The 67372-nt window shown below is 67.9% G+C and overlaps 3 protein-coding genes and 1 pseudogene across 4 annotated transcripts; 3 read left to right on the top strand and 1 right to left on the bottom strand.

Annotated features, from left to right (window-relative positions):
• The first annotated feature begins 3468 nt into the window (after positions 1–3468).
• LOC311514386 lies at positions 3469–13200 on the top strand (annotated as a pseudogene). Its single transcript has 7 exons — positions 3469–3595; positions 4080–4222; positions 4713–4821; positions 4981–5045; positions 5097–7554; positions 7925–8006; positions 13046–13200. The product of its transcript is annotated as an uncharacterized misc_RNA (transcript).
• A 421-nt stretch (positions 13201–13621) lies between these two features.
• LOC311514385 (uncharacterized protein C11orf42) lies at positions 13622–16935 on the top strand (the record flags this gene model as incomplete). The annotated part of the gene is made up of 3 exons (XM_084616944.1): positions 13622–13796; positions 15445–16320; positions 16811–16935. The coding sequence occupies 3 exons, from the start codon at positions 13622–13624 to the stop codon at positions 16933–16935; spliced, it is 1176 nt and encodes a 391-aa protein (XP_084473070.1).
• Positions 16936–28659: 11724 nt separating this feature from the next.
• FHIP1B (FHF complex subunit HOOK interacting protein 1B) lies at positions 28660–52718 on the bottom strand. The gene is made up of 13 exons (XM_084612196.1): positions 52611–52718; positions 52247–52291; positions 40049–40337; positions 37670–38278; positions 35913–36071; positions 35150–35236; positions 34635–34802; positions 34256–34335; positions 33049–33218; positions 31759–32730; positions 30972–31150; positions 30488–30650; positions 28660–29079 (listed from the first exon to the last, which is right to left on the bottom strand). Exons 3-13 carry the CDS (start codon positions 40184–40186, stop codon positions 28823–28825), a joined length of 2982 nt encoding a protein of 993 aa, XP_084468322.1. The 5' UTR covers positions 40187–40337; positions 52247–52291; positions 52611–52718; the 3' UTR covers positions 28660–28822.
• Positions 52719–55074: 2356 nt separating this feature from the next.
• CNGA4 (cyclic nucleotide gated channel subunit alpha 4) lies at positions 55075–63814 on the top strand (the record flags this gene model as incomplete). The annotated part of the gene is made up of 6 exons (XM_084616941.1): positions 55075–55171; positions 55430–55571; positions 55990–56103; positions 57228–57334; positions 61745–62740; positions 63420–63814. 6 exons carry the CDS (start codon positions 55075–55077, stop codon positions 63812–63814), a joined length of 1851 nt encoding a protein of 616 aa, XP_084473067.1.
• Between the last annotated feature and the right edge of the window lie 3558 nt (positions 63815–67372).

The following is a 67372-nucleotide window of genomic DNA, read 5'->3' as shown; positions in this document are numbered from 1 at the left end:
GGGGTGGGCGTGGTGGGTGTGGGAGGTGGGCATGGGGCCATCGCAGGGTAGATGGCACCATGGCGGGGTAGGGGGTGGGGGTGGGCGTGGGGCCGTGGCAGGGCAGATGGGGTCTTTTTGATGAGTCGAAAGAATAGTAAATATGGCAGGCGACCAGCTTGGCTTAACGGTGAAATCCTAGCGGATCTTAAGCATAAAAAAGAAGCTTACAAGAAGTGGAAGGTTGGACAAATGACCAGGGAAGAGTATAAAAATATTGCTCGGGCATGTAGGAATGAAATCAGGAGGGCCAAATCGCACCTGGAGCTGCAGCTAGCAAGAGATGTTAAGAGTAACAAGAAGGGTTTCTTCAGGTATGTTGGCAACAAGAAGAAAGCCAAGGGAAGCGTGGGCCCCTTACTGAATGAGGGAGGCAACCTAGTGACAGAGGATGTGGAAAAAGCTAATGTACTCAATGCTTTTTTTGCCTCTGTCTTCACGAAAAAGGTCAGCTCCCAGACTGCTGCGCTGGGCAACACAGCATGGGGAGGAGGTGACCAGCCCTCTGTGGAGAAAGAAGAGAACCTGGGGAACTACAGGCCAGTCAGCCTCACTTCAGTCCCCAGAAAAATCATGGAGCAGGTCCTCAAAGAATCAATTCTGAAGCACTTAGAGGAGAGGTAAGTGATCGGGAACAGTCAGCATGGATTCACCAAGGGAAGGTCATGCCTGACTAATCTAATTGCCTTCTATGATGAGGTAACTGGCTCTGTGGATGAGGGGAAAGCAGTGGACATGTTATTCCTTGACTTTAGCAAAGCTTTTGACACGGTCTCCCACAGTATTCTTGTCAGCAAGTTAAGGAAGTATGGGCTGGATGAATGCACTATAAGGTGGGTAGAAAGCTGGCTAGATTGTCGGGCTCAACGGGTAGTGATCAATGGCTCCATGTCTAGTTGGCAGCCGGTGTCAAGTGGAGTGCCCCAAGGGTCGGTCCTGGGGCCGGTTTTGTTCCATATCTTCATTAATGATCTGCAAAAAGAAAAGGAGTACTTGTGGCACCTTAGAGACTAACCAATTTATTAGAGCATGAGCTTTCGTGAGCTACAGCTCACTTCCTCAGATGCATATCGTGGAAACTGCAGCAGGCTTTATATATACACAGAGAATATGAAACAATACCTATTCCCACCCCACTGTCCTGCTGGTAATAGCTTATCTAAAGTGATTTCCAGCACAAATCCAGGTATACATTGTCCCCAAATGTGAAGTAGTTATGGGTAAGGACAAAGTCACAAAGTATCAGAGGCTCGTTCACCTGCACATCCACCAATGTGATATATGCCATCATGTGCCAGCAATGCCCCTCTGCCATGTACATTGGTCATACTGGACAGTCTCTACGTAAAAGAATAAATGGACACAAATCAGATGTCAAGAATTATAACATTCATAAACCAGTCGGAGAACGCTTCAATCTCTCTGGTCACGCGATCACAGACATGAAGGTCGCTATCTTAAAACAAAAAAACTTCAAATCCAGACTCCAGCGAGAAACTGCTGAATTGGAATTCATTTGCAAATTGGATACTATTAATTTAGGCTTAAATAGAGACTTGGAGTGGCTAAGTCATTATGCAAGGTAGCCTGTTTCCTCTTGTTTTTTCCTACCCCCCCCCCCAGATGTTCTGGTTTAACTTGGATTTAAACTTGAAGAGTGGTCAGTTTGGATGAGCTATTACCAGCAGGAGAGTGAGTTTGTGTGTGTATGGGGGTGGGGGGGATGTGAGAACCTGGATTTATGCAGGAAATAGCCCAGCTTGATTGTCATGCACATTGTGTAAAGAGTTGTCACTTTGGATGGGCTATCACCAGCAGGAGAGTGAATTTGTGTGGGGGGGTGGAGGGTGAGAAAACCTGGATTTGTGCTGGAAATCACTTTAGATAAGCTATTACCAGCAGGACAGTGGGGTGGGAATAGGTATTGTTTCATATTCTCTGTGTATATATAAAGCCTGCTGCAGTTTCCACGATATGCATCTGAGGAAGTGAGCTGTAGCTCACGAAAGCTTATGCTCTAATAAATTGGTTAGTCTCTAAGGTGCCACAAGTACTCCTTTTCTTTTTGCGAATACAGACTAACACGGCTGTTACTCTGAAACCTGTCATTAATGATCTGGAGGATGGTGTGGATTGCACCCTGAGCAAGTTTGCAGAGGACACTAAACTGGGAGGAGTGGTAGATACGCTGGAGGGGAGGGATAGGATACAGAGGGACCTAGACAAATTGGAGGATTGGGCCAAAAGAAATCTGATGAGGTTCAATAAGGATAAGTGCAGGGTCCTGCACTTAGGACGGAAGAACCCAATGCACAGCTACAGACTAGGGACCGAATGGCTCGGCAGCAGTTCTGCGGAAAAGGACCTAGGGGTGACAGTGGACGAGAAGCTGGATATGAGTCAGCAGTGTGCCCTTGTTGCCAAGAAGGCCAATGGCATTTTGGGATGTATAAGTAGGGGCATAGCGAGCAGATCGAGGGACGTGATCGTTCCCCTCTATTCGACATTGGTGAGGCCTCATCTGGAGTACTGTGTCCAGTTTTGGGCCCCACACTTCAAGAAGGATGTGGATAAATTGGAGAGAGTCCAGCGAAGGGCAACAAAAATGATTAGGGGACTGGAACACATGAGTTATGAGGAGAGGCTGAGGGAGCTGGGATTGTTTAGCCTGCAGAAGAGAAGAATGAGGGGGGATTTGATAGCTGCTTTCAACTACCTGAAAGGGGGTTCCAGAGAGGATGGCTCTAGACTGTTCTCAATGGTAGCAGATGACAGAATGAGGAGTAATGGTCTCAAGTTGCAGTGGGGGAGGTTTAGGTTGGATGTTAGGAAAAACTTTTTCACTAGGAGGGTGGTGAAGCACTGGAATGCGTTACCTAGGGAGGGGTTGAATCTCCTTCCTTAGAGGTTTTTAAGGTCAGGCTTGACAAAGCCCTGGCTGGGATGATTTAGTTGGGGATCGGTCCTGCTTTGAGCAGGGGGTTGGACTAGATGACCTTCTGGGGTCCCTTCCAACCCTGATATTCTATGATTCTATGGCACCGCGGTGGGGCAGGGAATGGGCGTGGGGGTGGGGCCAGGGCAGGGCAGGCGGCACCGTGGCAGGGCAGGGGATGGGCGTGGGGGGTGTGGGACGTGGGCGTGGGGCCGTGGCAGGGCAGATGACACCGTGGCGGGGTAGGGGGTGGGCGTGGGGCAGTGGCAGGGCAGATGGCACCATGGTAGGGCAGGGGACGGGCATGGGGGGTGGGCATGGGGCCATGGCAGGGTGGGCGTGGGGCCATGGCAGGGGCACACTTGGGCAGTCGTGGCATCGCTGGGTGAAGCCTCCTGTCCCCCCACAGGTCTGCCCGAGCCCGGCCGTGCTGCCCCCGCGGAACACGGTGGCCAGGGCGCGGCTGCCCGGATCTGGGCCCGGCGTGGGGCAGCATGGCGCGGGGGGAGAGCCTGCTGCGGGGCAAACCCTTCCACTGCCGGGAGTGGGCGCTGCAGCGGCTGGCACGGGGGCTGGCGTGGGACAGGCCGGGGGGCTGCTGCTCACGGGGGGCCGGCAGCGGTAAGACGGCGCTGTGCATGGAGCTGCTGTGGCCCACGTCGGAGCAGCGCCCCCAGGCTGCGCCCTGCACCCCCAGCGCCCCCAGACTGCGCCCTGTGCCCCCAGCACCCCCAGACTGTGCCCTGTACCCCCAGACTGTGCCCTGCACTCCCAGTAGCCCCCAGACTGCGCCCTGAGCCCCCAGCGCCCCAGACTGCGCCCTGCGCCCCCAGCACCCCCAGACTGTGCCCTGCACCCCCAGCGCCCCCCAACTGTGCCCTGTGCACCCAGCGCCCCCAGACTGTGCCCTGCACCCCCAGCGCCCCCAGACTGCGCCCTGCACCCCCAGACTGTGCCCTGCACTCCCAGTAGCCCCCAGACTGCGCCCTGAGCCCCCAGCGCCCCAGACTGCGCCCTGCGCCCCCAGCGCCCCCAGACTGTGCCCTGCACCCCCAGCGCCCCCTGACTGTGCCCTGTACCCCCAGACTGCGCCCTGTACCCCCAGCGCCCTCAGACTGCGCCTCCAGCACTCCCAGACTGCGCCCTGTGTCCCCAGCACCCCCAGACTGCGCCCTGTACCCCCAGCACCCCCAGACTGTGCCCTGCGCCCCCAGCGCCCTCAGACTGTGCCCCCAGCACCTCCAGACTGTGCCCTGCACCCCCAGCGCCCCCAGCCTGCGCCCTGTGTCCCCAGCACCCCCAGACTGCGCCCTGTGTCCCCAGCACCCCCAGACTGCACCCTGTACCCCCAGACTGAGCCCCCAGCACCCCCCAGACTGTGCCCTGTGCCCCCAGCGCCCCCAGACTGCCCCATGAGCCCCCCAGCACCCTGATACTCCCAAACCCCATGGCACACCTGTCCCCTTAGTACACCCGAGACCACGTGGTACCCTCTCTGCAGATCTGCCTGTGGGGCTGGGCTGGGCTGAGCCCCTGGGTGGTGGGGGGAGATGGGCCCCCATCCCTGAGCTGAAGAGGGCCAGTGAGGCCCAGTGAGGATGGGGGGGAGCTGTAGGGGAGTTCACATCATCTTGGGGGGGCAGAGACTCTCCCCAACCACATCTCGGGGGGCTGCCCCTGTAACCCCTCCTGTCGCCCTGGGGGTCTGGTCTCCCCTCTGACCCCTGGGTCTCCCCAGAGGCGGCTGCTGCTGGTGGACACGGGCAGCACCCTGGGGGGCCAGCGCGTGACAGCCGGGGGGGCGCAGCGCCACCCACGCCCGGCTGCTGCCCCCCTGGCTGCTGCTCGTCTGCTTGGCCCGGCTGGGATGGGGGTGGGGGCTGGATTCAGATGGGGGCCGGCAGCACGCTGGGGGGTGGCGGTTGCACACAGGGGGAGGCTGGTTGCACGCGGCGGGGGAGGCCTGTGGCACCCCCCGGCTGACCCCCCCCCCCGCCTGCCCCCAGGGTTCCGGCGGATCGGCCTGGACGACCTGCGGGGGGCGCCGGCGGTGTGGGGCCGGCAGCGATACGTCCTGGGCCGGCTGGAGCAGACCCACGAGATGGCCGCGATGCTCAACTAGATTGCTCACATCAAGAGCAATGGCTGCATCCTGTACCTGGAGCGGGTGCTGGACGGGGTGGCTGAAGGGTCGGTGGCGCTGCGGGAGACCCGCCACATCCCCGGCAGGCTCAACAGCCTCTACCTGTGGCTCTGCCAGCGCCTCGTCACTGCCAAGCTCTTCGCCCGCCTGCGGCCGCTGCTCAACATGCTGCTGGCTGCGCCCCGCCCGCTGCACCCCCACCAGCTCCACGCCACCCTCTGGGCGCGCCAGGCCGGCCCCAGACCCAGCTGGGAGGAGCTCCAGTGCCAGCTCGACAGACAGCCTGGCCACGCTGCTGCTGGACGGCCCAGGCGGCACCCGGATCCTCTTCCACGCCAGCTTCGCCGAGTGGCTGCTGGACGTGAAGTTCTGCACCCAGCGCTCCCTGTGCAGCGCGGCCGAGGGCCACGGCCTGCTGGCCATCAGCGCCGCCGGCCGCGCCCCCACGAGGTGCACGGCCTGGCCCCCCACCTGCTGGGCGCCGGCCTGCACCTGCCGCCCTGCCAGCTGGCGCTCTGGGTGGTGTGGCAGGACGTGCCCGTGGCCCACTGCCTGCAGGCTGACCTGCCGACACTGCCCCTGAGACGGAGGTGCTGCAGCTGCTGGTGCTGGCGGGGGCAGGCCTGGGCGAGCGGGAGGCCGGCGTGGGGGCCCTGCTGCACCAGGCGCTGGAGCGGGAGGACTCGGTCCGCATGCTGCTGGAGAACGGGGCCAGTGCCAGCCAGCGGGATGCCAACGGGTGCACCCGGCTGGCCAGTGCTGCCCACAGGTGGAGGCCCCTGACTGGCACGGGCAGACCCCGCTGACACTGGCCGCACACCAGGGCCACGCTAAGGTCCTGCACTGCCTGCTAGCCCATGGCGCCAATGTCAACCACGCTGACCGGAAGGGCTGGACAGCGCTGCGCTCGGCTGCCTGGGGTGGGCACGCCGAGACCGTGGCGGGCACGGACGTGGACAGCCAGGACACGGAGGACCGCACGGCGCTGCGGGCAGCCGCCTGGGGGAGCCACGAGGACATCGGGCGGATGCTGCTGGCGCACGGTGCCCAGGTGAACCGGGCCGACACCAAGGGGCGCACGGCCCTGATCGCTGCCGCCTGCATGGGGCGCCGTGAGATTGCGGAGCAGCTGCTCCGTTACGGCACCGACATCAACCACGCCGATGTGGACGGGCGCTCGGCCCTGTTCCTGGCGGCCCTGTGCGTGCCGGCCAGCCGCGGCCACCTCGAGATGGTGAGCCTGCTGCTGGAGCACGGGGCCGACATGGAGCCGGTGGACACCGTGGGGCGCAGCCCACTGCTGGCGGCCGCTGCCATGGGGCACGGCGCCGTGGTGCAGACCCTGCTGCTGTGGGGCGCGGCCACGGGTGCCGAGGACGGCGAGGGCCGGACAGCTCTGAGCCTGGCGGCTGCCCAGGACAATGAGGACGTGGTGCGGGCCCTGCTGGAGCGCGGGTTGGACGAGAACCACCAGGACGCCATGGGCTGGAGCCCGCTACACCTGGCCGCCAGCGAGGGGCACGCGGGGGCCTGTGGGGCACTGGCCAAGCATGGCGCCCGCCTGGCCCAGTAGGACCGGGACGGCCGCACCCCCCTCCTCCTGGCAGCCCAGGGGGGCTGCGGCGAGTGCGTGCGGCTGGTGCTGGAGAGCGGCTCACCCGTGGATCACTGGGGCCATGATGGGGGCACAGCGCTGGGCGCGGCTGCACTGGGGGGGCACCGTGCCACAGCTCAGCTGCTGCTGCGCCACAGGGCCGCCCCCAACCTGCTGGATGCCAAGGGGCGGCCCCTGGCCTACCTGCTGGAGCTGCTCCTGGCAAGCGGCAGTGACCTGGAGGCGCGGGGTGCCCGGGTGCACGGTGCTGCACGTCTCCTGCTGGAGGGGCGGCTGGAGGCGGCGCGGGCTCTGGTGCACCACGGCGCCGACGTCAATGCGCCGGACACGGAGCGGCGCTCAGCCCTGCACTCGGCCGCCTGGCAGGGCCACGCCGGCACCGTGGCCTTCCTGCTGGAGTGTGGGGCCCACGTGGACCAGGCCTGCATCCAGGGCGCCACGGCGCTGGGCATCGCCGCCCAGGAGGGCCGTCGCGAGGTGGCGTGGGCGCCGCTGGAGAAGGGCGCCGACCCCACCCACACCGACCGGGACGGGCGCACGCCCAGCCCCGTGGCCGCCCGCCCGGGCCACGCCGCCATCCTGCACCTGCTGCAGAGCTCCCCGCTGGGCGCCTCCAGCCGCTCCTCCGGCAGCTCCGGCAGCAGCCCCCCGGCGGCCCCCGCCCCCAGCCAGGGTCCCGGCTCGGCCTTGCCAGAGTCTGTGACCCAGCGTGGCCAGCTGCCCGACGCCTCCCTGCACGGCTCCCGTGTCTCCACCTGCCACTCGCTGGCCACGGCACAGACGGTGCCGGCCGGCTGCCCGACCTTCACCCAGCAGCTGCAGGCGCGGCCCCCCGGCCCCCAGGAACCCCCAGCCCCAGCCCCCCAGCCCTGGCCCCAGCCCCCAGGAGCCCCCAGCCGCAGGCCCGGCCCCCAGGAACCCCCAGCCCCCAGGAACCCCCAGCCCCAGCCCCCCAGCCCCGGCCCTGGCCCCCCGGCCCTGGCCCCCAGGAACCCCCAGCCCCAAGAGCCCCCAGCCGCAGGCCCGGCCCCCCAGCCCCGGCCCCCAGGAACCCCCAGCCGCAGGCAGCCCGCCCAGGGCGGGAGGAGCCATCCCCCGAGTGGGACATCAAGCCCAACGGCCTCCTGCCCTGGCCAGGCAGGGGCCGACGCGGCCCCTCCCTCTCACCTCCCTCGCCACGCCGGACCCCCAGCTGCGCCTCCAGCGAGCCGTCAAGCTGCGCTTCGAGGGGCCACCTGCTGCAGCGACCCCCGAAAGGAGACGCCGCTGTGAAGGTGAAGGGAGCAGGGCCACCCCCACAGGGGCTGGGGGGCGGGGGCAGCACCGGGCTGGGGGTCACAAGGGAGGGGCAGCACCGGGCTGGGTTATCTGTGGGGGCCCCTGGCAGCATCAGGAGCCGGTTCCAGCCAGGGGGCAGCTGTGCTGCTGGGGGGAGATTATTCTGGGTGGGGGCCGCAGGGGCCCCCCACCTCCATTGCCTTTGCAGGCAGAGCCACCCACGGAGAACAGCCCCATGGGCCGGAGACGAGGCCGAGCAGGGACAGGACCTGCAGCAGCTGCTGGCTGGCACAAGCTGCCATGGACTGGGGAGGAGGGCTGCACCACAGGGCAGGGGGTCCTCGGCACAGATGGGGCGATGAGGCAGAGACTGCTCCCCTAAGCAAAATGAGGGGAGGGGCACTGGCAGGGCCGGGGGGAGCCCAGGGGGCTGCGGGTCGGGAGTGAGGGGCGCCGAGGGGCTGGGGGGAGCCCAGGGGGCTGCGGGTCGGGAGTGGGGGGGCCGGGGGGAGCCCAGGGGGCTGCGGGTCAGGAGTGAGGGGCACCGGGGGGGCTGGGGGGAGCCTGGGGGCTGCGGGTCGGGAGTGGGGGGGTGCTGGGGGGAGCCCAGGGGCCTGCGGGTCGGGAGTGAGGGGCGCTGGGGGGAGCCCAGGGGGCTGCGGGTCAGGAGTGAGGGGCGCCGGGGGGGCTGGGGGGAGCCCGGGGGGCTGCGGGTCGGGAGTGGGGGGGTGCTGGGGGGAGCCCAGGGTGCTGCGGGTTGGGAGTGAGGGGCGCTGGGGGGAGCCCAGGGGGCTGCGGGTCGGGAGTGAGGGGCACTGGGGGGCTGCGGGGAGCCCAGGGGGCTGCGGGTCGGGAGTGAGGGGCGCTGGGGGGCTGGGGGGAGCCCGGGGGGCTGCGGGTCGGGAGTGAGGGGCACCGGAGGAGCCGGGGGGAGCCCAGGGGGCTGCGGGTCGGGAGTGGGGGCGCTGGCTGTATTTCAAGGAATCCCTGTTGAGGTTACAGGGACAAACCATCCCGATGAGTCGAAAGAATAGTAAATATGGCAGGCGACCAGCTTGGCTTAATGGTGAAATCCTTGCGGATCTTAAACATAAAAAAGAAGCTTACAAGAAGTGAAGGTTGGACATATGACCAGGGAAGAGTATAAAAATATTGCTCGGGCATGTAGGAATGAAATCAGGAGGGCCAAATCGCACCTGGAGCTGCAGCTAGCCAGAGATGTCAAGAGTAACAAGAAGGGTTTCTTCAGGTATGTTGGCAACAAGAAGAAAGCCAAGGAATGTGTAGGCCCCTTACTGAATGAGGGAGGCAACCTAGTGACAGAGGATGTGGAAAAAGCTAATGTACTCAATGCTTTTTCGCCTCTGTTTTCACTAACAAGGTCAGCTCCCAGACTGCTGCGCTGGGCATCACAAAATGCGGAAGAGATGGCCAGCCCTCTGTGGAGATAGAGGCGGTTAGGGACTATTTAGAAAAGCTGGACGTGCACAAGTCCATGGGGCCGGACGAGTTGCATCCGAGAGTGCTGAAGGAATTGGCGGCTGTGATTGCAGAGCCATTGGCCATTGTCTTTGAAAACTCGTGGCGAACCGGGGAAGTCCCGGATGACTGGAAAAAGGCTAATGTAGTGCCCATCTTTAAAAAAGGGAAGAAGGAAGATCCTGGGAACTACAGGCCAGTCAGCCTCACCTCAGTCCCTGGAAAAATCATGGAGCAGGTCCTCAAAGAATCAATCCTGAAGCACTTGCATGAGAGGAAAGTGATCAGGAACAGCCAGCATGGATTCACCAAGGGAAGGTCATGCCTGACTAATCTAATCGCCTTTTATGATGAGATTACTGGTTCTGTGGATGAAGGGAAAGCAGTGGATGTATTGTTTCTTGACTTTAGCAAAGCTTTTGACACGGTCTCCCACAGTATTCCTGTCAGCAAGTTAAGGAAGTATGGGCTGGATGAATGCACTCTAAGGTGGGTAGAAAGCTGGCTAAATTGTCGGGCTCAACGGGTAGTGATCAATGGCTCCATGTCTAGTTGGCAGCCGGTGTCAAGTGGAGTGCCCCAAGGGTCGGTCCTGGGGCCGGTTTTGTTCAATATCTTCATAAATGATCTGGAGGATGGTGTGGATTGCACTCTCAGCAAATTTGCGGATGATACTAAACTGGGAGGAGTGGTAGATACGCTGGAGGGGAGGGATAGGATACAGAAGGACCTAGACAAATTGGAGGATTGGGCCAAAAGAAATCTGATGAGGTTCAATAAGGATAAGTGCAGGGTCCTGCACTTAGGACGGAAGAACCCAATGCACAGCTACAGACTAGGGACCGAATGGCTAGGCAGCAGTTCTGTGGAAAAGGACCTAGGGGTGACAGTGGACGAGAAGCTGGATATGAGTCAGCAGTGTGCCCTTGTTGCCAAGAAGGCCAATGGCATTTTGGGATGTATAAGTAGGGGCATAGCGAGCAGATCGAGGGACGTGATCATTCCCCTCTATTCGACATTGGTGAGGCCTCATCTGGAGTACTGTGTCCAGTTTTGGGCCCCACACTACAAGAAGGATGTGGAAAAATTGGAAAACGTCCAGCGGAGGGCAACAAAAATGATTAGGGGACTGGAACACATGAGTTATGAGGAGAGGCTGAGGGAGCTGGGATTGTTTAGCCTGCAGAAGAGAAGAATGAGGGGGGATTTGATAGCTGCTTTCAACTACCTGAAAGGGGGTTCCAGAGAGGATGGCTCTAGACTGTTCTCAATGGTAGCAGATGACAGAACGAGGAGTAATGGTCTCAAGTTGCAGTGGGGGAGGTTTAGGTTGGATGTTAGGAAAAACTTTTTCACTAAGAGGGTGGTGAAGCACTGGAATGCGTTACCTAGGGAGGGGTTGAATCTCCTTCCTTAGAGGTTTTTAAGGTCAGGCTTGACAAAGCCCTGGCTGGGATGATTTAACTGGGAATTGGTCCTGCTTTGAGCAGGGGGTTGGACTAGATGACCTTCTGGGGTCCCTTCCAACCCTGATATTCTATGATTCTATGATTCTATGGGGGAGCCGGGGGGAGCCCGGGGGGCTGCAGGTCGGGAGTGGGGGGGCTGGGGGGTTGTTATTTTGGCAGTGTCAGTGACTGGAAGCAGCCGCTGAAGCCAGGCCGGGGGCTGGGGCCGTTTCGCCCCCTTCCTCTCCCCTCCTTGCCTGGGTCCTGCTCAATTGGGGGCTGTACCTGGTGCTGTTACAATGTCTCAGGAGGCTGTGGGCTGCACTTAATTTGCATATATTTGCATAACGATAATAAATACCCCCCACGTTGCTCTGGCATGTTGGCACGGGAATGAGGGGGCCGAGGCAGCTGTGGGGCAGCTCCCCTGGTACCAGCCCCCTGGCTGGGGGTCCGTACGGAACCTGGGTTATTCTCAGCTTCTGCCCCGTGGGGCCAGAGGGCGTTGTGGGGTGGGGGGGCTGCACCCTGGGTGGGGGGCCAGAGCCCCCCAAGCCTCCCCTCCCTCAGCCCGCTGGGCACTCCCCGCCCCCCCCATGCAATGGGCTCATGGACCCCGAATCCCCCCTCTCCACACAACAGGCCCATCAGCCCCGATTGCCCCCGGCTCGCGCCAGCCCCACGCGGGGGGCCTGGGCTCGAGTCAGGGCAGAGCACAGAGACAGACGCGTCACGGGGCCGGTGGGTTCGGCTGGCGCCCGAGGGTGACGGGGCAGGAACCAGCCGGAATGGGGGCCCAGCCCCAGGTGGCCGTTCGCAGGGGGGTGGGAGCCGGCTAGAGGCCCCTGGTGCTGGGGGAGCCAAGCTCTCTCCCGCCGGCCAGGTCACATCCCTGACCTGGCCCCTGCGCTGTCCCCATGTCGGCCCAGCTGTGCCCCCCTGGACGGGCCCCACGGCCGGGGGCAGCACGGGGAGTGGCCTGCAGGGTCTGGGGCCAGGCCCCTGGGAGCAGGGTCCCTCCCTGCCCGATGCTGCTGCGGGGACACAGGGTGGGGGGCCCACCTGGCAGGGGCCAGGAGCCACCCAAAGGTTGGTGGGAGCCCAGGGTGGCCACCGCCTGCCCAGCCCCCTCCGCCACCATGGCCTGGACAGGCTGCTGGGGGGGACCCCGGAATGGGGAGGGGTGGGATGAGGAGCCCCAGGACCCCGGGGGGGAGCTGGGCCCTGGCTCTGAGTGCCCCCCCCCCCCCGCTGTCCCATCACCGCCCCAGGCCAGGGGGAGCCCAAGCCCCGGTCACACCTGGCATTGCCCCACGCAGGGGCCCCGAGGGCAGGGGGGCTGCTGACCAGGCACCGACTCTTCCCTCCTGCCAGGTTCCAGGTACTGCCCCCAGACCCGGAGGCCTGGGCCTGCCCCCTGCTGCGCCCCAGGCCCCTCCGCCAGCCCCACACCGGCCCCCTGCGGGCAGCGCCCCTGCTTGTGTCCTCTGCACCCAGCGCCAGCCTGTGGGGGCAGCCTGGGAGCCCCCACACCAGCACCAGCAACCCCCTTCACCTGCTGGAAATGGGCCTTAAAGCGCTGGGACGCAGCCACCTCTGGGGTGGGGCGGGGGGGCTGGTTATACAGGGACCCCCTCGCCCGCCGCTGGGACAGGGCAGCCACCTCTGGGGTGGGGCGGGGGGGCTGGTTATACAGGGACCCCCTCGCCCGCCGCTGGGACAGGGCAGCCACCTCTGGGGTGGGGCGGGGGGGCTGGTTATACAGGGACCCCCTCGCCCGCCGCTGGGACAGGGCAGCCACCTCTGGGGTGGGGCGGGGGGGCTGGTTATACAGGGACCCCCTCGCCCGCCGCTGGGACAGGGCAGCCACCTCTGGGGTGGGGCGGGGGGGCTGGTTATACAGGGACCCCCTCGCCCGCCGCTGGGACAGGGCAGCCACCTCTGGGGTGGGGCGGGGGGGCTGGTTATACAGGGACCCCCTCGCCCGCCGCTGGGACAGGGCAGCCACCTCTGGGGTGGGGCGGGGGGGCTGGTTATACAGGGACCCCCTCGCCCGCCGCTGCCCCCCTCCCTTTCTGCCCCCCACCTGCTGTGCCCCACCCCTGCAGCAGTGCCATGGGATGGGGCAGAGCTCCAGGCCAAGGTCTGGGCTCAGGGCCTGGCGCCGGCTGCAGCCCCCAAGCCGTGGGGCGGTGACGCGGTGACCCTGCCCGCCCCGCTCCGTTCGCCGGCGCCCCCCGGGGGAATGCAGACCCTGTGCTGACAGGCCTGCACCGACGGGGGCCGGGAGACTGGCTGCAGCCCCACCCACTACCCCAGTGCCGTACCCACTGCACAACGGTCCCCACCGCCAGGTCCCCCAGCCAGGCACCGAGCAGGCCCAGGGGGGTGACTAACAGGGTCTGACACACCCCCTGCCAGGGGCACCAGCCACGTCCCCCCAGGGGGCACCCCAGGGCCGGGGCGCAGCCACGTCCCCCCAGGGGGCACCCCAGGGCCGGGGGCGCTGGTCCTGGGCGAGCCCTGGGCTGTGGCCGTGAGGCAGGAGGGTGGGACTGGCCAGGGGAGGGGGCTGATGGAGCCAGTGGCTTTGTGACCTCACAGCCGGGCCCCATGCCCAGCTGGGGCCCCAGGCCTGGGCTCTCCGGGCAGGGCCAGTGCAGCCCCCACGCCGGCCCCTGAACATGGCGGACGGTGGGGCCTCGGCGCTGGACATCGGAGAGGCCGATACCAACTGGGCACTGATCAAAGACAAGGTGGGAGCAGGGCCGGTGTGGGGCGTGGGGTTCCGGGGGGTTCCTGCAGGGGGTCACATGCCCTGCCCCATGTCCACCCCGGGGGCAGCCCAGGCCAGGGCTAGTCAGGGCTGGGAAGGGAGCCCGAGATGTGCTGCGACCACAGCACCCCTCCAGTGCTGGGGGTAGGCCCCAGAGCCGGCCGCATCTCCAGGCCGGGCCAGTCCCTGCACGACCCGCCCCCCACCCCACCCCAGAGCCGGCCGCATCTCCGGGCCGGGCCAGTCCCCACACGACCCGTCCCCACCACGCCCCGCCCCAGAGCCGGCCGCATCTCTGGGCCGGGCCAGTCGCCGCACGACCCACCCCCCACCCCGCCCCGCCCCAGAGCCGGCCGCATCTCCAGGCCGGGCCAGTCCCCGCACGACCCGCCCCCCGCCCCACCCCAGAGCCAGCCACAGCTCCGGGCTGGGCCAGTCCCCGCACGACCCGCCACCCGCCCCGCCCCGCCCCAGAGCCGGCCGCATCTCCAGGCCGGGCCAGTCCCCGCACGACCCGCCCCCCGCCCCACCCCAGAGCCAGCCACAGCTCCGGGCTGGGCCAGTCCCCGCACGACCCGCCACCCGCCCCGCCCCGCCCCAGAGCCGGCCGCATCTCCGGGCCGGGCCAGTCCCCGCACAACCCGCCCCCCCGCCCCACCCCAGAGCCGGCCGCATCTCCAGGCCGGGCCAGTCCCCGCACAACCCGCCCCCCACCCCGCCACACCCCAGAGCTGGCCACAGCTCCGGGCCGGGCCAGTCCCCGCACGACCCGCCCCCCGCCCCACCCCAGAGCCAGCCACAGCTCCGGGCAGGGCCAGTCCCCGCACGACCTGCCCCGCCCCAGAACCAGCCGCATCTCCGGGCCGGGCCAGTCGCCGCACGACCCGCCACCCACCCCACCCCACCCCACCCCACCCCAGAGCCAGCCGCATCTCCGGGCCAGGCCAGTCCCCGCACGACCCGCTCCGCCCCAGAGCCAGCCGCATCTCCGGGCCGGGCCAGTCGCCGCACGACCCGCCACCCGCCCCGCCCCACCCCAGAGCCAGCCACATCTCCGGGCCCGGCCAGTCGCCGCACGACCCGCCACCCGCCCCGCCCCACCCCAGAGCCAGCCGTGTCTCCGGGCCGGGCCAGTCCCCGCACGACCCGCCCCCCGCCCCGCCCCACCCTAGAGCCAGCCGCATCTCCGGGCCGGGCCAGTCCCCACACGACCCGCCCCGCCCCCCACCCCGCCCCAGAGCCGGCCGCATCTCCGGACCGGGCCAGTCCCTGCACGAACCGCCCCCCGCCCCGCCCCAAAGTCGGCTGCAGCTGCGGGCTGGGCCAGTCCCTGCACAACCAGCCCCCTGCCCCGCCCCAGAGCCGGCCGCATCTCTGGGCCTGGCCAGTCCCTGCACAACCAGCCCCCCGCCCTGCCCCAGAGCCAGCCGCATCTCCGGGCGTGGCAAGTCCCTGCACAACCAGCCCCCTGCCCCACCCCAGAGCCAGCCGCATCTCTGGGCATGGCCAGTCTCTGCACAACCAGCCCCCTGCCCCACCCCAGAGCCAGCCGCATCTCCGTGCGTGGCCAGTCCCTGCACAACCAGCCCCCCGCCCCACCCCAGAGCCAGCCGCATCTCCGTGCGTGGCCAGTCCCTGCACAACCAGCCCCCCGCCCCACCCCAGAGCCAGCCGCATCTCCAGGCCTGGCCAGTCCTCGCACAACCCGCCCCGCCCCCCGCCCCACCCCAGAGCTGGCCGCAGCTGCGGGCCAGGCCAGTCCCTGCACAACCCGCCCCCTGCCCCACCCCAGAGCCGGCGGCAGCTCCGGGCCAGGCCGGGGGGTTCAGCCATACGGCCTTCAGGCTGCGCGTGGCTCGGTGGCCCATGGGGGGTCCCCGTCCCCAGCCCCTCTAAGCGTGCCGTCCCGCCAGGTGGTGGAGGAGTGCTTTGGCCCCGCCGTGGTGCCCGTGCCCTTCCTGGAGGACGCCGCGGCCTACGACCTGCTGAGCGTGCTGGTGAGGAGGCCGGGCCGGGCGGCTCGGCTGCTGGGGCGGGCCCGGCCCCTGGTGCCGGTGGGGGGGCTGCCACAGCTGGCAGAGCGGGGGGTGGAGCCGGCGGAGCTGGCGTGCTGCACGCAGGAATACAGCGCCCGGGCGCGGGGCGAGGCGCGCTACGAGGAGACGCGGCTGGTGGAGGGCGCCCCTTGCCACATCCGCCTGCAGCTGGCCAATGTGCACAAGAAGGTCGCCTTCCTGGCCCTGCGCCCCGGCCAGGTGGCCCTGCGCCCCGACCTGCCCTGGCTCCGGGGCCTGCGCAGCCTCTACCTCCTGCACGAGGTCTTCTGCTGCTCCGGCCTGGTGCTGGCCGTCACCCGGGGGCAGGCCCAGCACGCCCTGCACCTGCCGGGGCCCTGCCCCGTCGCCTTCGGCTGCCTCAAGTTCGGCCTCGGCCCCCACGGCCTCCTCGGGCCCCAGAAGCCCGTGGGCCCCGCGCTGCCCGCCAGGGTGGCCTGGCTCAAGCTGCCGTCGCTGGAGCCCCCGGTGCCTCCCACCAACAGCAGCCCCAAGGGCCAGAGCCCCTTCCGCCGGGCCTCCAGGAGAGGTAAGGGGGCTGGCGTGGGCAGAGGCCGGGAGGCGCTGGGGGGCCATGGGCCTTGGGGGGGGCCGTGGGGTTCATAGGGCCAGCCCCAGCCTTGGCCACCACCTGGGGACAGGTAACTGGGCCAGTGTGGGTGGGGGCTGTGGGCACTGGGGAGCCTTGGCCCTCACTCTGGGGCAGGCAGCACTGGACTGAGGCCAGCCCTGGGGGTCTCCTGGCTTGGGGGCTGGGGGGTCATGGGCAGACAGGCCCCAAACATTGACCCTGCCCGGTCTGGGGGACATCTGCCAATTTGGGAGGTCATTTAGGGCGGCCCATGGGTGGGGGATTCTGGGAGTCTCAGGGAGCCCCCTGCAGGTCCAGCCAGGGCAGCGTGACCCTGGGGCTCCGCGGTACCCCTCGGCAGCCTGGCTCAGCTCCCCTTAGCTCTGTGCCGGAGCGTGCCCAGCTAGTGCCCACCCTAGGGCAATAGGGACCCACAAGGGCACTGCAACGCCAGCCCCCTCTCTGTCCCCAGGGAAGTGGCTGTTCACCAGGAACCGCGCCCAGCCAGCCGCCCCCAGCCGCGGGGACCCGGACCGGCACGCCATGTCCCTGCCACTGCTGCAGAGCCTGAGCACCGAGTCCGAGAGCGACGGCTGAACCGGGCCCCAACCCGCCATGCAACACGGCATCTGCACTGAACCCAGCTGAGCGTCTGAGTCTCCTGGGGGGCTCCTGGCCAGGGCAGGGCTCTGGCCAGGGCAGGACCCAAGGCACAGCAGGGCCTAGGGCAGGGCAGGACTCAGGGCAGGGCGGGACCCAGCTCAGGGCTGGGCAGGGCTCGGCCCAGCTCAGGGCAGGGCAGGACCCAGGGCACGGCAGGGCAGGACCCAAGGCAGGGCAGGGCCGAGATCAGGGCTCAGGGCAGGGCAGGACCCAGGGCACGGCAGGGCAGGACCCAAGGCAGGGCAGGGCCGAGATCAGGGCTCAGGGCAGGGCATGGCAGGGCAAGACCCAGGGCTGGGCCGAGCTCAGGGCTGGGCAGGGCTCAGGGCAGGGCAGGGCCAAGCTCAGGGCAGCGCAGGACCCAGGGCAGGGTGGGGCCGAGCTCAGGGCTGGGCAGGGCAGGGCTCAGGGCAGGGCAGGACCCAGGGCAGGGTGGGACCGAGCTGAGGGCTCAGGGTAGGGCCGGGCAGGGCCCTAGGCCAATGTGTCGTCGTCGTCCCGCCCCTCCTCCCCCGCACACACACACACGGTGGGGGGGGGCTGCCCGTGGCAGCTCCCTCAGGCCAGGCCCTTTCCTCCCCGCCTGGCAGCCCCCCTTCAACCCCAGCTGCGGGGGAGGGCCCTGTGTCTGCCCTGGCGTTGCAGCAGCTGAGCCCACGGCTCTCATCTCCCCCTGCTGCCACAGGCCCCTTTCCCTGGGGCGGGGGGGTGGGGGCCGCGGTCCCCAGCCCGGGCGACGCCGGCTGAGTCCGGTGCCCGTGGCCAGGCTGGGTGCATGGGGAGCCAGTCACCTTCCCGCTCCCAGCCTGGGGGTTAGCCAGGGCCGGCTCCAGGTTTGGCCGCCCCTGGAATTGTGCCCGGAGCCGGGCCTGGGGTGAGCCCGCTGCAGCAGTTACTCACCCTTGTAACCGGTGTTCTTCCAGATGTGCTGCTCACATCCATTCCAATTCGGTGTGCGCGCCGCGTGCCCCGTCAGCGGAGAATTTTTACCCTAGCAGCACCCGGTGGGTCGGCCGTGGAGCCCCCTGGCGTGGCGCCTTCATGGCGCTGGATGTGTGCCCCAGCCGGCCCAGCACCCCCCCAGTTCCTTCTTGCCGGCTACTCCGACAGGGGGAGGGGGGCGGGTGTGCAATGGACGTGAGCAACACACCTCGAAGAACAACAGTTACAAAGGTAAGTAACCGTCTGTTCCTCTTCGAGCGCTTGCTCATATCGATTCCAAACAGGTGACTCCCAAGCCTTACCCAGGATCGGTGCCAGAACGAAGGTCGGAAGGAAGAGGTCCTGGTTGACGTGAAAGGCTGACGCTACCTTCGGGAAGAAGGCAGGGTGAGGTCGCAGCTGTACCTGGTCTTTGTGCAACACCGTATATGGTGGTTCCCACAGGAGGGCTCTGAGCTCGGACTCACGCCTCGCAGAGGTGATAGCCACAAGGGAGGCTGTCTTCCCGGAGAGGTACAGGAGCGAGCAGGTGGCCATTGGCTCAAACAGGGCCCCCATAAGCCTGGAGAGGACCAAGTTAAGGTCCCACGTGGGAACCGGTTGTCACACCTGCGGATACAGACAGTCCAGTCCCTTAAGGAATCTGCCGACCATAGGGTTGGAGAAGACCGAGTGACCATGTTGCCCCAAATGGAAAGCCCAAATGGCTGCCAGGTGCATCCTGATCGACGATACAGCCAAACCTTGTTGTTTTAAGGACAGGAGGGAATCCGGGATGAAAGGCACCGAAGTCTGCAGCGGGGGCATGCCGTTTGGAGCACACCAGCAGGAAAACAGTTTCCCTTTGGCCAGGTACGTGGCTCGGGTGGAGGGTTTCCTGCTACCTAGCGGTACCTGCTGCACCGAGGGTGAGCAGAGCAGCTCTGACCGAGTTAGCCATGCAACATCCACGCCGTGAGGTGGAGAGATTGCAGGTTGGGGTGACAGAGGCGGCCATGGTCTTGTGAGATCAGGTTCAGCCACAGCAGGAGTGTGATCGGAGCGTCTACCAGTAACTCCAGGAGCGTGGTATACCAGTGCTGCCTGGGACGTGCCGGGGCGACCAGAATCAGGCGTGCTCTGTCCCTGCGTAACTTGAGCAGGACCCTGTGGACTAGCGGGAACGGAGGGAAGGTCTTTCCACGGAAGTAGGAAGGCGTCTGATAGGGAACCCGGGGAACGTCCCTGGAGAGAACAGAACACTTGGCACTTCCGATTGTTGCGCGAGGTGAACAGGTCGATCTGGGGAAACCCCCACCTCAGGGAGGTGGAGTGGATGACATCTGGGCGAACCGACCACTCGTGAGACTGGAAGGACCTGCTGAGGCGATCCGCCACCGTGTTCTGAACCCCCCAGAAAAACGACACCACCAGATGGATCAAGTGGGCTATGCAGAACTCCCACAGGCGAATGGCTTCCTGACAGAGGGGGGATGACCGGGCTCCCCCTTGCTTGCTGATGTAGAACACGGCCGTGGTGTTGTCTGTGAGGACCGGCACACAACGGCCATGTAGGTGCCTGCGAAACGCCTGACGCACCAAGCACACTGCCATCAGCTCTCGCACATTGATGTGAAGAGATAGCTCGGATGTGGTCCATAAACCCTGCGTTCGGAGGTCCCCGAGTGGGTGCCTGTGACGAAGTGTGACTGTTCTTAACATTTCCTCTGAATATTGTGGGGGTGCCTCAGTTTCCCCTATGCAATTCTTAAGTATCTAGGTAGTGGGGTAAGGATGTATGATCGTTGCAAAGCCCTAGAGGGCAGGTGTGTGCAGGGGTCTGGACACAGAGAATGGCCGACACCCTGTTTCCTGGCAACAGATGGCCTGGGCCCTTCCCCCCTGCAAGGTGAGAGCTAAAGGGTTGGAGAACAAAGGAATCAGGTGACCTCCTGGCCCGGGAAAGGGACAAAGCCCAGAGGAGGAGGGGCTGGGGGGAGTTTCAGTTGGGGGCTGGCTGGAGACATGGAGTGAAGGGCAGACGGGGTTGTCTGGCTCATTGCCCCCCAAAATGGACCCAGCTGAGGGGTCCTGTTCTCTGCACCTACAAGCTCTGTGTTAGACCATGTTCCTGTCGTCTAATAAACCTTCTGTTTTACTGGCTGGCTGAGAGTCACGTCTGCCTGTGGAGTTGGGGGGCAGGACCCTCTGGCTTCCCCAGGACCCCGCCTGGGCAGACTCGCTGTGGGAAGCGCACGGAGGGGCAGAGGAGGCTGAAGGCTCCAAGGTCAGACCCAGGAAGGTGGAAGCCGGGTGAGCTGTGTGTCCTGCAGACAGGCTGCTCACAGGAAGGCGACGGCCCCAGAGTCCTGACTGGCTTCATGGGGAGCAGCTCCAGAGCATCGCCCAGGGACTCCGTGACAGTGCCCCACCCCAGAGATGACGCATCTGTAACTAGGGACAAGGAGGGTTGTGGGGCGTGAAATGGTACCCCTTCGCACACTAACTTGGGGTCCAACCACCAGTGGAAGGAGGTTAAAACCGCTTCTGAGACAGTGACCACCATGCTCAAGCTGACTCTACCTAGCCGATATACTGTTGGCAGCCAGGCCTGAAGTGGGCAAAGCTGAAGTCTGGCATACCTGGCTACGTACACACATGAAGCCATGTGCCCCAGAAGGCTCGGGCATGTCTTTACTGTTGAAGTCGGGAAGTGTTGAAGGCTGTGGACGATGTTCGCCAGCGACTGAAAGCGGGCGTCCGGTAGGAGAGCTTGGGCGAGTCTGGAGTCTAAGACTGCTAGCAAGAGATGTGAAGAGTAACAAGAAGGGTTTCTTCAGGTATGTAAGCAACAAGAAGAAAGTCAAGGAAAGTGTGGGCCCCTTACTGAATGAGGGAGGCAACCTAGTGACAGAGGATGTGGGAAAAGCTAATGTACTCAATGCTTTTTTTGCCTCTGTCTTCACAAACAAGGTCAGCTCCCAGACTACTGCACTGGGCAGCACAGCATGGGGAGGAGGTGACCAGCCCTCTGTGGAGAAAGAAGTGGTTCGGGACTATTTAGAAAAGCTGGACAAGCACAAGTCCATGAGGCCGGACGCGTTGCATCCGAGAGTGCTAAAGGAGTTGGCAGATGACATATGACCAGGGAAGAGTATAAAAATATTGCTCGGGCATGTAGGAATGTTATCAGGAGGGCCAAATCGCACCTGGAGCTGCAGCTAGCAAGAGATGTCAAGAGTAACAAGAAGGGTTTCTTCAGGTATGTTGGCAACAAGAAGAAAGCCAAGGAATGTGTGGGCCCCTTACTGAATGAGGGAGGCAACCTAGTGACAGAGGATGTGGAAAAAGCTAATGTACTCAATGCTTTTTTTGCCTCTGTTTTCACTAACAAGGTCAGCTCCCAGACTGCTGCGCTGGGCATCACAAAATGCGGAAGAGATGGCCAGCCCTCTGTGGAGATAGAGGCGGTTAGGGACTATTTAGAAAAGCTGGACGTGCACAAGTCCATGGGGCCGGACGAGTTGCATCCGAGAGTGCTGAAGGAGTTGGCGGCTGTGATTGCAGAGCCATTGGCCATTATCTTTGAAAACTCGTGGCGAACCGGGGAAGTCCCGGATGACTGGAAAAAGGCTAATGTAGTGCCAATCTTTAAAAAAGGGAAGAAGGAAGATCCTGGGAACTACAGGCCAGTCAGCCTCACCTCAGTCCCTGGAAAAATCATGGAGCAGGTCCTCAAAGAATCAATCCTGAAGCACTTGCATGAGAGGAAAGTGATCAGGAACAGCCAGCATGGATTCACCAAGGGAAGGTCATGCCTGACTAATCTAATCGCCTTTTATGATGAGATTACTGGTTCTGTGGATGAAGGGAAAGCAGTGGATGTATTGTTTCTTGACTTTAGCAAAGCTTTTGACACGGTCTCCCATAGTATTCTTGTCACCAAGTTAAGGAAGTATGGGCTGGATGAATGCACTATAAGGTGGGTAGAAAGCTGGCTAGATTGTCGGGTTCAACGGGTGGTGATCAATGGCTCCATGTCTAGTTGGCAGCCGGTATCAAGTGGAGTGCCCCAGGGGTCGGTCCTGGGGCCGGTTTTATTCAATATCTTCATAAATGATCTGGAGGATGGTGTGGATTGCACTCTCAGCAAATTTGCGGATGATACTAAACTGGGAGGAGTGGTAGATATGCTAGAGGGGAGGGATAGGATACAGAAGGACCTAGACAAATTGGAAGATTGGGCCAAAAGGAATCTGATGAGGTTCAATAAGGATAAGTGCAGGGTCCTGCACTTAGGACGGAAGAACCCAATGCACAGCTACAGACTAGGGACCGAATGGCTAGGCAGCAGTTCTGCGGAAAAGGACCTAGGGGTGACAGTGGACGAGAAGCTGGATAGGAGTCAGCAGTGTGCCCTTGTTGCCAAGAAGGCCAATGGCATTTTGGGATGTATAAGTAGGGGCATAGCGAGCAGATCGAGGGACGTGATCGTTCCCCTCTATTCGACATTGGTGAGGCCTCATCTGGAGTACTGTGTCCAGTTTTGGGCCCCACACTTCAAGAAGGATGTGGATAAATTGGAGAGAGTCCAGCGAAGGGCAACAAAAATGATTAGGGGACTGGAACACATGAGTTATGAGGAGAGGCTGAGGGAGCTGGGATTGTTTAGCCTGCAGAAGAGAAGAATGAGGGGGGATTTGATAGCTGCTTTCAACTACCTGAAAGGGGGTTCCAAAGAGGATGGCTCTAGACTGTTCTCAATGGTAGCAGATGACAGAACGAGGAGTAATGGTCTCAAGTTGCAGTGGGGGAGGTTTAGATTGGATATTAGGAAAAACTTTTTCACTAAGAGGGTGGTGAAACACTGGAATGCGTTACCTAGGGAGGTGGTAGAATCTCCTTCCTTAGAGGTTTTTAAGGTCAGGCTTGACAAAGCCCTGGCTGGGATGATTTAACTGGGAAATGGTCCTGCTTCGAGCAGGGGGTTGGACTAGATGACCTTCTGGGGTCCCTTCCAACCCTGATATTCTATGATTCTATGTGATTGCAGAGCCATTGGCCATCATCTTTGAAAACTCATGGCAATCCGGGGAAGTCCCAGACAACTGGAAAAAGGCAAATGTAGGGCTCATCTTTAAAAAAGGGAAGGAGGAGGATCCTGGGAACTACAGGCCAGTCAGCCTCACCTCAGTCCCTGCAAAAATCATGGAGCAGGTCCCCAATTCTGAAGCACCTAGAGGAGAGGAAAGTGATCGGGAACAGTCAGCATGGATTCACCAAGGGCAAGTCATGCCTGACTAATTTAATTGCCTTCTATGATGAGATAACTGGCTCTGTGGATGAGGGGAAAGCAGTGGACGTGTTGTTCCTTGACTTTAGCAAAGCTTTTGACATTGTCTCCCACAGTATTCTTGCCAGCAAGTTAAAGAAGTATGGGCTGGATGAATGGACGGACTATAAGGTGGATAGAAAGTTGGCTAGACTGTCGGGCTCAATGGGTAGTGATCAATGGCTCCATGTCTAGCTGGAAGCCAGTATCAAGCGGAGTGCCCCAAGGGTCAGTCCTGGGGCCAGTTTTGTTCAATATCTTCATAAATGATCTTGAGGATGGTGTGGATTGCACCCTCAGCAAGTTTGCTGATGACACCAAACTGAGAGGAGAGGTAGATACACTGGAGGTTAGGGATAGGATACAGAGGGATCTAGACAAATTAGAGCATTGGGCCAAAAGAAATTTGATGAGGTTCAACAAGGACAAGTGCAGAGTCCTGCACTTAGGACGGAAGAACCCAATGCACCGCTACAGACTAGGGACCGAATGGCTCGGCAGCAGTTCTGCAGAAAAGGACCTAGGGGTTACAGTGGACGAGAAGCTGGATAGGAGTCAACAGTGTGCCCTTGTTGCCAAGAAGACCAATGGCATTTTGGGATGTATAAGTAGGGGCATTGCCAGCAGATCGAGGGACGTGATCGTTCCCCTCTAGTCGACATTGGTGAGGCCTCATCTGGAGTACTGTGTCCAGTTTTGGGCCCCACACTACAGGAAGGATGTGGAAAAATTGGAAAGAGTCCCGCGGAGGGCAACAAAAATGATTAGGGGACTGGAGCACATGACTTATGAGAGGCTGAGGGAACTGGGATTGTTTAGTCTGCGGAAGAGAAGAATGAGGGGGGGATTTGATAGCTGCTTTCAACTACCTGAAAGGGCGTTCCAAAGAGGATGGATCTAAACAGTTCTCAGTGGTGGAAGAGGACAGGACAAGGAGTAATGGTCTCAAGTTGCAGTGGGGGAGGTTTAGGTTGGATATTAGGAAAACCTTTTTCACTAGGAGGGTGGTGAAACACTGGAATGTGTTACCTAGGGAGGTGGTGGAATCTCCTTCCTTAGAGGTTTTTAAGGCCCGGCTTGACAAAGCCCTGGCTGGGATGATTTAATTGGGGATTGGTCCTGCTTTGAGTAGGGGGTTGGACTAGATGACCTCCTGAGGTCCCTTCCAAAGCTGATATTCTATGATTCTATGACTGCCCCAATAAACTCTATTCTCTGGGTTGGTTCCAGAGACAATTTTTCGGTGTTGAGCAGGAGGCCCAGCTGATGGAACATGTCTGTGGTAAGTCGAACGTGGGATTGTACTTGGTCCCTGGTGCGGCCCCGAATAAGCCAGTCGTCGAGATACGGAAACACTTGGATCCACTGTTGATGAAGGGAGGCTGACACAATGGCCACATGCTTGGTGAACACCCTGGGAGTCGTGGACAGGCCGAAGGGAAGGACAGTAAATTGGTAGTGTTCGTGATTGACCACAAAGCGAAGGAAACATCTGTGCGCTGGATGAATTGCTATGTGGAAGTACGCGTCCTTCATGTCGAGGGCAGCGTACCAGTCTCCAGGATCCAGGGAAGGACTAATGGTCCCCAGTTAAACTATGCAGAACTTCAACTTTACCATGAATTTGTTGAGTCTGCGCAGATCTAGGATGGGTCGAAGCCCGCCCTTGGCCTTGGGGATTAGGAAGTAATGGGAGTAAAAACCCCTGCCCCTTAGCTCCCTTGGAACCTCCTCGATCGCTCCCATGGTCAGGAGCATTTGGACCGCCTGTTTCAGAGTAGCAGCCGTGTTAGTCTGTATCCACAAAAAGAAAAGGAGGACTTGTAAGGAGTTGCTTGTGAGAAGGGTCCCTGAAGAGGGATGGGGAGGGAGGATGGGAGGGAGGGGAGAAAGAAAACTGAAGAGAATATCCCTTTTCCACCGTGCGAAGAACCCAATGGTCTGAAGTTATACGGCACCATGCACAGTGGAAATAGGAGAGACGATTTCGAAATGGAGGGGAAAGATCCTGGATAGTCGGGCGCACCTTCAAAAGTTTTGCTTCGGCCCCGCCGGTGGTTTGGGAGGGCCCCGATTCTGACCGGGTTGGTGGCCGGCAGATCTCTTCCTACCTCCTCGCCCGCACCATCTATAGAAGTCCTGCCTCGGTTGAGAATGGGGGGGTAGGACCGTTGAGGCTGCGGCTCGAAGGGTCTGCGCTGGGTAATTGGCGTGTGCATTCCCAGGGAGCGCATGGTAGCCCTGGAATCTTTCAGGCTCTGTAGTCTAGAGTCCGTTTTGTCCGAAAACAGGCCCTGCCCATCAAATGGAAGGTCCTGCAGGGTCTGTTGTAGCTCTGGCGGCAAGGCAGACCTGCAGCCATGGGATGCGTTGCATGGCTGTGCCCGATGCAAGGGTCCTAGCCGCAGCGTCTACCACATCTAAGGAGGCCGGCAAGGAGGTCCTAGCCCCCTTTTTGCCCTCTTCCACTAAGGCCCCAAACTCAGCCCTGGATTCCTGAGGAACTAACTCCTTAAATTTCAACAAGGAGCTCCATGAATTATAGTCATAACGGCCAGGAGCACCTGTTGGTTCACGACCCTGAGCTATAGCCCCCCTGAGGAGTAAATCTTGCGCCCAAACAAATCGAGACGTCTGGTGTCTTTCGATTTGGGTGCCAGAGCCTGTTGACCATGCTGCTCCCTTTCATTCACCGAGGCCACCACTAGTGAACAGGGCTGAGAGTGAGTATAAAGATACTCATACAACTTGGAGGGGACAAAGTATTTCCTCTCCACTCCTCTGGCCGTCGGTGGGATGGAGGCAGGGGTTTGCCAGATTGTCTTGCCATTGGTCTGGATGGTGCAGATAATGGGCAAAGCCACTCGGGATGGGGCCTCCGCTGAAAGGATGTCCACCACTGAGTCCTCCAACTCCACTGCCTCCTCAGCTGGGAGGTTCATATTACATGCCACCCTACGTAGAAGGTCTTGGTGGGCATGAAGGTCTATCGGGGGAGGACCCGAGATTGTTGTCCCTGCCACTGCCTCTTCTGGAGAGGACGAGAAGGATGCCACAGGGGCCAGGGGATCCTGTGGCAGAACCTGCTGTGAAGGGTCCTGTTGCCCAGGATCCACTACACTGGGGTCTGGGGCCTGCACTAGGGTAGGTGCAGTCGCTTCCCTACCCCACGGAGGAGAACGACTTATGGTGGCCTCTGGTACCTGGGGTTCTCAGTGGGCTGAGCGGGAGGCCCCTGACGGCACTCCTTGGGCTTGGTGGTACGCCCACGGGTCCAGAAGGACCATTGTGAAAGCTCCTGATTAGGGTCTAGGCCTTCCTCCTGCCAGTGACCCACATCACCCTCGCCGTGGCTTGGAGCAGGGTAGGCTGAGCGCGAGCTGCCCTTGGACTGTGACGACCATGAGGCAGAGCGCGAGGGCCAAGGTGGTGAGGAGCGTGCCTGCATCGACTCTCCGGGGCGTGGTGCGGATCGGTACCGGGTCGCGGGAGAGTGGTGCTGGGATTGAGATCGGTGCCGATGACCAGGCTGGTACCTGGATCCAGATCTGGACCATGACGACGACCGCCTGCGGGAGCGGTGCCGTGTTTGCACGCGCGGAGATGGCGGACCTATTAGGGTTGGCTTGCCCCTAGACGGTACCGCACGAGTCGGAGGCGGTGCAGTGGTCTGCGATGATGCCGGCTCTGTGAGGGCGATGAGCTCTCGCGCCGCTGCGAACATCTCCGGCGTTGACGGAAGCCGGGGCTCAACCACGGTCCGGGTCGGGGAGCCTGTGCGCACCGGACTCAACAGCTCCTCTCTCGGTGCCAGAGTCAACGGCGCCGATATCGGTCGCTCCGGCGCTGGACGCGACTCCGAGGCTGGTATGGGAGGTGCTGGCGACTGCTGAGGTGGGACAGTCGTCTCCGGCTTGCGCGGTCTCTTCTGGCCTGGAGGCAGAGAACGGCGCCGGGTCACTTGTACCGGCTGTGCTGCCGGAGAGGTCCGGTGCCGCGGGCCTCTCTCAGAGTCCAACCGCGGTGCAGTACCTGATGCTGCCGCCGGGGCGCTGCGCACCGAAGCGCCCGGTGCCGGGACTTGGCGCGCCGATGGAGGGCCCGGGCTAAGGGCCGCCTCTGTAAGGAGCGGCTTGAGTCTAAAGTCCTGCTCCTTTTTGGACCGAGGTCTGAACGCCTTACAGATCCTACACTTGTCAGCCTGGTGAGACTCCCCGAGGCTCTTCAGACAGGAGTCGTGGGGGTCTCCCGTTGGCAGGCTGAGCAAGGCTTGAAACCCAGAGCCTTGGGCATGAGCCCAGGCGGCGGGAAGGGAGGAGGGGAAGGACCCCTTCCAACCCACTAAATTAAGTCTAAACTTATCACTATCTCTATAACAAGTGCTGCAGCTATGAGAACTGCGGAAGAAAGGGAAGGGGAAAGCTAGGGGGCGTGGAGGACAGCTACGCCGCGCTGCACAGTCCCAACGGCCGTCCCGGGCGGCAAGAAGGAACTGGGGGGGCGCTGGGCCAGCTGGGGCACACATCCAACGCCATGAAGGCGCCACGCCAGGGGGCTCCACGGCCGACCCACCGGGTGCTGCTAGGGTAAAAATTCTCCGCTGACGGGGCACGCGGCGCGCACACCGAATTGGAATCGATATGAGCAAGCCCTTGAAGAAGAACCCAAGAGTCCTGAGCCCCTCCTCGTGGTCCCCCTGGCGGGGAAGCGAAAGCCTGAGGCGGGGGAGCAGACGGCGGGCAGCGCAGGGCCCAGCCAGGCACCTTGCCACAGGGTGGGCAGCGGAGATGAAGGGTGAGGGGGCTGAGCTGACCCTGCCTCACACAATCCCACTGGGGCTCACCCTGCCTTGGCCTGGCACTGCCAGCTGCCCGCAGGAATCAGGAACCTTTAGCCGGTGACCCAGCGCCCCTTAGCCTTCACTGGGCAGACCAGGCCTGGGCACAGAGCACCCCCCACTGCCAAGCAGGGTCCAGCCCCCCAATGTTCCTGCCGCTCTTCTGGGTCCCTTTCTAAGCTGCCAGGCCCTTTGTGAGACAGGGGGTCATGGGGGCAGCCAAAAGACTGCAGGTCATGGTGGTAGACAGAGGGGGCTGCCAGTAGCAGGGGGTCATGAGGGGCAGTGGTGGAGCAGCCTGTGGGGCAGGGAGTCGTGGGGTAGATGAGAGAGCCCTGCAGCAGGAGGTTGTGGGGAGGCAGCCTGCAGAGCAGGGGGCAGCTGAAGGCAGGGGGTCATGGGGGTAGATGGGGGGGGCAGCCTGCAGCAGGGGGTTGTGGGTGGCAGCCTGGGGGGCAGGGGGTCGCAGGGGGCAGCCCGTGGGGCAGGGGATCACAGGAGCAGCTGAAGGGCAGGGAACAGTGGGGACAGCCCAGAGGTCGCGGGGGCCCTACACACACACACCAGCCAGAGGGACACTCTCCTTTATCCACAGTGCAGCCCCCCCTCCCCCCCGCACCCCCAATAAATTAAGGTCCGTGTCCCGAGGGCAGGTTAAAAAGGCGAGTCCCGGCAGCGCCCGGCCAGCGGGAGGACGGGGCCGGTGGGCAGGGGGTGCGGCCCAGCGCCCCTCACTCCTCAGGCTCCAGCAGGAAGGGCGAGGTGACCCCATGGGCCTGGGCAATGGCCGCCAGCTCCTTGAGGAACTCGCTGAAGATCACGGCGCTGTACACGGCGTTCCTCACCCGCAGCGCCTCGCTCTGCTTCTCTGCGCCCACCGGGGCCTCCCGCACCTGCTGCAGGGCCAGCTGGGCCGCCTGCCGCGCCCGCGTCGGGCTGTTGGCATGCCGCAGGATCAGCTCCCCGATGGACGGCTTCCGGCTCTTCACTGCGGGCAGAGAGTGGAGTCAGCCGGGCCCGGCTCCCGGGGGGCAGAGAGCACAGGGAAATGCTGTGTGTGCCTCAGTGTCCCCCATGCGCTGCCTGGCTACTGGGGGAGGTGGTTATTCTTCGTAGGGACCCGGGTGTGACTGACACCAGGCGGGCCAGGGCCCCGCGCCCATGATAAGCCCAGAAGACATGAGGGGCCCTGGGTATGACTAGTGTAGGCAGCTGGACACACACTCCTGGACAGGGATTACAGAGGGGCCGGGGGGCTCTGGGCTCTGATCCGACCCGGCTGGCCCAGGCTCTAACTCTCTGCGCTGGATCCAGACCCCCAGGCACCCCCCTGCTGTTACCCGCTGGCTGAGTCACTGCAGAGTCAGGCAGGGGGGTGCCTGGCTCCCTTGGGGTACAAGTCTCCCACGGGGGTCCCACCCAGGGGGACTTGCCGAGGGAGCTCCCAGCGTGAGGCGGGGGCTGGGGGCTCCGAGGGTCGGTCCCAGGAGGGGGGGAGCCGAGGGGCTGACCACGGCGAGTGTGACCCGGAGGGGGCTGATGCCTGCAGGGGGCCTGCCAGGGACTGTCCCGAAAGCAGGCGAGGGATCTGGGGGCACAGCGGCCGGAGGCAGGGCCCGCTTGGCAGCCCTCTGTGATGAAGTGGGAATGTTCTTAATGTTCTCTCTGAATACTGTGGGGGTGCCTCAGTTTCCGCTAGGCAGTTCTTAAGTCTCTAGGTGGTGGGATCAGGGTGTGTGATTGTTGCAGAGCCCGAGAGGGCCAGTGTGATGCCATCTGCACAGAGAATGGCCGACACCCTGTTTCCTGGCCACTGGTGGCCTGGGCCCCTCCTCTGCAAAGGTTGGAGAGGTTGGAGAACAGAGAGATCAGGTGGCCTCCGGGCCCGGGAGAGAGAGAAAGGCCAGAGGAGGGGCTGGAGAGTTTCAGTTTGGAGCTGGCCGGGGAAATAGAGGGAGGCCCAGATGGGGCTCTGGGCTCCCTACCCCCAAGACAAACCTGACTGAGGAGTCCTGGTCTCTGTACCTACAAACTCCAGTTTGGACCATGTTCCTGTCATCTAATAAACCATCTGTTTTACTGGCTGGCTGAGAATCAGGTCTGACTGCGGAGTTGGGGGGCAGGGCCCTCTGGCCCCCCCAGGACCCCGGCGCACGGTGTGGACGGGGATGCTGAATCTCCGAGGTCAGCCCCAGGATGGTGGAAGTTGTGTGAGCTTCTTGCACTGGGGAGAGGAGGCTCCCCGAGCCCTGCCTGGCTCCGCAGGGAGCTGTTCCAGAGCGTCGCCCGGGACTCCGGGACACCCTGCTACATTCAGGCTGAGCGCGGTGCCAGGCAGGCCCGAAGCAGGCGGCAGCCCCCTGCCAGGGCCCCTCCCCCCGTGCCCCTGGCCCTACCCAGCGTCTCCGAGCGGCGCAGGGCAGGCGCGGCATTCGGGGCGTCGGCCCAGTCCAGCTGGCCGCGGGCGAGCAGGTACTTGCGGGCTTTGAAGAGCAGCGTGGGGAAGTCCTCCTGCCTGGCGGCGAAGCTCTCGATCTTGTTCTTCACCGAGCCCAGGACCTGCAAGGCAGGTGGGTCAGTGCCCACCGAGGGCAGGGGGCCCGGCCAGGCTGCAGGGGAGCTGCCGAGATGCCAAGGGGCAGCGTAGGGGGACCCCAGAGCATGCAGGCCTGGGGCCAGGGCTCCCTGCTGGCTCAGCCTGAACCCTGTGACCCCCCCCAGCAATCTGGGCACCCCCGCCCGTGGGTCACTGCTGTGCCACCGAGCTGAGAGGCCCAGAGGGAACAGGAGCTGCCAGCCAGGCCCAGCGGGAGCGGGCAGGGGCCATGCCCGGGCTGCCGTCACCCCCCGGCTGGCACACACAGACGCCCCGGGCCGTACCTGCAGCAGGGACTTGACGCTGGGCTGGAAAACCAGGTTGGTGTTGAGCAGGAAGGAGCGGAGCAGGGGCTGCGGGTAGCAGGCCAGTCGCGCCACCAGCCCCGTCACCAGCACGTTCACATACAGCGAGTTCTGCACCATGTTCTCCAGCTTGGCCAGCAGCACGGCCACGAAGGGACCTGCGCGGGGAGCGGCGTCACCCCGGGCCCCCTGCCCTGCCCTGCCCGCCGGGCGCCCCCCTGCCCTGCCCTGCCCGCCGGGCGCCAGCCGGCCGCCCCCCTGCCCTGCCCTGCCCTGCCCGCCGGCCGCCCCCCTGCCCTGTCCGCCGGCCGCCCCCTTGCCCTGCCCTGCCCGCCGGGCGCATGCCCTGCCCTGCCCGCCGCCCCCCTGCCCTGCCCTGCCCGCCGCCCCCCTGCCCTGCCCGCCGGCCGCCTGCCGGCCGCCCCCCTGCCCTGCCCTGCCCGCCGGCCGCCCCGCTGCCCTGCCCTGCCCGCCGGGCGCCTGCCGGCCGCCCCCCTACCCTGCCCTGCCCGCCGGCCGCCTGCCGGCCGCCCCCCTACCCTGCCCTGCCCGCCGGCCGCCTACCGGCCGCCCCCCTACCCTGCCCTGCCCTGCCCTGCCCTGCCCTGCCCGCCGGCCGCCCCCCTGCCCTGCCCTGCCCCGCCCGCCGGCCAACCCCCTGCCCTGCCCCGCCCCGCCCGCCGGCCAACCCCCTGCCCTGCCCCGCCCCGCCCGCCGGCCGCCCCCCTGCCCTGCCCCGCCCCGCCCGCCGGCCGCCCACACTCACCTGTGAAGGGCTGGCTGGGCGGCTGTCCTAGGGCACACAGGGGGCTGCTGACGAGTTGGGCCCGGGGGCCCGGGGCCCCCCCGGAGGCGGCCAGAGCCAGGCGCTCGGGGGGCGAGGCGAACCGCTCGTAGGCCTCCTCCTCCTCCTGGGAGAGGGGCTCGGCGGACGAGGCGGGGGGCTGCTCAGCTCCGCTCTGCAGCTCAGCCTCCAGCTCCCGCAGCTCCCGCGAGAAGCTCTCGATGCTCAGGCTGGCGCCGTTGGGCTCGCTGGGGGCCCGGGCCAGCAGCTCGTCGATCAGGGAGTCCACGGACGGCTGCTCCCAGGCCGGGGCCGGAGCCGGAGCTGGGGCGGTGGGGGAGCCGTTCTCCGCCTCGGCCTTGAGCCCTCTCCGCTCCCGCTCCGAGCTGGCAGAGGGGGGACCCCGGCGCACCTTCTTCACCGCCACGGCCCCGGCTGGCCTGCCGGCCCGGCTCGACTCCACCCCAGGGGCCCCGTTGAGGAGCGGGGTTGAGTCCTTGACGTCGGGCGTGGAGGGGCCAGCGCTGGGCTCACTGCTGCTGGGGGCCCCGGCCAGCCCCACCCTCTCCTCTGCCAGGCCCCTCTTCTTCGTGCGCGGGGTGGCGGGGCCCGGGGGGCCGGCGGGCTGGGAGGGGGCCAGGCTGGCGGCGCTCGGCCGCTCCCCGTCATAGGGGGCCGACCAGACACGGCAGGCCCGCACGCACTGCTCCACGCCGAGCTGCGCATCCCGCAGGTACTCCAGGTAGTTCCCGTCCAGCTCCGCCACCTCCTCCCACCTGGCCGGGTGGTGGCAGGGGCTCCCGCCGGGCGTGGCCAGGCCGGGCGAGCGGGGCGCCGGGCTCCCCGCCTCCGAGCTGCAGCTCTGCTGGCGCATGAAGAAGGCGAGACGGGAGGGCGTGGAAGGCTTGGGCACGGTGACCACGGAGGAGGTGTCCACGGTGGGGCTCCCGTGGGCTGCGAGGGGAGAGCCGAGAGGGAGCGTTACCGCGGGCCTGGCCCCGACCCGGAGCACCCCAGCCCCAGGTTGGGGGAATGGACACCTACCCGCTGGGCGCCCTAAGCAGCCCCCCTGTCTCCCGGGTGGGGGCACGGCCCCAGGTGAGGCCAGACAGCACCTCCCGCCCACCTGACTCCCGCATGCCAGCCGCCAACAGGCACCCCCAGAGACTGCGCCGGGGCCCCCGAGTTGCTGGGTGACGGTGCCCCCCTTCCCCGCAGGAAGCCTGACTGGCCCAGTGCCGGGCGGCTCTGGTAGGGCCAGGGGCGGCCCACCTTTGGCCCAGGTGGCGTGCTCCTCCTCCCGGTCAGGCGCGGGCAGGCTCTCGGCCCGGCAGCACCGCGGGATTAGCGACAGGAACTTGTCGGCCGACTTGCCGTAGATGTCCAGGTCCTTCACCGCCCGCTTCTGGCTCAGCATGACGTGGCTGCAGGGGATCAGGTACCTGGGGGCACGGGAGCAGCCCTGTCACACCAGGCCCCGCCCGCCCCCCTCCGCCAGGGACCCAGCTCCCCACCAGGGCTGGGCAGAGGCCTCAAGACTGCCTCCAGCTTCCCCAGGCTCACCCTGGCTCCGCTCCCAGCCTATCGGGGGGCAGCGCGCCCGCTGTTCCCAGGCACTCCAGGGCCAGGCTGCCTGGGCAGCCAGAGCAGAGCCATGCCAGGAGTGGGCTCTAGGGGGTGCTGTGCTCCAAGCTTCCCCTCCAGGTGCCCGCGGGTGAAGCGCCTCCAGCCCTGTCCACCAGCCCCGAAGGGCTCGGGGCGCCAACAGGAGCTTGGGGGGCTCTCCAGGGCCCCCAGCCTCGGCCAGCTCCGGGCCCCCTCAGACTGCCCTGGCCCCCCACGCCGCTGGCTGTGCCCGCTGCATAGCCCCGGGACATGCCGCCCACCAGCCCTGGGGCAGCCCCAGCTCCAGGCTGAGCTGCATGTGGCCAGGGCTCCCCCAAAGGCCCCCGTCCTGCCAGCCCCAGCCACATGCCAGCCCCAGGGTGCTCCAGGCCCACTGTGCACCCTGAAATGACCCCTATGGCCCCTGGCCCCCCAGGGTTCTGGGGAAGGCTGCCCCGGCCTCAGGTAGGAGCCGGAGCCACGCCGGGACCAAGCAGCCAGACTGTCAGCCGGGCTGGCGAGCGAGGGGGCCCGGGTCCCTGTGCGCTTTGGGAGGAAGCAGCCCTGCCACAGCACTGGGGCTCCCCATGGGGCCAAGCCACAGACGCAGCAGCCTGCCGGAGTGGGACTAGGCCTGGCTGGTCCGAGCCTGGGCCAGGACCTGCTCCGGCAGCCCTAGGGGCCCAGCCGGGAGCCAGGGCCCAGCGCTCTGCCTGGGGTGCCATGGCGCTGCTGGAGAGCCACCGCACGCTCTAGCCCCTCCTTCAGCAGCGCCCGGCAGAGATGGGGAAACTGAGGCACAGAGGGGGGCAGGGCTTTGCTTAGGGTCACGGGAAGCCTGGGCTGGAAGCCAGGACGCAACACGCCGGGTCACCTGAGCACCAGCTGCAGCATCACGTCCTCGCAGTTCAGGTTGAGCAGAGTGCGGAAGAGGCTCAGAGACACCATGCAGAGCTGGGGGAGAGGCAGGTGTTAGCCGGGCAGTAGGCGGGCCGGGCTGGCTCCTGCCCCTCGGCACATCCCCTGGGGGAGCTGAGCCTTGGGGGACAGGCCCATGGAACCCCGAACAGGGAGCTGCAGGGGGAAGGCCCGTCCCCGGGAGAGCTGAGGGGGGGGGGAGAGCGGGGGCCCGTCCCCGGGAGCGCTGGGGGGGGGGAGAGCGGGGGCCCGTCCCCGGGAGCGCTGGGGGGGGGGGAGAGCGGGGGCCCGTCCCCGGGAGCGCTGGGGGGGGGGGGGAAGAGCGGGGCCCGTACCCGGGAGTTGGCGGCGATGCGGGCGACGAGCGTGTCGAGGATGGTGCTATGGTCGTGCCGGTGAAGCAGGATGAAGCGGAGGAAGGTTTGGAGCAGGGCCGGGTCGCTGACGCTGCGCAGGAACAGCTCCAGGTACGCCGTGCTGGCCATCAGCTCCTCCACCGCCGTCTGCGGGACAGCCGCTCAGCCGGGCCCCCCACCCCCGAGGCCGCAGGGCGCGGCCGCCGGGGCCCCCCACCCCCGAGGCCGCAGGGCGCGGCTGTCGGAAACACCCCACCCCCGAGGCCGCGGCCGTCGGAAACACCCCACCCCCGACGCCGCAGGGCTCGGCCGCCGGGGCCCCCCACCCCCCACACTGCAGGGCGCGGCCGCCAGGATCCCCCCCCACTGCGGGGCTTGGCCGCCGAGCCCCCTGCCCCCCACAGCAAGGCTCTGCCAGACGCCCCACAGCAGCGGAGCCAGGCCGGGGTGCGTTACCCATGCCAGCAGCCCACCCATTCCCAGCTCTGCCCTACCTTGTGCAGGGCCGGGCCCAGGACGGGCACCAGGAAGCCGTTGTGGACGTAATTCACCAGCTGCTTCTGCACCAGCGGGTGGGCAACCTGCGAGAGCACAGAGCTCAGCGTGGGCGCCCGGCTGCAGCAGGGGCTGCAGGACACCTGGGTCCCTCCCAGTGCAGCCAGACACTGCGATCCGGGCTGCAGCCTCCACTCCACACCAGGAGAAGGGCGCAGCGGGCCACAGGGCGGTGCTGGGCAGCCCCCGGCGGGCAGGATGGGGGATCTCAGGGCGGGCAGGGCAGGCTGTGCCGGGCACGGTGCTGAGCAGCCCCTGGGGGCTAGGATGGGGGATCTTGGGGTGGGCAGGGCAGGCTGTGCCGGGCACGGTGCTGGGCAGCCCCCGGTGGGCAGGATGGGGGATCTCGGGGCGGGCAGGGCAGGCTGTGCCGGGCACGGTGCTGGGCAGCCCCCGGCGGGCAGGATGGGGGATTTCGGGGTGGGCAGGGCAGGCTGTGCCGGGCACGGTGCTGGGCAGCCCCTGGGGGGCAGGATGGGGGATCTTGGGGCGGGCAGGGCAGGCTGTGCCGGGCACGGTGCTGGGCAGCCCCTGGGGGACAGGATGGGGGATCTCGGGGCGGGCAGGGCAGGCTGTGCCGGGCACGGTGGTGGGCAGCCCCTGGGGGCTAGGATGGGGGATCTCGGGGCGGGCAGGGCAGGCTGTGCCGGGCACGGTGGTGGGCAGCCCCTGGCGCGTGCCTGCAGGCTGCGGCCTGCCCACCTGGAGGACGGCGTTGCAGAACTCCAGCGAGTTCATGAAGAGGACAAGCGCGGGCACACCCATCCAGTCCTCGCGACGCAGGCTGTGCCAGTCGTCCGCCCGCACCTCGATCTTGCGGGGCAGAGAGGAGTACAGGGCGCTGAGGCCCGTGGCGAGGACCTGGGGGCACAGGGGCAGTGAAAGGCTGATGGTTAGGAAGAGCCCCCAGCAGGGGGCACCTGGTGCCAGGCGCTGCCCTAACGGACGCCGCCTGCCCCCCAGAGCGCAGGGGAGGGGCCAGGCAGGGGCTGGCAAAGGGCCCAGCTCGAGTCCCCCAGGCACTGGGACCCCCCGCTGGCCCCTCGCAGGGAGTGAGTCTCTGCTGACTATGGGGTGCGGACCCCCCGGGCAGGCTGGGAAGGCTCAGGGCAGAGTGCCCAGGGCAGCACGGGGTGCCCAGCCCAGCTCAGTGCCAGCTCCCCCATGGCCCCAGCCAGCGGCCTGCTAGCCCACACTCGCAGAGCACAGCCCACATCCCCTCAGACAAGGCCTCGGTCTCAGCCCCCGTGACGGGGAAACTGAGGCACAGTGGGGCCCGTAGACTCTGTAGGACAGGGCTTGCCCGAGGTTACTCTCCAAGCTGGCAGCAACCCTGTGAATGGGACCCAGGAGTCCTGGCTCCATTCCCTGCTCTTCCCTCTAGCCATAGGTCCCCCCAAAGAACACCCTGTGCCCCCATGGGGGGGGCCTGTCCAGGCTCCATTCCCTCCCCACAGGACCGGGGCCAGCTTCCCCCATGTACGAGGGGAGGCAGGCAGAGAGGGGCCAGGGCCAGCATCTGGCTCAGCTGCCGAGATGGGCAGGGCCACCCTGGCATCCGCTGCCAGTCGGCTCCCAGCCAGGGAGCCAGCAGCTGGCTGGGCTCAGGGCCATGTTGGGCACTCGGCTGTACCCCGTTGTGTGTCCCCCACGCCAGGCACCCTGCTCCAAACACCAAGCCAGGCCGGGCTTTGCCAGACACCAGCTACCAAGGCTGGGCACCAGCTGCTCTGCAGGGCAGGGGCACAGGGGACGCACTGAAGCAAAGCTGGGCAGAAGGCTGAGGGGGCTGCGCCCCGACCTGGGCTGAGTCGCCTCGTTTCCCTGGGCCTCCGTGGGTGGCCCCACTTGCCTGGCCTGGGGGGCACGGATGCTGCCGTAATGGGCCGCAGGAGGTGCCCTGCCCAGCCCCCCCAGAGCACCCCCGCCACAGCGTGCACAAGCCCCCGTCCCGCGGGCGCCGGCAGGGACCGGCCGGGGAGCAGCCCGGGGCCCCCGAGGCCGGCCCGTCCCGCGGGCGCCGGCAGGGACCGGCCGGGGAGCAGCCCGGGGCCCCCGGGGCCGGCCCGTCCCGCGGGCTCCGGCAGGGACCGGCCGGGGAGCAGCCCGGGGCCCCCGGGGCCGGCCCGTCCCGCGGGCGCCGGCAGGGACCGGCCGGGGAGCAGCCCGGGGCCCCCGGGGCCGGCCCGTCCCGCGGGCGCCGGCAGGGACCGGCCGGGGAGCAGCCCGGGGCCCCTGGGGCCGGCCCGTCCCGCGGGCTCCGGCAGGGACCGGCCGGGGAGCAGCCCGGGGCCCCCGGGGCCGGCCCGTCCCGCGGGCGCCGGCAGGGACCGGCCGGGGAGCAGCCCGGGGCCCCCGGGGCCGGCCCGTCCCGCGGGCGCCGGCAGGGACCGGCCGGGGAGCAGCCCGGTGCCCCGGGGCCGGGCGGGGCGGAGCCAGGCACCGCGTGGGAGCCGTACCGGGCAGAAGTAGGAGCTGTCGGTGATGTACGTGGCCACGGCGCGGTTGCCGGCGGCCATGGCCAGCAGCAGCAGCAGGGCGTCGCGGGCCTGCTGCCCCGTGGGCCCCTCGTGGTGGACGAAGGGCACGAGCAGGGAGAAGGGCAGCAGGTCGGCGGGGCCCTGCTCCGCGGGCCGGTGGAAGAAGAGCTCCAGGAGGGCCGGGTCCTTGGCCAGGCAGCCGCACAGCTGGTTGAGCAGCAGCACCAGGCTGGCGCGCAGGGCGGGCGAGGCGGGCTCGGCGCACAGGCTGAGCAGACGCAGCAGTGGGCCGCGCACGGGCGGGTGCCGCAGCAGGGGCTGGCGGCTCTGGCTGATCAGCATCTCGTAGAGCTTCAGCTGCTCCGCCCACTGCTCCTCGCTGCCCTCCCGCTGCAGATGCCAGTGCAGGAGCCGCTCCAGCAGGTTCTCCGCCAGCACCAGCTGCAGGATGGGCCCCGCGCCCGCCCCGGCGCCCGCCCGCTCCTCCGCCAGCAGCGTCAGCATCTGGCAGCTGTTGTTCCGCACGGCGCTCAGGTCGTCCGCCGCGCCCGGGCCCCCGGGGCCCCGCTGCTCCAGGATCCGCAGCACCTGGTGGGAGGGCGGCAGACGCTCAGCGGGGGGCAGGGCGCGGGGGGGGACAGGGCGCGCTGAGCGAGGGGGGGGCAGGGCGCGGGGGGGCGGCACGCGCAGGGCGCGGGGGGGGCGGCACGCGCTGAGCGAGGGGGGGGCAGGGCGCGGGGGGGGCGGCACGTGCTGAGCGAGGGGGGGCAGGGCGCGGGGGGGCGGCACGCGCTGAGCGAGGGGGGGCAGGGCGCGGGGGGGGCAGCACGTGCTGAGCGACGGGGGGCAGGGCGCGGGGGGGGCAGCACGTGCTGAGCGAGGGGGGGCAGGGCGCGGGGGGGCGGCACGCGCTGAGCGAGGGGGGGCAGGGCGCGGGGGGGCGGCACGCGCTGAGCGAGGGGGGGCAGGGCGCGGGGGGGCGGCACGCGCTGAGCGAGGGGGGGGACAGGACGCGGGGGGGCGGCACGCGCTGAGCGGGGGGGCAGGGCGCGGGGGGGGCGGCACGCGCTGAGCGGGGGGGGCAGGGCGCGGGGGGGGCGGCACGCGCTGAGCGGGGGGGGCAGGGCGCGGGGGGGGCGGCACGCGCTGAGATGGGGCCTCTGGGCTCCAGCCACCTGCGTCCCCCCGAGCTCTGCCCAGCACGTCCAGCCCCGACGGGCCCTGGGGAGCCGTGTCCCCGTGCAGAGCCCCCCCACCGCGCCCAGCCGGGAGCCGCAGGGACGCCCCCATCCAGCCAGGAGCCGGAGCCCCCCAAGCTGGGCGCCGCAAGGACCCCCCACCGGCGGTTTCAAAGCAGGGCAGGTCTCGTGCGGTGTTGGAGCCAAGGCGGGGGGGGGGATGACTCCTCTGGGCCCATTTCTTTCTACACCTGCGCCCTGCCCAGCAACTTCCTGCTCTCTGGCTGCTCGGCCACCTGCCCCGATGGGACGTCCCCTGGCATATCCCTGTCTCTGCAGGTGAGAGACGGAGCTGTCCCCACCTCTCCGGGGTGCCCCGGAGACCTCTCCTTGCCCCACACCCCCCAGGGAAGAACCGCTCCGGCGGGACAGGCAGCGTCCCCACCGGGGGATGTTTGTGGTGATTTACATGAAGAGCATGTGTGCGCCTCAGTTTCCCTGTGTCCTGCACGTTTAACAAGGTGGTGGGAGAGGGGGGTTGTTGCAGAGGACAAGGTGTGACCTCGCCTAGCAGCCGGGACCCCGGACAATGGCCTGGAGACGGGGAACCCCAACACCTGGTGACTAAGAGGCCCACCCCAGCTTGGCCGATAGCCGGGTCTGGGCAGTGGGAGGACCCCGGTGACCGGACCAGCGGGTCCCGCCGGGGGGAACAAAGGGCGGAGGAGAGGGGCCCCAGCGACCGAGACAAAGGGCAGAGGCGGGGCTTGGGGGCGGTGATAGGGGGGCTCGGCGGGGGGGAGGGAGCAGGCAGAGCCCCCCTGGATGGGCTGGGGGAGGCCAGGCCTGAGGCCGGGCAGTTTCCTGTGCAGAGATCGGGGGGTGGGGGCCCGGGGGGGCCAGAGTGAGGGGACTCCCTGAGGGGGCCCATGGCAGAGAAGGGGGCTCCCCCTAGCGACCACACGGGGCCAAGAGCGCACGCGAGCTGGGAGTCATGACACTGTTGCATTTCCAGCGCAGACCCACCCGGCACCTGGGAGCCCCCCCTTCTTGGGGGCCCGCAGCTCTCCCTCCTCCCCCAATTCTCCCCCCCTGCATTGACCCCTCCCACTCTGCGCCTTCCCACGGCCCCATCGCCAGCCCCCCGGCTGGAGCGGTGTGGGGCCCCGAACGCCCTCACCTGGCACCAGTGGTTCTTGAAGACCATGAGGCAGGTCTCGGGGTCAGCCGTCACGGGGCTCTGCAGGCTGGCACTGCGGCTGGCCCGGTGCCCCGCTGCCCGGGGGTGCAGCTTGCTGAGCCAGCTCATCCTCTCCATGCGCACGGGCACAGCTCCACACCGGCCAGGGGGGGCTACAGGGCTCGGGCAGGCCCTGGGCGCTCCACGGGCTGCGGCAACGGCTGCTGGGGGGCGCCGGACGGGCGAGGGCAGGCCCAGCTCTCCATGCTGAGGCCAGGGTGGCACCAGGCTGCGGGGAGAGAGACAAGCATGAGGCAGGGAGCCCCGTGTCCCTGGCGGCCCGGACGCTGCGAGCCGGGGCCACCGCCCAGGACGGGACTCCCGCCTCATCCCCCCCCCCGGCCGGGAGGAGGGAGCCAAGGGACGGGAGCCCCGCCCTGCCCACCTGCAGCAGGGGCAAAGTGCAAGGAGCAGCAGGAAAGGCGGGCACTGCCGGGGCAGTCCGCAGGCACGGGGTGCCCACGCACCCAGCATTCACAGCCTGGCACTCGCCCCCCATTTCAACCCCCCGCCCCTTCTGCGCAAGCCAGCCAGGCAGCCGCGTCCACACAGGGACAGCAGTGGGGTGCGGGGAGGGGACGCCCAGAGCCCGAGGGGGGAGCCCACAGTGCTCAGCCGCGGGAGAAGGAGGAAGTGACCCCTCTAGGCCTGGCCCAGGGGCTGGGCTCTTCCCTGCCCCAGAGCCCCCCACCTCTCACTGCCCGTGGGGAACAAGAGAGCGGGCGCCTGGCCGACCAGAGGCCGGACAAGGGCGGGGAGCTCAGCAGAGCCAGGCCCCACCTCTGCTGGGCAGCCTGACGGGGGAGAGAGGAGTGGGGCGCCCCAGAGCCCGGACATGAGCCACCCAGCGACGGGGACCGGTCCTCTGTCACGACCCGGGACCACGCCCGCCCACAACCAGCGCTGTGCCCCCCACGACCCTGTCCTCTGCCACCCCACGACCCGGCGCTGAGCCCCCCCACGACCAGCGACGCACCCCCCACGACCCGGTCCTCTGCCACCCCACGACCCGGGACCACGCCCGCCCAACAACCCAGCGCCGCGCCTCCCCACGACCCGGTCCTCTGCCACCCCTCGACCGTGCCCCGCGATGACCCAGCATCGTACCCCCCCCGACGACCCGGCTCTGTGCCCCCCACAACCCAGGACCATGCCCCCCCACAACCCAGGATCATGCCACCCCATGAGCCGGCGCCGTGCCCTCCCCCAGGACCCTGTCCTATGCCACCCAATGACCCGGGACTGCGTCCCCCCCACAACCCAGCCAACGAGCCACCCAATGACCCAGTGCCATCTCCCCAACAACCTGGCGCCGCACCCCCACACAAACCAGTCCTCTGCCACCCAACGACCTGGCCAACGAGCCACCCAACGATCCAGTCCTCTGCCACCCAACGACCTGGCCAACGAGCCACCCAACGATCCAGTCCTCTGCCACCCAACGACCTGGCACCGCATCCCCCAACCTGGCACAGAGCCAACCCACGACCCGGCGCCGTGCCCTCCCGCAACACGACGGGGGACTCACATCTGCCGGCTACAATGCAGCCAGCTCGGAGGAGGGACGCAACAGCAGGACCCTCAGCACCTGCGGGCAGGGAGGCCCCCTGAGGCTCTGCTGTCAGGCCAGCGCTGGGCAGATGCTGCTGAACGGGCTCCCGACGTGACACTTCTCCGTGGGACTTGGGCTCTGCCCACCTGCCGGGGCCCGGGCCAGCTGGAGGGGCTGTTCCCAGCCCGGTGCTCGCCACGGGCTGGCCTGGGCTGCAGGCGACGACCCCGTCACCGCCGGGAAATGAGGGGCCTGGCTGTGCCCCACGGGAGCTGGGGCTGGAGCCCCGGGAAGCAGTGATCCTGGAAAGGTCTGGGGGCCGGCCCTGGGGGGATAGCGAGGAGCAGGGCAGTGGCGTCACGGCCTCAGCCAGCGTCCCTGGGGGCTGGGCCGGCTCAGCATCGGGGGGTCTGGAACCCCGGCCGTGTTATGATTTGCAGCACTGGAGGCCCCCCGCGCGGGGCGCTGGACGGACAGAGCAGAGCCCCAAAGAGCCTCCACCAGAGACGGCCCCAAGCCCCTCCAGCTGCAGGCGGGGGGCACCAGGAACCGGGCCGTGCTGGGCAGCGCGGCCGGCAGCCTCCAGCCCCCACTGGTCACCTTTTCACACCAGCCCCTCGGCGCTGGGAGCTCCCCTCGGGAGCCCCCACCCCCGGGAGGGGCCCCCGGAAACCACCCAGGCAGGCTGCCCCCTCGTCCCCGGGGCTCTCTATGGGGGCTCTCCAGGGCAGTTCTCCAGGAGCGGGAGCCTGAGCAGAGCCCGCAAGTGCCCCCCTCCCCCTGAGGGCAGCTCCCAGCCCGAGGGCCAGCGGGAGGGACGAGCACGGGACCAATGCCCTGGCCGGGGTGGGCTCTCTGTCCCCGGAACCGGGTGTGCAACGGGCCGCATTCGCTCACCCCGGAGTCACTGGCGAGGCTTGGGCCCGGGCCCAGGTCAGAGGGGACGGTCAGCAGGGCCCCAGCGTAGCCCCCGTACTCCCCGCTCTGACAGGGGCGAGGGGGCACTGCCAGCCTTTCCTCCTGGCCTGCAGACCGCCGGCCCCAAGGCTACCCCACGTCCCACGCCTGTGCCCACAGGAGAGGGCCTGGGACCCATAAAGCCAGACCAAAATGGGCTTTGCACCCTGTGTTCGCTGCATGCAGACACCCTGCAGCTGGCTGGCTCCTGCCAACAGCCGCCCAGCGCCACCCCCAGGCCCGACCCCCCGGCAGCCCTGGGGAGCTGCCGGCACGGCCCTGGCTCAGCTCGGGGGACGAAGGGCTCCGCCCTCGCCATGCCGCAGCAGCGACAGCCACCGGGCTCCCCCCCCGGGCGCGGCTGCCAGCCGGCTGGGCCGCTCTCCAGCGCAGGCCGGCAGCTGCAGGCCCTGGCGCGTTTCCATGCTGGCAGGACACTGCCACCTTCACGACACCCTTGGGGGCTGCCTGGCCCCAGGGGCAGCAGCGCCAGCCGGCAACGGCCGGGGCCGCTCCACCCACCCCCTGCGCCCTCCCTGCTGCAAGGGCAGTGCCACCTGCCAGCCACACCCGGCCCGGGCACACAGCTCAGCTGCTGCGCCAGGACCTCAAACACGGGCCTCCCTCCCGCCCGCGGGCAGAGCGGGATCCCGGGGCTCTGGCCCGCAGAAGGGTTGCCCAGAGACTGCCCAGCCCAAAGGGGGAGGGGGTCAGAGCGGGGGGCAGCTGGGCGGGGGACCAGCGGGCTATTTATAACGGCCTGCTCCTCCCCCAGCCCTGCTGTTGCCGTCCCTCAGGCGACCGGCACGGCTGCCGGCTGGCTGGCGGCCCGCTGGGCTCGGGGCGAGGGGCCCACAGCTGCCCTGGGTGGCCCCTCTCCGAGCCCGGAGGACGCTGCCCTGCAGCCAGCCCTGGCCCAGCCACAGGCTCTGCACCCTCACTTCCAGCTGGCAAGCGAGCTGGGCCGGGCAGGGTGCTGTCATGGCTCCCCAGGGCTGGGGTTGCACCCCCCGCTTCAGAACCACCCCTGGAGGGTCCTCTTCCGCGGGCCAGGCCCCAGGGGTCCCGCTCTTCCTCCGGGGGGGCTCGGTAGAAGGGCTCAGACATGTCCACCGAGGGTCAAGCAGGAGCCAGGAGTCCTGGGCCCCCAGGCCCTGCACAGGGGCCAAGCTCTAGAAAAGACGCCCGGCAGCGTGGCCCCGGGGCCACCCGGCCGGCTTTCCGCTATAATCGGGGAGCCGGGGGCCAGAGGAGCCAGGCTCTGCCCCAGCCCCACAGGGCAGCGCCGGCGCCAGGAGAGGGTCTGCCAGGCACACGCACACACCCATCAACCTGGCGCAGGCTCTGAGGGGAGAGCGCCTCCTAGTGGTCAGCTTAAGTACCAGGGATCGCTTAGAGATCCCCTGACTGCCACCAGCCCCACCCATCTGGCTGCGGGAAGGGCCATGCCCGGAGGGACTGCTGGGGAGCGGGCAGGGCCGTGTGCGGAGGGGGCGGGCGGGGGGCCAGGCAAGGCTGTGCCAGGAGCAGGGGGGCGGGGCGGCTGGGCCATGCCCAGAGCAGGCCAGGATAGCGGGAGGCATCACCAGGCCATGCAGGACAAGCTAGATCCCACAGCCCGCGCAGGGCACAGGCAGTGCCGGACACGGCAGATCGGCACACGCCCCCGCTGCGAACGGGGCGTGGGGCCAGAGGCCAGCCGCAGCCCTGGGCCGGGGGAACCACACGGCAGGAGGGACACAAATCTCTGAGTCGAGTTGCGGCATGCCAGGAACTGTGGGGCAGGGAGCCAGCTGGCCACATGGGCACCAAGAGCTGGCACAGCCATGCCCACCCCCCGCTGCCATCTCACCCAAGCCTGGAAATGGAACACAGCAGCAAAGGGAAGAGCCAGCACCAGCCCGGGGCACCGAGAAGGGGGCCCACAGCTCTGCCCGCCCTTGGCTGGCCATGGCGCCCTGATGTGCAGGCCAACGGGCAGAGACACACGGCTACGTTCCGGGCAGGCAGCCGCAGCCCCCAGCCTGGCAAGGTGCCAAGGCAACCCTGGGCTGGGTGAGGGACGGGAACCGTCTCCCCAGCGGGCACGCCCGCTCCCACGCAGCGCCTAGCAGGCAGGGCTGGGCGAGGGACGGGCACCGTCTCCCCTGCGGGCACGCCCGCTCCCACGCAGCGCCTAGCAGGCCGGGCTGGGCGAGGGACGGGCACCGTCTCCCCAGCGGGCACGCCCGCTCCCACGCAGCGCCTAGCAGGCCGGGGCTGGGCGAGGGACGGGCACTGTCTCCCCTGCGGGCACGCCCGCTCCCACGCAGCGCCTAGCAGGCAGGGCTGGGCGAGGGACGGGCACCGTCTCCCCTGCGGGCACGCCCGCTCCCACGCAGCGCCTAGCAGGCAGGGCTGGGCGAGGGACGGGCACCGTCTCCCCAGCGGGCACGCCCGCTCCCATGCAGCGCCTAGCAGGCCGGGGCTGGGCGAGGGACGGGCACCGTCTCCCCTGCGGGCACGCCCGCTCCCACGCAGCGCCTAGCAAGCAGGGCTGGGCGAGGGACGGGCACCGTCTCCCCAGCGGGCACGCCCGCTCCCACGCAGCGCCTAGCAGGCCGGGCTGGGCGAGGGACGAGCACCGTCTCCCCAGCGGGCACGCCCGCTCCCACGCAGCGCCTAGCAGGCCGGGGCTGGGCGAGGGACGGGCACCGTCTCCCCTGCGGGCACGCCCGCTCCCACGCAGCGCCTAGCAGGCCGGGCTGGGCGAGGGACGGGCACCGTCTCCCCAGCGGGCACGCCCGCTCCCACGCAGCGCCTAGCAGGCCGGGGCTGGGCGAGGGACGGGCACCGTCTCCCCTGCGGGCACGCCCGCTCCCACGCAGCGCCTAGCAGGCCGGGCTGGGTGAGGGACGGGCACCGTCTCCCCTGCGGGCACGCCCGCTCCCACGCAGCGCCTAGCAGGCCGGGCTGGGCGAGGGACGGGCACCGTCTCCCCTGCGGGCACGCCCGCTCCCACGCACCGCCTAGCAGGCCGGGCTGGGCGAGGGACGGGCATTGTCTCGGCCTCACCCAGACCATCACAGAGCTGGCACAGCCGAACACGCCCGGCTGACCTGCCATCTCCCCAATGCGCGGCCAGCCTTTCCCTCCCGCCGACACCAGCATCCCCACGCAGACACAGGGCAGGTCCTAGCTGAGGCAGGAACCTGACCCAGGAGATGCCCCCAGAGCCAGCTGGGGAAGTGCCAGGCACGTGGGGTCGGAGCGACAGCTCGGCTGTCCTGGGAGAGGGAGAGGAGGGGCCCCCACCAGGCCTGGCAATGGCTAGCTCACAGCCCCCCCAGCACCTGGCCTGCCACTCGCCCTGCAGACCAGACCCCTCCTCCGTGGACAGCAGCTTTCCTGCCCACACCACGGGACACGCAGGGCGGGCACAGCCCAGGGGCAGGCAACGACCACCTCCAACTGCACCCAGGAATTTGTCAATGCTCTGGATGAACCCAGGGCGTGCCTCACTTTCCCCACGCGCTGCACGGTTAGCTGCAGGGAGGGGTGTTTGCTCCCTGCACAGACCCAGGTCTGACCCAGGGGCCTGGGCCCACAGAGAGGCCCAGAAGACAACTGCCCAGACCTAGCAACTGACACCCAGGGATGCCCCCCGCAGGCCACCCGCCGGTGCGACCAGCTGCAGGACAGAGGGCTGAGGAGGGGCCGGGGGTCCAGACATCCCTGGACCGTCAGTGCCCGGCAGCACATCCGCCACCATGGGCCCTGGGCACAGCAGCCCTGAGGCCTGCCACTCCCCACCCCTCCCGGGCCTCTTGTGAGACAGGGCGCCAGCCAGCCCCCACCCCTCTTAGCACGTCCGGCCCAACAGCCTGCAGGGGGGGTCCCCACCACACAAGAGAGAAACTGAGGCAGAGGGGGCAGAACCCGCCCACGTTTCAGAGCCAGGCGCTGCCAGCAACACGAGCGCCATGCAGGAGAGGGGCCCCTCGGAGACCCTGGCCCTCCGCTGGCACTGACCACAGCCACCCTGAAAGGAGGGCAGCCCCTGGCGCGAGGAGAGTCCAGGCCCCGGGAAGGGTGCCGAGTGGGCATGCAGCAGCCAGCCCTCGGGAGGTCTGGCTGCACAGACAACGGGGCCAGAGGGTCAGAGCCGAGTGACTGCGGGGCGCCGGGGGCCATCGCCCAGAGGAACAGGGCCTGGACCAGCCAAGCGCCCCCAGGGCCCCAGCAGAGGGGGCAGCCTGCGCCCCCCCCAGATGGGTCGGGGCAGACCAAGAGGCACCGGCAGTGCAGGGCTGGGGCAGCAGCAGGCTGGGAGTCAGGGTCGTGGGCACAGCTCATCCCGCCCAGCCCCGGGCAGTGCTCGCAACCCTGGCACTCGTACCAGGAAGCCCCAGGATCGGAGCAAGGTCCCTGTTCTGGTGGGAGTGCCGCCCAACAGCCTGGCCTCTCCCCCGTGAGCACCGCCAGCTGGCACACCCGCGGGCGACACACAGAGCTGCACTGTGCCTGGCAGAGAACGGAAACATGGAGCCCGGGGGGATCCCCACTGCTGCCCCTGTGCCGGGTGGTCTCCCCACTCCCCATCGGGCGATGCCCCAGGCCTGGCTGAGGATCTCCCTGCTGGCGTGTGGCACTGGGCTTTCCAGCACACGCCGAGAAGCGGAGGGGAAGGGTGCCCAGCTCCCAGTGGCACCAGCGAGTAAGCAGCTAGCACCCCCAGGGCAGCACGATGCCAAGAGCCAGCTCCTTTGCCTGCATCCTCCCAGGGGGCCGAGGCCTGGCATTGACGCTGAGCCCGCTGCTGGGCACCCCCACATGCCAACAGCCCGGGCTCCCAGGCAGAGCCCGTCTGCACAAGCCTAGCCACTTGCCAGCCCAGCACAAACCTGGGCAGAGTGACTGGGAAGTGGGAGGGGCTAGCGCTGCACAGGCCCAGCCCACGAGCCCCCCAGCCTGGGCGTGGCGTGGGTCACAGACTGCAGGCCAGCAGCATGGAGAGGTTCCCTGGATGCCCCCCACCAGAGGGACCTTGTTCTTTGCCCAGCCGAACACGCGCCCTCGTCTGGCTCCCGGGAAGTGCCAGGGTCTTGTTCTGCTCTGTCTCTGACCTACTCTATGGGCCTGGGCATGACACAGGCAGGGAAATTGAGGCAGCAGCCAGTTCCCCGGTTCCTAGTGTTCCCCGTCAGTTTGTTTTGCCCACAAGCTGCACACTCCTCGGGGCACGCAAGGGCACTGCCCTAAGAGGAGGCCTTGTTACCACATCCCACCCTACCGAGCACTCAGCCTGCGGGCAGCATGCTCTCCCGCCGGGTGCCGGGCTCACTGGGGCCAGAGAGCCCGGGAGAACCCCGAGTCTGGGCTGCCATCCCCTCCCCTCCCCTCCTAGCTGCCTGCTCCCCACAAGAGACGCTGCATCGCCGGGAGGAGGGCGTGGATCCGTCGGCCCACGCAGCGCCAGCCACTCTGGCGGGGAGGCAAGGCCTTGTGACTTTGCCCCCACTCCCTGCGAGGGCCCAGGCCGTCCCTCTGGGGCTCCATGTGGAGCCGAAGCCCAGCACAGCTGTCGGGGCCCAGGCTGAGGTGTGAACCCCTCCCCACCAGCTGCCACTCTCCGCCAAAGCCCAGCCTGGCAGCTGCCAAGCAAGGGGATCTGGGAGCAGGGCCGCTCATGGCCTGCCTTTGGGCCGTCGGGCCGTCTCCTTCCCAGAGCGCCGGGCAGGCGGCGAGGGCTGCAGGAGCAGCGGGCACCAGGAAGCTCCCGCAGGGCAGTGCTACCCCTCCCAGCTGCACCACGCCCGCGCGGCCCAGGGGAAGGGTGGACCCAGGGCAGCAGGCGGGGAGATGCCCTTTGGGGTTTACTCCACTAAGGCTGAATAAAACAGACCCACTGGACCCGCCTGAGCGCACTGGGGGGCTCAAGGGTCACTGGCCCAGCCTGCGGCCCTCTCTGGAGACCCGAGCTACAGACCACTCCAGCCCAGCGCTCAGCTGCCCACGGCCAGCAGGGCCGAGAGCAGTGGCGGGGCACCGGGGCCAGGCTGGGGCATGCCCATGCTGGGCAGGGGACCCGGGGGGAGCTGCGAGGACCCAGCTGCCTCGGTGCGGAGCCACCCACTCTCGGAGCGGATGCCGGCCAGAGGCAGGACTCCCACATCCCGGAGCCCAGCGAGCCCCTGCCGTCCACAGGCTACAGCCACCGGAACCCCAGCCCATGCCCAGCTCCTGCCACGCACGACACGCTCACCCTCCAGGGAGCTTGGGCTGGATGGGCAATCCCGCACCAGGCGGGCACGTGCCAGCGGCTGAGAACCCCTCGCCCAGCCAGGAGAGTGTCTGCCCGGCCCCGGGGCACAGAGCGCTCCCCCAGCCCGCCAAGCCAGCTCCCGGGATTCCCACCCCCGAGGCCGTCCAGACAGCGCCTCACATCTGCACGTGGCCAGGCAGACACGCTGGCAAGCCGCGCGGCTGGCAAGCCGGCAGCCCCGAGCCCAACAAAGGCAGCAGTGAGCCACCGATTCCGCGTGTGCGCGTGGCGAGCCAAGCGACGGCATCTTCAGAGGCGCGATGCAGGTCTAGGCCACGGCGCAGGAGAGCAGACGCCACGAGGACAAGCACCGCTGGCGGCAAAAGCCAGCCCAGCTCCCTGGAACAGGGACCCGGCTCCAGTCCCGGGGCTTCCTGGTACCAGTCGGGAGCCACGCCGCGCCCGCCACACCCGGCCGGCGCCTCCCCCTGCTCCCGGGCCAGGGCCTGGGTGAGCCACGCCCGCCACGCCTGCCCAGCGCCTCCCCCTGCTCCCGGCCAGAGCCAGCGTGAGCCGTGCCCGCCACGCCCGCCCGGCGCTCCCCCTGCTCCCGGCCAGGGCGACCCACACCGCGCCCCCCACACCCGCCCGGCGCCTCCCCCTGCTCCCGGCCAGGGCCAGCGTGAGCCGCGTCCGCCACACCCGCCCGGCGCCTCCCCCTGCTCCCAGCCAGGGCCTGGGTGAGCCACGCCCGCCACGCCTGCCCAGCGCCTCCCCCTGCTCCCGGCCAGAGCCAGCGTGAGCCACGTCCCCCACACCCGCCCGGCGCCTCCCCCTGCTCCCGGCCAGGGCTTGGGTGAGCCACGTCCCCCACACCCGCCCGGCGCCCCCCCTGCTCCCGGCCAGGGCCAGCGTGAGCCACGCCGTGCCCCCCACACCCGCCCGGCGCTCCCCCTGCTCCCGGCCAGGGCTTGGGTGAGCCACGCCCCCCACACCCGCCCGGCGCCTCCCCCTGCTCCCGGCCAGGGCTTGGGTGAGCCACGTCCCCCACACCCGCCCGGCGCCCCCCCTGCTCCCGGCCAGAGCCAGCTTGCACCGAGCGACGCTGGGACCAGCAGACTGGGCGCTGGGCACCACGCCAGGGCCCGGCTCTGGCCTCGAAAACACACCTCAGCAGCCCCCGACTCACCCTTGGAATCTTCTGGGTCAGCCCCTCCCCCGCCATGCTCTCCGGGGGCCAGCCGTGGGGCCGCCCCATATTCAGTCTTCAGGAGACCGCCAAGTGGGGCCACTGCCTCCCCAGTCCAGGAGGGTGAGGCTCTTCAGGGGAGGGCCAGCTGCCCACCTTCCCCTCCCCTCACGCAATGGGGGGTGTTCCCCTGCCCCAGCCGCCAGCAGGCTGCGCCCACCCCCTCCCCGGCCCCACAACAGCCGCAGCCCCTCGTCCCAGGCCGGAGCCCGGGCCAGGGCCAGTCCTCGAGCAGCGGGCACAAGGCCAGCCCATGCCAAGGGACCAACGGCCAGGGCTGGCGACCCCCCCACCGCCTGGCCAACCAATCCCATGGCCCCGAGACAGCGCCCCCTACCCGCTTGGTGCCCTCTGCGTCCCCCTCCCCTGCCAACCCTCCCCAGCCCGGCCCTGAGCCCCCCCAGCCCCCCGCCAACCCTCCCCAGCCCGGCCCCTCTGCCCCCCCAGCCCCCCGCCAACCCTCCCCAGCCCGGCCCCCAGCCAACCCTCCCCAGCCCAGCCCCTCTGCCCCACCAGCCCCCGCCAACCCTCCCCAGCCCGGCCCCTCTGCCCCCCCACCCCCCGCCAACCCTCCCCAGCCCGGCCCCTCTGCCCCCCCAGCCCCCCGCCAACCCTCCCCAGCCCAGCCCCTCTGCCCCCCCAGCCCCCCGCCAACCCTCCCCAGCCCGGCCCCTCTGCCCCCCCAGCCCCCCGCCAACCCTCCCCAGCCCGGCCCCTCTGCCCCCCCAGCCCCCCGCCAACCCTCCCCAGCCCGGCCCCTCTGCCCCCCCAGCCCTCCGCCAACCCTCCCCAGCCCGGCCCCTCTGCCCCCCCAGCCCCCCGCCAACCCTCCCCAGCCCGGCCCCCAGCCAACCCTCCCCAGCCCAGCCCCTCTGCCCCACCAGCCCCCGCCAACCCTCCCCAGCCCGGCCCCTCTGCCCCCCCGCCCCCCCGCCAACCCTCCCCAGCCCGGCCCCTCTGCCCCCCAGCCCCCCGCCAACCCTCCCCAGCCCGGCCCCTCTGCCCCCCCGCCCCCCGCCCCCCGCCAACCCTCCCCAGCCCGGCCCCTCTGCCCCCCCGCCCCCCGCCAACCCTCCCCAGCCCGGCCCCTCTGCCCCCCCAGCCCCCCGCCAACCCTCCCCAGCCCGGCCCCCAGCCAACCCTCCCCAGCCCAGCCCCTCTGCCCCACCAGCCCCCGCCAACCCTCCCCAGCCCGGCCCCTCTGCCCCCCCACCCCCCGCCAACCCTCCCCAGCCCGGCCCCTCTGCCCCCCCAGCCCCCCGCCAACCCTCCCCAGCCCAGCCCCTCTGCCCCCCCAGCCCCCCGCCAACCCTCCCCAGCCCGGCCCCTCTGCCCCCCCAGCCCCCCGCCAACCCTCCCCAGCCCGGCCCCTCTGCCCCCCCAGCCCCCCGCCAACCCTCCCCAGCCCGGCCCCCAGCCAACCCTCCCCAGCCCAGCCCCTCTGCCCCACCAGCCCCCGCCAACCCTCCCCAGCCCGGCCCCTCTGCCCCCCCGCCCCCCCGCCAACCCTCCCCAGCCCGGCCCCTCTGCCCCCCAGCCCCCCGCCAACCCTCCCCAGCCCGGCCCCTCTGCCCCCCCGCCCCCCGCCCCCCGCCAACCCTCCCCAGCCCGGCCCCTCTGCCCCCCCGCCCCCCGCCAACCCTCCCCAGCCCGGCCCCTCTGCCCCCCCAGCCCCCCGCCAACCCTCCCCAGCCCGGCCCCCAGCCAACCCTCCCCAGCCCAGCCCCTCTGCCCCACCAGCCCCCGCCAACCCTCCCCAGCCCGGCCCCTCTGCCCCCCCACCCCCCGCCAACCCTCCCCAGCCCGGCCCCTCTGCCCCCCCAGCCCCCCGCCAACCCTCCCCAGCCCAGCCCCTCTGCCCCCCCAGCCCCCCGCCAACCCTCCCCAGCCCGGCCCCTCTGCCCCCCCAGCCCCCCGCCAACCCTCCCCAGCCCGGCCCCTCTGCCCCCCCGCCCCCCGCCAACCCTCCCCAGCCCGGCCCCTCTGCCCCCCCGCCCCCCGCCAACCCTCCCCAGCCCGGCCCCTCTGCCCCCCCAGCCCCCCGCCAACCCTCCCCAGCCCGGCCCCCCGCCAACCCTCCCCAGCCCGGCCCCTCTGCCCCCCCGCCCCCCGCCAACCCTCCCCAGGCCCCGTTACCTGGGAGCGGAGGTGACCCGGGTTCATGTCCGAGCAGCGCCGGGGCTGGGAACAAACCAGGGAAAGCGCCAGTGAGACCCGGGCCCCCCGGAGCCCCCCGCGTCACCCCCCAGCGCCCCCCGGAGCCCCCCGCGTCACCCCCCGGAGCCCCCCGCGTCACCCCCCAGCGCCCCCCGGAGCCCCCCGCGTCACCCCCCGGAGCCCCCCGCGTCACCCCCCAGCGCCCCCCGGAGCCCCCCGCGTCACCCCCCGGAGCCCCCCGCGTCACCCCCCAGCGCCCCACCGGAGCCCCCCGCGTCGCCACCCGGAGCCCCCCCGGAGCCCCCCGCGTCACCCCCAGCGCCCCCCCCCGTGTGGCTCTCACCGGCCCGGCCCATCCCCCGCTCCAGCCGCCGCCATCTTGCCGCCGCCGCCTCCCACCGACGCCCCGGGCGCGCGCCGAGCCCCGCCCTTCCGGGGCCGCCCAGGCCCCGCCCACCGCCGCTGGGGGCGGGGCCTCGCTGCTGCCTGGACCAGCAGGCGGCCGCTCAGGGGCGGGGCCGGGCCGCGGCGGGGGGCGGGGCCGGGAAGGGGCGGGGCGGGGCCGCGGCGGGGGGCGGGGCCGGGTCCGGGAAGGGGCGGGGCCGCGGCGGGGGGCGGGGCCGGGAAGGGGCGGGGCCGGGGGCCGGGAAGGGGCGGGGCGGGGCTTCCCTGATGTGGGGGCGGCCCTGCCCCCGCCCTGTCGCGCTGCAGGTCCCTCTTCCTGGCGCTCCCCGCCCTGGCCCTGCCTCAGTTTCCCTGTCCGCCGCCCCACCCTGGCCCTGCCTCAGTTTCCCTGGGTACTGCGCCAACCCTGCGGGGGTGGGACCTGGGGGTGTGATTTTGCGGAGGCTGCCCAGCTGTTCGCAGCTGTGTGACCCGAGACCCAGAGGGGGTGCGACCAGCTGACACCTTTTGCTGGGAAGCGAGACAAAGCGGCGGAGGAGGGGCTGGGGGGCTGGGTGAAGGTCCCATGGATGGGGCCCCTCACCCTGCCTGTGGCCCAGATCCCTGTGCAGACCCAGGAGGGGTCGGGCTGGCTGGTCGTTGGGGCTCTCCAGGATATGGGCCGTGAGGTCCTGTTGCGGGGTGACTGTGTCTCTTTGGGACAGGATCCAGGCCCTGCTCCTGTAATGGCCAAGGGTTTGAATTTGAATCCAAGGAACCAATCAGTGGAGAGGGAAATGGTCAGTGAAAATGCAGATGACTTGGCTGGCAGTGGGGAGGAGCTGCAGGGGGGAGGACAGGATACCTGGCTAGCAGGGGGGAGGGTAAGATACCTGCCTGCCTGTAACCAGCCCCCTGGGGCTGGGTGAGACAGAGAGATGCTCCCTGCCCCCCTGCACACCGGAGAGGGGGCTCACACTGGCTCCGATGCTGTAAGGAGAGCAGAGAGCTCGCTGCCTGCCCCCACTGGGACAGCAAGGGCAGCGCTGAACAAGGATGGAGCTGAGACCCCAGTTGAGGGGGGGGGGGGACCCACAGGCAGGGCAGTTCGGCTGCCAACCAGGTTTAGCTGGTCCAGAGATGCTGCTGGGAAGTGATCCCAGGGCAGGGAAGGAGCGACCAGGGACAGGGCTCAGTGGGGCTGTGACCCCAGGCCCAGCCCACGAGAGGGAGCAGGTCCCACTCCCTCCCCCAGCACCTGAATTCCAGACCGAGCTGCGGAAGGATCCCTCCTAGGAGGAGCTGAGGGGACTTGCTGGCCACAGGCTGCAAACCCCCGTGGGGAAGGCTGCAGGGACAGATTCCCGTGGGAGAAGGGATTCCTGGACCGAGACGGGGCTCCCCCAGGGGAAGTAGAACCGTGGGGGATCAGGAAGCCGCTGGGGGTGCCCCGGAAATGTCACCACCAGCTGTCGTACCTGGCCCACAACGACCCTCTCTCGGGACACCAGGGGATCCAGGCCCCAGGCAGCGGCTGCTGCAGAACCACGACTGACCCGGAGTCTGGGACGCGGCCCAGCGGCACGGCAGGTCCTGCGACCCCGGCCAGAGGGTGGGGAAGGCCGGGATAAGGGAGAAGCTCCCGTGAGACCCCTGCCCATCTATCACAGGGTCCCCAGGCGATGCTCTGGAACTGCTCCCCATGAAGCCAGGCAGGACTCTGGGGGAGTCTCCTCTCCGGGAGCAGCCTGTCTGGAGGGCACACAGCTCACCCAGCTCCCACCTTCCTGGGTCTGACCTCGGAGCATTCAGCCTCCTCTGCCCCTCTGTGCGCTTCCCACAGCGAGTCCGCTCAGGCGGGGCTCCTGGGGAAGCCAGAGGGTCCTGCCCCCCAACTCCGCAGTCAGACATGACTCTCCGCCAGCCGGGGAAACAGGAGGTTTATTAGACGACAGGAACATGGTCTAACACAGAGCTTGTAGATGCAGAGAACAGGACCCCTCAGCCTGGTCCATTTTGGGGGGCAGTGAGCCAGACAACCCCGTCTGCACTTCACTCCATGTCCCCAGCCAGCCCTAAACTGAAACTCCCTCCAGCCCCTCCTCCTCTGGGCTTTGTCCCTTTCCCGGGCCAGGAGGTCACCGGATTCCTTTGTTCTCCAACCCTTTAGCTCTCACCTTGCAGGGGGAAGGGCCCAGGCCATCAGTTGCCAGGAAACATGGGGGTCGGCCATTCTCTGTGTCCAGACCCCTGCACACACCTGCCCTCTAGGGCTCTGCAATGATCACACACCCTTATCCCACCCCCTAGATACTTAAGAACTGCATAGGGGAAACTGAGGCACTCCACACTATTCAGCAGAAACATTAAGAACAGTCCCACTTCATCACACCATCATAGAGGAGCCTTTCCAGAAGGTGGCTATGGACATAGTGGGGCCCCTCAGCAAGGCGATCCGGGCAGGGAAGAAATACGTCGTGGGGGTGATGGATTTCGCCACCCGCTACCCACGTGGTCACAGTGAGGCCCTGGCTCAGAGAGCCGGCCCGGCAGGCTGTTAGCCGGTGTGCTGCCCTCAGGGGCCCTGCGGTGGTTCTAACCTGCCGGCTCCTCCCAGCCGCTCCCCGGGGCAGCCATTACAGACTGGCACCCGGCCTGATTGGGCCTTTAGTTTCACAGGCTCCGGGCTCAGGTGCGCAGGGCCCCATGGGGCCCCGGCTCGGTTGCTAAGATCCAGCGTGAGCTGCCAAAGCCGGAGGAGCCGCTGCTCCGGGCCAGGCTCGCAGGGACACACCTGGCACCTCACCCAGCCCGGTGCCAGCATGAGCCGCCAGCCGCAGGCCACCGCCCGGCCCGAGGCGGGCAGGAGGGGGCTGATCAGCACGGTGCAGTCCAGCGCAGGTGTGGGGCCTGCGGAGGGGTGAGTGGGGGGGGCAGAGCTCCCCGGTGCCCCACGCGCTGAGCGATCCACGGGCACAGTGTCAGTCCCGAGGTGGGTCCCGGGGGTGCGGAGCAGGGCTGGGGAGTGGGGTCCCGGGAGCCCCAGCCCCACGGGATGCTGGAGAGAGGCAGCAGGGCCTGGGCCAGGATATCCAGGGCCTGGGGGCTTTGCCAGCGCGGGTTACGGGCGCATCCCTGTGGGCGCACAGAGACCAGGGCGGGGTCAGAGACAGGGGCAGCAGCCCAGGGAGCCATCGCTGCCCTCCCCAGCGCACTGATCCCTGCCCACTGGTGCCGCCCTGCCACCCAGGGCACAGAGCCACCGGGCACCACGCGCCGGAGCCCGGGGAGCTCAGAGCCGGCGCCAGGCACTAAAGCCCACGCGTGTCTCCCAGCAGCGGGGGCCGTGCCCCGAGGACCTGGGTCCTGGACCCCTCCGGGGATGTGCACTATTGGTGGCTCAGTATCATGGTGGTTCCCATCCTGTACAACTGGATCATGCTCATCTGCAGGTGGGTGCGGCTGGGGGGCCACGGGGGCGGGGCTGGGGGGTCAACTGAGGCACAGGCTGGGGGTGTCACGGAGTGTGGGGGAGTCCAGGCCCTGCACCCCTCTTCCTGGGATCCACTGAGACTCTCAGCCAGCCAGTAAAACAGAAGGTTTATTGGACAACAGGAACACAGTCCAAAACAGAGCTTGTGGGTACAACCAGGACCCCTCAATCACGTCCTTCTGGGGGAGCAGGGAGCTTAGACCCCAGCCCTGGGGTTCCCTGTGTTCCTCCACCCAGCCCCAAACTGAAACTAAACCCCCCCAGCAGGCTCCCTCCTGCAGCCTCCGTCCACATTCCTGGGCAGAGGTGTTACCTCCCCCTCCCCCTCCTGGCTCAGGTGACAGGCTCTCAGGTCTCCCCTCCCCAGGGCCCATTCCCAGGTCAGCACTCCCCCCTCCCTGCTGCCTCACATCCTCACAGGGGGTGACTGGGGCATGGCTGGAGGGAGGCGGGAACATGGGCTGGGGGGCAGCCCAGGGAATCAGGCACTGACGGGGGCACTCCAGATCCGCTGTCCCTCTCCAGCCCCAGGTGCCCTGGGAGGCAGATCCGCAGCCCCCCCCCCCGCCCCGGTGCTGAGACAGCTGAGTACCCAGGAGTCCTGGCTGCTCTCTCGCCCCGAGCGTCCTGGGGACACACTCCGCATCCGTCCTGTCCTGTTACTGTGCATGGCGACCAGCTGCTGCGCTCCGCCCCAGAGGCAGCTGCACCCCAGGGCCGGGAGGAGCGAGTGACATCCGGGGGAGCGTTACTGCCCCGGCCGAGTTCAGGGGGACGGGCTGATGAGGGGACCCCCCCACCCCCGGGGCAGGGCAGCGCTGCCATCCCCAGCGGGCAGATGGGACCAGGGCCTAGCACGGGGCACCGGCAGCACGGAAGGCAGCTCTGCCCAGCCCCAGTGCCGGCCCGACGCCCGGGCATCCGTCCACTCGCAGCCGCGCCCACGAGCCAAGGGCCCCCGGGCCGGCTGGGGGGTGTCCAAGCCGGGTGGGGCAGGAGGGGGCGGGGACGGGGGGCACCCAGGGCAGGTGCCCGTGGGGAGCTCCCGGCACCGGGGTGACGCAGCGGCTCGGCCACTCGCAGGTCCTGCTTCCCCGAGGTGCAACAGCTGCACCTGGCCCTGTGGCTGAGCCTGGATTACCTGAGTGACCTGCTCTACCTCCTGGACATCGCCGTGCGACTCCACACAGGTGAGCCCCCGCCGCCCCCCAGCCTGCCCCCCGCCAGCCAGAGCCCGGCCCCCCGCCCTGCCCCCCGCCAGCCAGAGCCCAGCCCCCCGCCAGCCAGAGCCCGGCCCCCCGCCCTGCCCCCCGCCAGCCAGAGCCCAGCCCCCCGCCCTGACCCCCATCCGCACAGCCCAGCCCCCCAGCCTGCCCCCCGCCAGCCAGAGCCCTGCCCCCCGCCCTGCCCCCCGCCAGCCAGAGCCCAGCCCCCCGCCAGCCAGAGCCCGGCCCCCCGCCCTGCCCCCCGCCAGCCAGAGCCCAGCCCCCCGCCCTGCCCCCGCCAGCCAGAGCCCAGCCCCCCGCCAGCCAGAGCCCGGCCCCCCGCCCTGCCCCTCGCCAGCCAGAGCCCGGCCCCCCGCCCTGCCCCCCATCCGCACAGCCCTGCCCCCCGCCAGCCAGAGCCCAGCCCCCCGCCCTGCCCCCCATCCGCACAGCCCAGCCCCCCAGCCTGCCCCCCGCCAGCCAGAGCCCAGCCCCCCGCCCTGCCCCCCGCCAGCCAGAGCCCGGCCCCCCGCCCACACCCCCGCCAGCCAGAGCCCTGCCCCCCGCCAGCCAGAGCCCGGCCCCCCGCCCTGCCCCCCGCCAGCCAGAGCCCTGCCCCCCGCCAGCCAGAGCCCAGCCCCCCGCCCTGCCCCCCGCCAGCCAGAGCCCAGCCCCCCGCCAGCCAGAGCCCGGCCCCCCGCCCACGCCCCCACCAGCCAGAGCCCTGCCCCCCGCCAGCCAGAGCCCGGCCCCCCGCCCACACCCCCGCCAGCCAGAGCCCGGCCCCCCGCCCACACCCCCGCCAGCCTGAGCCCTGCCCCCCGCCAGCCAGAGCCCTGCCCCTCGCCAGCCAGAGCCCAGCCCCCCGCCCTGCCCCCCGCCAGCCAGAGCCCAGCCCCCCGCCAGCCAGAGCCCGGCCCCCCGCCCTGCCCCTCGCCAGCCAGAGCCCAGCCCCCCGCCCTGCCCCCCGCCAGCCAGAGCCCTGCCCCCCACCAGCCAGAGCCCGGCCCCCCGCCCTGCCCCCCGCCAGCCAGAGCCCGGCCCCCCGCCCTGCACCCCGCCAGCCAGAGCCCGGCCCCCCGCCAGCCAGAGCCCTGCCCCCCGCCCTGCCCCCCACCAGCCAGAGCCCGGCCCCCCGCCCTGCCCCCGCCAGCCAGAGCCCGGCCCCCCGCCCTGCCCCCGCCAGCCAGAGCCCTGCCCCCCGCCAGCCAGAGCCCGGCCCCCCGCCAGCCAGAGCCCAGCCCCCCGCCAGCCAGAGCCCAGCCCCCCGCCCTGCCCCTCGCCAGCCAGAGCCCAGCCCCCCGCCCTGCCCCCCACCAGCCAGAGCCCAGCCCCCCGCCCTGCCCCCGCCAGCCAGAGCCCTGCCCCCCGCCAGCCAGAGCCCGGCCCCCCGCCCTGCCCCTCGCCAGCCAGAGCCCAGCCCCCCGCCCTGCCCCCCGCCAGCCAGAGCCCTGCCCCTCGCCAGCCAGAGCCCAGCCACCCGCCCTGCCCCCCGCCAGCCAGAGCCCGGCCCCCCGCCAGCCAGAGCCCGGCCCCCCGCCCTGCCCCCGCCAGCCAGAGCCCGGCCCCCCGCCCTGCCCCCCGCCAGCCAGAGCCCAGCCCCCCGCCCTGACCCCCATCCGCACAGCCCAGCCCCCCAGCCTGCCCCCCGCCAGCCAGAGCCCTGCCCCCCGCCCTGCCCCCCGCCAGCCAGAGCCCAGCCCCCCGCCAGCCAGAGCCCGGCCCCCCGCCCTGCCCCCCGCCAGCCAGAGCCCAGCCCCCCGCCCTGCCCCCGCCAGCCAGAGCCCTGCCCCCCGCCAGCCAGAGCCCGGCCCCCCGCCCTGCCCCTCGCCAGCCAGAGCCCAGCCCCCCGCCCTGCCCCCCGCCAGCCAGAGCCCTGCCCCTCGCCAGCCAGAGCCCAGCCCCCCGCCCTGCCCCCCGCCAGCCAGAGCCCAGCCCCCCGCCAGCCAGAGCCCGGCCCCCCGCCCTGCCCCCGCCAGCCAGAGCCCTGCCCCCCGCCCTGCCCCCCACCAGCCAGAGCCCGGCCCCCCGCCCTGCCCCCGCCAGCCAGAGCCCTGCCCCCCGCCCTGCCCCCCGCCAGCCAGAGCCCAGCCCCCCGCCAGCCAGAGCCCGGCCCCCCGCCCTGCCCCTCGCCAGCCAGAGCCCAGCCCCCCGCCCTGCCCCCCGCCAGCCAGAGCGCAGCCCCCCGCCCTGCCCCCGCCAGCCAGAGCCCTGCCCCTCGCCAGCCAGACCCCAGCCCCCCGCCCTGCCCCCCGCCAGCCAGAGCCCGGCCCCCCGCCCTGCCCCCCATCCGCACAGCCCAGCCCCACAGCCTGCCCCCCGCCAGCCAGAGCCCAGCCCCCCGCCCTGCCCCCCATCCGCACAGCCCAGCCCCCCAGCCTGCCCCCCGCCAGCCAGAGCCCAGCTGCCTGCCCTGCCCCCCGCCAGCCAGAGCCCGGCCCCCCGCCCTGCCCCTCGCCAGCCAGAGCCCGGCCGCCCGCCCTGCCCCCCGCCAGCCAGAGCCCGGCCGCCTGCCCCTGCCCACACCCCACCCGCCCACCGTGCCCAGACCCCTGCCCTGCCCCCTGCCCCCCGCCCCCCATCCAGGTTCTCCCAATCCCCAAGGACCAAGCCCCAGACCCAGGTCAATATACAAATCAGATCCTACCCACAAATCACGCTGTTGCCAATCCTTTCGAATCTAAAATCTAAAGGTTTATTCATAAAAGGGAAAAGATAGAGATGAGAGCTAGAATGGGTGAAATAGAATCAATGACAGACAGTCACGGCCAAGTTCTTGGTTCAGGCTTGCAGCAATGATGGAATAAACGGCAGGTTCAAATCAAGTCTCTGGAGAACATCCCCAGCTGGGATGGTGTCACGGAGTGTGGGGGAGTCCAGGCCCTGCACCCCTCTTCCTGGGATCCACTGAGACTCTCAGCCAGCCAGTAAAACAGAAGGTTTATTGGACAACAGGAACACAGTCCAAAAACAGAGCTTGTGGGTACAACCAGGACCCCTCAATCACGTCCTTCTGGGGGAGCAGGGAGCTTAGACCCCAGCCCTGGGGTTCCCTGTGTTCCTCCACCCAGCCCCAAACTGAAACTAAACCCACCCAGCAGGTTCCCTGCTGCAGCCTCTGTTCACATTCCCGGGCAGAGGTGTTACCTCCCCGTCCCCCTCCTGGCTCAGGTGACAGGTTCTCAGGTCTCCCCTCCCCAGGGCACATTCCCAGGTCAACACTCCCCCCTCCCTGCTGCCTCACATCCTCACAGACGGGTTGTTCAGTCCTTTGTAAAAAGAACAGGAGGACTTGGGGCACCTTAGAGACATCCGATGAAGTGAGCTGTAGCTCAGGAAAGCTCATGCTCCAATAAATGGGTTAGTCTCTAAGGTGCCCCAAGTCCTCCTGTTCTTTTTGCGAATACAGACGAACACGGCTGCTCCTCTGAAATCAGTCCTTTGTGTAGAGCCTCCATTTGTAGGGAAGTCCCTCCAGAGGCCAGAGGCAGGACTGAAGAGGAGCTGCAGCAGCTTTCTATAGTCTCTCGCCATGTGGTCTCTGCTGTCTGTGTCCCAAGGACAAGCTGCCCATCCCCTGGCCTGGAAACACCTCAGAGTCCTGTCCCTAGGCAGGTCCCTGCACGGCTGGCTGAGCCCCCAGGCGTCTCTGCCGTCTCTCAGTGGGTCAGTTGTGTCACGGAGGGTCCTTAATGGGCCACCCAGCAGGCTGGGCAGAGCTGACAGCCACGTGTCTGGGGCGCCCCCCAGAAGCAGAGCACACGTCTGAACTGCAGACCGGACAGAGCCAATGTTCATAACTTCAACTACAGAAATCGTACCCGCAGATAGACAGCATCAGCCTAACCAGCCCACCAGCACCTTGACTTAGGCGCCTTCTTTGACCCCCTTTATACAAGATTTGGTGCCACTGGGGGGCCTCGGTCGCAACAATGATCTACACACTCCCAGTTCACGTCAGTAACATCACAGCCCCGCCCGCCGAGCCCCGCCCCACAGCCACAATCCCAGCCCTTCGGTCCAGCCCTGCCCAAGTCCCCCGTGCCCTGTGCCCATCGCGGCACCTGGGGGCTGCTCTGGAGTGGGGAGCACGGAGAGGCGCATGCTGGGGCTCATGGTCTGCGCAAGCCGAGCGTTCGCCCTCGGCATGCGGGAGGCGGCAGGCCTGGCACCCTGGGCCACGCCGTGCCCAGGAGGAGCCAGTGCCAAGGCCACAGCTGGCACCGGGCCCCCTAGGCAGCCCCAGCCCCAGAGCGGCCCCCAGCCCCGCGACGTGCTTAGCGGACCCCTGGGAACCCGGGAGCCCCCGGAACCTGGCCCCAGGGAGCCCTGCGGGGGCGCGTGCCCAGAGCCGTGGGGGGCCCTGGGCTCAGTGCCCCCGCCCTCCCCCGGCAGGCTTCCTGGAGCAGGGGATCCTGGTGCGGGACCGGGCCCAGACGGCCCGAGCCTACCTGCGCTCCGCACACCTGCCGTGGGACGTGGCCTCGGTGCTGCCCACCGACCTGCTGTACCTGCGGCTGGGCCTGCAGGTGCCGGCCGTGCGGGCCAACCGCCTGCTGCGCACGCCGCGCCTGGCCGAGGCCCTGGAGCGGCGGGAGACGCGCACGGCCCGCCCCCACGCCCTCCGCATCGCCCGGCTCATGCTCTGCGTCCTGCTCGCCGCCCACTGGCACGCCTGCGCCTACTACGCGCTCTCGGGCGCCATCGGCTACGGGGCGGACGCCTGGGTGTACCCCAACCACAGCCGGCCCGGCTTCGCCCGCCCGCTGCGCCAGTACCTGCACAGCCTCCACCTCTCCGCGCTGGTGCTCGGCACCGTGGGCGACACGCCCCCGCCCCAGCGCCAGGAGGAGTTCCTCTTCGCGGCCGCCGGCTGCCTGCTGGCCGTCCTGGGCTTCGCCACCGTCATGGGCAGCATGAGCTCCGTCGTCTCCAGCCTGAGCGCGGCCGAGGCCGCCCTCTACCCCGACGCCGAGCGGGCGCAGGCCTACCTGCGGCTGCACCGCGTGGGCCGGCGCCTGGAGAGCCGCGTGGCCCGCTGGCAGCAGCACCTGCGGCTCCACCGCAAGGTGACCAACGAGCAGCAGGCCCTGCGGCACCTGCCCCGGCCGCTGCGGGCCGAGCTGGCGGTGAGCGTGCACCTGGCCGCCCTGCGCAAGGTGCAGCTCTTCCAGGCCTGCGAGCGGGGCCTGCTGGAGGAGCTGGTGCTCAAGCTGCGGCCCCAGGTCTACAGCCCGGGCGAGTACGTCTGCCGCAAGGGCGACATCGGGCGGGAGATGTACTTCGTCCGCGAGGGGCGGCTGGCCGTGGTGGGCGACGACGGGCGCACGCAGCTCGCCGTGCTGGGCGAGGGGCTCTACTTCGGGGAAATCAGCATCATTAACATCAAGGGTAAGGCTGGCGGCAGGCTCCCGCCCCCGGCTCCCGCCCGCCCCGCAGCCCCTGCCCCCGCCCCCGGCTCCCGCCCGCCCCGCAGCCCCTGCTCCCGCCCCCGGCTCCCGCCCGCCCCGCAGCCCCAATTCCTGCCCACCCCTTCCTACCTTCCTGCCCTGCAGCCCCCTGCTCCCACCCCCTGCTCCCAACCCAGCCTACATCCCGGGGCCAGGTGGGACGTTGGGGGCTCCGGGGCAGGGCCAAGCGGGACGTTGGGGGCCCCAGGGCCGGGGCCAGATGGGATGTTGGGGGCTCCGGGGCAGGGCCAAGCAGGATGTCGGGGGCTCCGGGGCCAGGGCCAAGCAGGATGTCGGGGGCCCCAGGGACGGGGCCAGGCGGGATGTTGTGGGTTCCAAGGCCGGGGCCAGCTGGGATGTTGGGGACCCCAGGGACGGGGCCAGGCGGGATGTTGGGGGCTCCGGGGCAGGGCCAAGCAGGATGTCGGGGGCTCCGGGGCCAGGGCCAGGCTGGATGTTGGGGGCTCCGGGGCAGGGCCAAGCAGGATGTCGGGGGCTCCGGGGCCAGGGCCAGGCTGGATGTTGGGGGCTCCAGGGCAGGGCCCAGGGATGTTCAGGGTTCACCCGGCTGCAACCTGGGGCCAGTGGGGCCTTGGTCCCAGCCGGTCCTGTCTCCGCAGGGAACAGGTCAGGGAACCGCCGCACGGCCAACATCCAGAGCATCGGCTATTCGGACCTGTTCTGCCTGTCCAAGGAGGACCTGCAGGCCGTGCTGAGCGAGTTCCCCAGCGCCAAGGCCGCCCTGGAGGCCAAGGGCCGGGAGATCCTCCTGGGCATGGACAAGCTGGACGTGAAGGCCGTGGAGGAGGAGAGCGCGCGCCAGCAGGAGGCCGAGCGGCGCACCGGGGCCCTGGAGGACGCGCTGGACACGCTGCAGACCAAGTTCGCCCGGCTGCTGGCCGAGCTGGAGTCCAGCGCCTTCAAGCTGGCCCTGCGCATCGAGCGCCTGGAGTGGCAGACGCAGGCCTGGGCTGGCGCCAGCGGGGAAGGCCCGGGGGCTGTGCCCGGGCAGTGAGGGCCGAGGGCCGGCTCGTGGCCCCCCGTCCCAGCGGAGCCCAGAGAGGCCGGCGGGTCCCAGTGCACGGCTGGGCTGCTGTGGCGGGGGGGAGCCAGGTGTCACAGACCCCCAGGTCGCGCCCACTCTCGGCCCTGTGCGGTCCCTGGGGGGAGCCCCCTTCAGTGTGACAGCCCTTCTCGGGGGGCCACTCTCTTTTGGGGTGTGACGAAGCAGGACTGTTCTTAATGTTTCCTCTGAATATTGCGGGGGTGCCTCAGTTTCCCCTTAAAGCAGTTCTTAAGTATCTAGGCGGTGGGATGGGGGGCTATGATCATTGCAGAGCCCTAGAGGGCAGGTGTGTGCAGGGGTCTGAACACAGAAAAGGGTGGACACCCTGTTTCCTGGCCACTGATGGCCTGGGCCCTTCCCCCCTGCAAGGTGCCAACGGAAGGTGTAAGGGAGCAAAGGGATCAGGTGGCCTCCTGGCCCAGGAGAGAGACAAAGGCCGAAGGAGGGGAAGGAGCGTTTCAGTTTGGAGCTGGCTGGGGTCAGAGGTCAGACCCAGGAAGGTGGAAGCCGGGTGAGCTGTATGTCCTGGTCTCACGGGGTCCCCGGGCGATGCTCTGGAACTGCTCCCTACGAAGCCAGTGAGGACTCTGAGGAAGTCTCCTCTCTGTGAGCAGCCTGTCTGCAGGACACCCAGCTCACCCGGCTTCCACCTTCCTGGGTCTGACCTCGGAGCATTCAGCCTCCTCTGCCCCTCCGTGCACTTCCCACAGTGAGTCCGCCCAGGCGGGGTCCTGGGGAAGCCGGAGGGTCCTGCCCCCCAACTCCACAGTCAGACGTGACTCTCAGCCAGCTAGGAAAACAGAAGGTTTATTAGACGACAGGAACATGGTCTAACACAGAGCTTGTAGGTGCAGAGAACGGGACCCCTCAGCTGGGTCCATTTTGGGGGGCAGTGAGCCAGACAACCCCGTCTGCACTTCACTCCACGTCCCCAGCCTGCCCCAAACTGAAACTCTCTCCAGCCCCTCCTCCTCTGGGCTTTGTCCCTTTCCCGGGCCAGGAGGTCACCGGATTCCTTTGTTCTCCAGCCCTTTAGCTCTCACCTTGCAGGGGGGAAAGGCCCAGGCCATCAGTGGCCAGGAAACAGGGTGTTGGCCATTCTCTGTGTCCAGACCCCTGCACACACCTGCCCTCTAGGGCTCTGCAGTGATCATACACCCTTACCCCACCACCCAGACACTCAAGAACTGTATAGGGGAAACTGAGGCACCCCCACACTATTCAGAGGAAACATTAAGAACAGTCCCACTTCGTCACATCTCTCCCCCCTTCTAGATCGAACTGAGCGGGGTCACTTTAGCCGGTGACCTGGGGAAGTTCGAAGCCACCAACGTTCCCATGGATGCCCCAGCATCTCTCCCATTCCTTGGTAGGAGTTACACCAGGCCCTTCCAGTTTCACGCCCTCCCTTCGGTTGGGGGGGTGTTCGATAGCACTCGCAGGCCGCATGTGGGAAGGTTTATGCAGCCCCTGCCCTTTGGCCACCCCAAAACCCCAGGGGGTCAAACTGGGATTGGGTCTTCTCCCCAACAAGCCGGCCAAACACAGCCACTTGGTTATGGGACTGTTTAACTTTCTTAACAGCTCTCACTCGATCTGAGACCTTCTCAAAGCTCTCCACACTGGGTCTTTCAACAAAGTGAAAGTGGCTTCATTCACAACAGAAAATTTCTGGCTGTTAGGAACTGAAACTTTCTTGATTAAATCACTTTCACACCCTTCAGTGGCAGTAAACTGCTTGCAAAGACTCCATGAGGATTCCTTTCCCTAGGGACTTTTCTATGCAACAATTCACCCCTCCCAGAAATTCTGCTCTTACCCTCTTTACCTAGGGCTTGCTCTAGAGGAACACTTTCCTGAGCAACAACAGACTCTTTCTGGGTCTCCCTTACATCCAGAATCACCTCTGGCCCATCCGGCGGATTCCTACACAATCCCCTTTCAGGCAAACTGACAGACTTCCTAGATAAAAGGTTAGAAGCATTCTCCTTCCCTTTGCCACACACAAGTTCAGGAAGCTTTTCCTTCTTGCTACAGGTTTCCACACCCTCAGTAGGTAACACAATCACACACCTTCCCGCTCTCCTTGTGCCCTGGCTAGGATCTCACCCTGATTAGACAGAGTTGCTACATCCTTTCCAACAACACACTAGCAACAGGCAAAATACAAGCACCAGAATTGTCTGGTCTCTGGGATTTTACATAGACACTAACTGGCTGCGACCTAGTTACAGGGCCATTCTCCTGAGCAGACACAAACTTAGGGCCCTTCCCTTCCTGGGCTTTAGCTGAATCCAGAACCAGCTCTGGGACAACTACACGACCCTCAACCATCACAGGCTGAAAGGCCCCTTCTGTCTGCCCCACAGACAAAGAGCCGGACACACTTTCTCCTTTCCCAGACACCCAGCTTGGGATCTCATTCCCCTGGTCCCAGCACACAGGGCTGGTCACAGACAACTGCTTGGAGACCGGGGTAGCTCCCTCCATAGGCAAGTCAATACCCCTGACAGACACAGGCACGTTTCCTTCACTGTCCCAATTCTCCACCCAGCTAACAGGTAAGGTCCAGGGACTCTCATCTTCCACTCTCCTGGCCTTCCCACGCTGCTGACTAGACACAGCCATCAGCTCACAAGGCTGCCTAGGCTCATCCCGACTTTCCTTACCAAGCACCTTGCCACTCCCCACAGATCCCCTGCCCTGCCTGTGTCTCCCCCCACTCAGCTGGGGTCTCAGCTCCCACTGTGCTCAGCACTGCCCTTGCTGTCCCAGTGGGGCAGGCCACTGCTTTCCTCAATGCATCAGAGCCAGCGAGAGTCCCCACTCTTGTGTGCAAGGGGGCAGGGAGCATCTCTCTGTCCCACCCAGCCCCAGGGGGCTGGTTACAGGCAGGCAGGTAGCCTGAGCCAAGCAGCTCCTCCCTGCTGCCAGCCAGGTCATCTGCATTTTCACTGACCATTTCCCTCTCCGCCGATTGGTTCCCTGGATTCAAATTCAAACCCTCGGCAGTTACAGGAGCAGGGCCTGGATCCTGTCCCAAAGAGACACAGTCACCCCACAACAGGGTCTCACAGCCGATATCCTGGAGAACCCCAACGACCAGCCAGCCCCACCTCTCCTGGGTCTGCACAGGAATCTGGGCCATAGGCAGGGCGAGGGGCTTCATCCCTGGGACCCTCACCCAGCTCACACAGCCCCTCAGCCTCTGAGGCTGCACCACCGGGGGCCTGACAACAGTTCCCTCTGTCCCAGGATCTCGCCACCCCAGGAATGTCTCCCCATTGACCATCCCCTTCCGCTCCCACTGGGGGTCCGAGGGGCCTGGGCCCAGGATACTCCACCCAGACATATAGGTTGGGGTCAGGAGTGGGAGCCTGTCCACCTCCCCACCCATCTGGCTGACGGAGTCTATGGCCTTGGGACCCAGTAAGGGAGCTAGACACCGGGGCTTTTCCGCAGGGTCCCCCTGGTTCAAATCGCCAGCCTGCTCAAAGGCAGTGAGGT

Source organism: Lepidochelys olivacea, assembly GCF_965140295.1.
Source record: "Lepidochelys olivacea isolate rLepOli2 genome assembly, chromosome: 1".
Taxonomy (NCBI): Eukaryota; Metazoa; Chordata; order Testudines; family Cheloniidae; genus Lepidochelys; species Lepidochelys olivacea.
The sequence above is the reverse complement of the archived record's forward strand: the minus strand, read 5'-3'. Positions and strand labels throughout refer to the sequence as shown.

Bases quoted from the DNA above. Each gene is read 5' to 3' on its own strand.
- FHIP1B (XM_084612196.1), bottom strand. From the start codon at position 40,186: ATGGAGAGGATGAGCTGGCTCAGCAAGCTGCACCCCCGGGCAGCGGGG. The intron at 33,219-34,255 runs GTGACCCGGCGT...CCGTGCCCCCAG, and splicing joins ATGCTGCAGCTGGTGCTCAG to GTACCTGATCCCCTGCAGCC. The intron at 29,080-30,487 runs GTAGGGCCAGGG...CTCTGCCCGCAG, and splicing joins GCGCCGCTCGGAGACGCTGG to TGAAGAGCCGGAAGCCGTCC.